Source organism: Manis pentadactyla, chromosome 11 (genome assembly GCF_030020395.1).
Source record: "Manis pentadactyla isolate mManPen7 chromosome 11, mManPen7.hap1, whole genome shotgun sequence".
Lineage (NCBI taxonomy): Eukaryota > Metazoa > Chordata > Mammalia > Pholidota > Manidae > Manis > Manis pentadactyla.
The window spans coordinates 79,553,871-79,620,024 of NC_080029.1; the positions used below are offsets into that span (position 1 = coordinate 79,553,871).

The 66,154-nt window shown below is 48.4% G+C and overlaps 3 protein-coding genes across 12 annotated transcripts; 1 reads left to right on the forward strand and 2 right to left on the reverse strand.

The window, feature by feature from the left end:
* Nucleotides 1–17,203: 17,203 nt before the first annotated feature.
* Nucleotides 17,204–31,476, forward strand: ZNF219 (zinc finger protein 219). Of its 5 annotated transcripts, none has more exons than XM_036880640.2 (5): nt 17,204–17,382; nt 27,954–28,045; nt 28,323–29,730; nt 30,049–30,180; nt 30,411–31,476. In XM_036880640.2, the coding sequence occupies exons 2-5, from the start codon at nt 28,040–28,042 to the stop codon at nt 31,013–31,015; spliced, it is 2,151 nt and encodes a 716-aa protein (XP_036736535.2). In that variant the 5' UTR covers nt 17,204–17,382; nt 27,954–28,039; the 3' UTR covers nt 31,016–31,476. The 5 variants fall into 5 exon arrangements, with proteins under 5 accessions (XP_036736535.2, XP_036736532.2, XP_036736536.2 ...); XM_036880637.2 differs by lacking the exon at nt 17,204–17,382 and adding an exon at nt 22,955–23,334; XM_036880641.2 differs by lacking the exon at nt 17,204–17,382 and adding an exon at nt 23,600–23,734.
* Nucleotides 18,578–22,514, reverse strand: TMEM253 (transmembrane protein 253). Its single transcript, XM_036880642.2, has 7 exons — nt 20,680–22,514; nt 20,419–20,559; nt 19,929–20,039; nt 19,762–19,818; nt 19,367–19,477; nt 19,096–19,245; nt 18,578–18,730 (listed from the first exon to the last, which is right to left on the reverse strand). Exons 2-7 carry the CDS (start codon nt 20,524–20,526, stop codon nt 18,650–18,652), a joined length of 618 nt encoding a protein of 205 aa, XP_036736537.1. The 5' UTR covers nt 20,527–20,559; nt 20,680–22,514; the 3' UTR covers nt 18,578–18,649.
* ARHGEF40 (Rho guanine nucleotide exchange factor 40) lies at nt 31,313–49,818 on the reverse strand. Of its 6 annotated transcripts, none has more exons than XM_036880632.2 (24): nt 49,472–49,818; nt 46,441–46,638; nt 44,580–45,822; nt 44,275–44,442; nt 44,014–44,134; nt 43,364–43,460; nt 43,175–43,255; nt 42,950–43,066; nt 41,965–42,060; nt 41,742–41,857; nt 41,357–41,483; nt 39,670–39,792; nt 39,421–39,564; nt 38,308–38,918; nt 37,949–38,183; nt 37,540–37,626; nt 36,742–36,957; nt 35,893–36,063; nt 34,942–35,119; nt 34,033–34,137; nt 33,681–33,824; nt 33,051–33,175; nt 32,613–32,659; nt 31,313–32,376 (listed from the first exon to the last, which is right to left on the reverse strand). In XM_036880632.2, the coding sequence occupies exons 1-23, from the start codon at nt 49,532–49,534 to the stop codon at nt 32,618–32,620; spliced, it is 4,608 nt and encodes a 1,535-aa protein (XP_036736527.2). In that variant the 5' UTR covers nt 49,535–49,818; the 3' UTR covers nt 31,313–32,376; nt 32,613–32,617. The 6 variants fall into 6 exon arrangements, with proteins under 6 accessions (XP_036736527.2, XP_036736526.2, XP_057344599.1 ...); XM_036880631.2 differs by having other exon boundaries at nt 32,613–32,674; XM_057488616.1 differs by lacking the exon at nt 49,472–49,818 and adding an exon at nt 49,119–49,463 and having other exon boundaries at nt 32,613–32,674; nt 33,051–33,181.
* Nucleotides 49,819–66,154: the final 16,336 nt, after the last annotated feature.

Here is a 66,154-nt window from a genome sequence, read left to right on the forward strand (position 1 = left end):
AATTCAGATATTAGATCTAGTAGTTTTGGAGTGGATTCTTTAGGGTTTTTTATATATGATATCATGTTATCTGCAAACAGGGACAGTTTGACTTCTTCCTTGCCAATCTGGATACCTTTTATTTCTTTTGTGTTGTCTGATTGCCATGGTTAGGACCTCCAGAATTATGTTGAATAAAAGTGGGCAGAGTGGGCATCCTTGTCTTGTTCCCAATCTTAAAGGAAAAGCTTTCAGTTACTTGCTTTTAAGGATAATGTTGGCTATGGGTTTGTCATATATGGCCTTTATCATGTTGAGGTACTTGCCGTCTATGCCCATTTTGCTGAGAGTTTTTATCATGAATGGATGTTGAATTTTGTCAAATGTTTTTTCAGCATCTATGGAGATGATCATGTAGTTTTTGTCCTTTTTGTTGATGTAGTGGATGATGTTGATGGATTTTCGAATGTTGTACCATCCTTGCATCTGTGGGATGAATCCCACTTGATCATGATGGATGATCTTTTTGATGTATTTTTGAATTCGTTTGCTAATATTTTGTTGAGCATTTTTGCATCTATATTCATCAGGGATATTGGTCTGTAATTTTCTTTTTTTGTGGTGTCTTTTCCTGGTTTTGGTATTAGAGTGATGTTGGCCTCATAGAATGAGTTTGGGAGTATTCCTTCCTCTTCTACTTTTTGGAAAACTTTAAGGAGGATGGGTATTAGGTCTTCACTAAATGTTTGATAAAATTCAGCAGTGAAACCATCTGGTACAGGAGTTTTGTTCTTAGGTAGTTTTTTGATTACCAGTTCAATTTCTTTGCTGGTAATTGGTCTATTCAGATTTTCTGTGTCTTCCTGGGTCAATCTTGGAAGGTTGTATTTTTCTAGAAATTTGTCCATTTCTTCAAGGTTATCCAGTTTGTTACCATACAAATTTTCATAGTATTATCTCATAATTCTTTGTATTTCTGTGGTGTCTGTAGTGATTTTTCCTCTCTCATTTCTGATTCTGTTTATGTGTGTAGACTCTCTTTTTTTCTTGATAAGTCTGGCTAGGGGTTTATCTATTTTGTTTATTTTCTCAAAGAACCAGCTCTTGCTTTCATTGATTCTTTCTGTTATTTTATTCTTCTCGATTTTATTTATTTCTGCTCTAATCTTTATTATGTCCCTCCTTCTACTGACTTTGGACCTCATTTGTTCTTCCTTTTCTAGTTTCATTAATTGTGAGTTTAGACTCTTCATTTGGGATTGTTCTTTCCTCAGGTATGCCTATATTGCCATACATTTCCCTCTTAGCATGGCCTTTGCTGTGTCACACAGATTTTGTGTTGTTGAATCATTGTTGTCATTTGTCTCCATATATTGCTTGATCTCTGTTTTAATTTGGTCATTGATCCATTGATTACTTAGAGGCATGTTATTAAGCTTCCATGTGTTTGTGGGATTTTTCATTTTCTTTGTGTAATTTATTTCTAGTTTCACACCTTTATAATCTGAGAAGCTGGTTGGTACAATTTCAATTTTTTTGAATTTAATTTTCAATTAAAAATTGAATTTCAATTTTTTTGAAATTACAATTTCAATTTTTTTGAATTCAAATTTTTTGAATTTAATTGAATTCAAAATTTTTTTGAATTTACTTTTTGTAGCCTAGTATATGATCTATTCTTGAAAATGTTCCATGTGCACTTGAGAAGAATGTGTATCCTGTTGCTTTTGGATGGAGTATTCTGTAGATGCCCATTAGGTCCATCTGTTCTAATAAGTTGTTCAGTGCCTCTGTCTCTTTACTTATTTTCTGTCTGGTTGCTCTGTCTTTTGGAGTGAGTGATGTGTTGAAGTCTCCTAAAATGAATGCATTGCATTCTATTTCCCTCCTCAATTCTGTTAGTATTTGTTTCACATATGTAGGTGATCCTGTGTTGGGTGCATATTTACTTATAGTAGTTATATCCTCTTGTTGGACTGACTCCTTTATCATTATGTAATGTCCTTCTTTGTCTCTTGTGACTTTCTTTGTTTTGAAGACTATTTTGTCTGATACAAGAACTGAAACTCCTGTTTTTTTCTCCATATTAGTTGCATGAAATATCTTTTTCCATCCCTTTACTTTCAGTCTGTGTATATCTTTGGGTTTGAAGTGAGTATCTCGTAGGCAGCATATAGACGGGTCTTGTTTTTTAATCCATTCAGTGACTCTATTTATTTTGATTGGTGCATTCAGAGCATTTACATTTAGGGTGGTTATCAACAGGTATGTACTTATTGCCATTGCAGGCTTTAGATTCGTGGTTACCAAAGGTTCAAGGATAATTACCTTACTATCTAACAGTCTAATTTAACTCACTTCATGTGCTATTACAAACACAGCCTAAAGGTTCTTTTTGTCCCTCCTTTTTCTTCCTCCTCCATTATTTGTATGTTCTGAATCATATTCTATGCTCTTTGTCTATCCCTTGGGTGACATCTATTTAGCGTTAGGAATACTTCCGTCTATAGGAGTCCCTCAAAAATGCACTGTAGCAGTGGTTTCTGGGAGGTAAATTCTCTCAACTTTTTCTTATCTGAAAATTGTTTAATGCCTCCTTCAAATTTAAATGATAACCTTGCCCGGTATAGTATTCTTGGTTCAAGGCCCTTCTGCTTCATTGCATTAAATATATCTTGCCACTCCCTTCTGGCCTGTAAGGTTTCTGTTGAGAAGTCTGATGATAGCCTAATGGATTTTCATTTGCATGTGATCTTTTTTCTCCCTCTAGCTTCTTTTAAAAGTCTGTCTTTATACTTGATCTTTGCCATTTTAATTATTATGTGTCTTGATGTCTTGCTTGGATCCCTTGTGTTGGGAGATCTGTGCACCTCCATGGCCTGAGAGACTCTCTCCTTTCCCAGATTGGAGAAGTTTTCAATAATTTCCTCCTCAGTGTCACTTTCTAACCCTTTTTATCTCTTCTTCTTCTTCTGATACCCCTATAATACAAATATTGTTCAGTTTGGATTGGTCACAGAGTTCTCTGGATATTCTTTCATTCCTAAAGATTCTTTTTTCTCTTTGTGCCTCGGCTTCTTAGTATTCCTCTTCTCTAATTTCTATTCCATTTACCATCTTTTCTACTACGTCTTATCTGCTTTTAAATCCCTCCATTGTATGTTTCATTTCAGATATGGAATTTCTTAATGATTTAGTCTCCAACTTAAATTCCTTCCTGGGTTCTTGAATATTTTTCTGTACCTCCATAAGCATGTTTGTGATTTTTATTTTAAACTCTCTTTCAGGCAGATTGGTCAGTTCAGTTTCATTAGGCTCTTTTACTGGGGTTTGTGAGATTTTGGTCTGAACCATGTTCTTTTGACATTTCATAATTCTGTGCGGTGCCCACTAGTGCCCAGAAGCTCCAGTCTCTGGAGCTACTCAGCCCCTAGAGTGAGGCTGGGGTTCATAGGGGAGTGGAGCTGGTGCCTGGGGGGAGGAAACATCTGTTTCTTGATTCCCATCTGTGGTGCCTGTCTCAGGTGTCAGAGCCAGTGAGCCAAGCACACAGGTGTAAGCCTCTGTGCTTTGCACCTATAGCTGTTGTAGGCTGAGCCTCCTTCTGACTGGCCTGATGCCAGCACAGTGATTGCCAGTTTCAAACTGGTGCCTGCAGGCTAGGAGGAAGGCACAGCAGGCTGCCTGTCACAGTGGGGGGCCTTGTTGCTGAGTAGGCAGCCAAGGGGATGGGGCACCTGAAGCTCCTCAAAGTTCCCAACCAGCTGGGCAGAGTGTGCCCAGGCAACCTTGTCCAACTCTCCCCTCCCCCGTGCAGCAAGCTCTGTGCAAACCCTGCTCCTTCAGCAGCCCTCTGGCTGCTAGGAAGCCTCTCAGACTGCCTGCCATTCCTTTGTCCCAGAGTGGCTGGGTGTGGACCCTGTCCTCCACAAATGGCTTCAATCTGTGTCTCAAGTACTCCACCTGTCTGAGCTCCCCAATGTCCAGAGCACCACACAGTGTAGGTTTCTGCTCCCAAAGCAGACCTCCAGGGCTCGATGTTCAGCAGTTCTAGGCTTCCACGCCCTCCCCTGCTTTGTTTCTCTTCCTTCTGCCGGTGAGCTGGGGTGGGGGAAGGGGTTGGGTCCCGCCTGATAAAGGCTTTCTTAGGTTACCCTGTGTTCATGAGGTCTGCATGCAGTCTGGTTCAGCCTTCTTTCTTGTTGCTGTTTTAGGGCTAGTTGTAGCAATTAACTATATTTTGTACTATTTGTGGTTTGGGGAGGAATTCTCCATCTTACCCCTCACACCGCCATCTTGAATCCCCCCTTCCTTAACTTTTCATTTGAACTTTACCTGTATTCATGATATTTTTGTATAGAAAATTTTTAAAAATTTTAATGTAAAATCAATCTTTTTCTTTTCAGTCTCTACCACTAGTGTTATATTATCTCATCTGCTTCAGGTTATATAAATACTTACCTACATTTATTCTCACATTTTTATGGTTTTAACCTTTTCCATTTAAGTCTTTAATCATATTGAGTTAATTTTGGTGTATGGTGTATGACGGAGGTGTAACATAATTTATTTGCAAATATTTATGCAGTTGTTCCAATATCATTTATTGAAAAAAGCAGTTTACAACTAATTGACTAATAAGAAATGGTGCTATTAAACTATATTAAACGTTTATATATATGTGAGCTCATTTTTATTGGATTATAGTTGATATACAATATTAAATTGGTTTCAGAGGTACAACATAGTGACTCAATAAGCGAGCTCTTTTTTGACTCTATTCTGTTCCATTCATCTATCAGTCTATTCTGGTGCCAATTACATGCTATTTTAATTTTTCTCTTTAAAATATGCATTAATAGGTGACACTTTAATAGTATCTTTACAATATACATTAATAGCTGATAGACATCAATAGCTATTACTCTTCTTGTTAGAGGCACTTCCACCTTCCCTTCCTTCCTCTTTCTTCCTCCTTTCTTTCCTTCTTTTTCTTCCCTCCTTCCATTATCCCTCCCTCTCTCCTTCCTTTCTTCCCTTCTTTCTTTCTGTCTTCTTTCTCTCTCCCTCTTTCCCTCCCTTAATTCTTACCTTCCTTCTGAAGAAAATCTGAACAGACCAATAACCAGCAATGAAATTGGTAATCAAGAAACTACCTAAGAATAAAACTCCTGGACAAGATGGCTTCACCACTGAATTTTATCAAACATTTAGAGAAGACCTAATTACCCATCTTTTATTTCCTTCCCTTCCTTTCCTTCCTTCCTTCCTTCCTTCCTTTTCTCTCCCTCCCTCCTGCTCTTCCCTTCTCTCTCTTTCATTCATCATTTGTTTATTCTTTCAGATGCACTGTAGGGTAATTATTGAGGACAAGGTAAAAACTTTGAAGTGGCAGCTGTGGGAATCAAGAGCTGCCAATAACAGTATAATGGTGTAGTTTTTTAGAATCTAGTTGCCATTGGAGATAATTATTTTGTGGCACCAGCTGCCATGTTTGGGTGATTTTCTCCAGTGGCTCCATAATTTTCTCCATTATTCTAAATGTTTTAACAGAGACTGAATGACTATCAGAAGATTGCACAGGAGTTTCTATGGTAAGTAGAATGCTTTCTAAAGTCTCTTCTGACTTAGTCTATTTATTCATTTGTTCAGTGAACACATTTTGAATGTCTCCTATATGCCACTAACTTGGCTAGGTTCTGGGTTACAAAGATGAATAAAAAACAGTGTTACACTTTCTAGAAAAATACAACATTCTAAGACTGACCCAGGAAGAAACAGAAAATCTGAACACACCAATTACCAGCCATGAAACTGAACTGGTAATCAAAAACTACTCAAGAACATAACTCCTGGACCAGATGGGTTCACCACTGAATTTTACCAAACACTTAAAGAAGACCTAATGCCCATTCTCCTTAAAGTTTTACAAAAGGGGCGGAGCCAACATGGCAGCGTGAGTAGGACAGTGGGAATCTCCTCCCAAAAACATATATACTTTTGAAAATACAACAAACACAACTAGCCCTAAAAGAGAGACCAGAAGACGCAGGACAGTGGCCAGACTGCAGCTACACCAGCGAGAACCCAGCGACTGGTGAAAGGGGTAAGATACAAGCCCCGGCCCGGTGGGACCCGAGCGCCCCTTCCCCCAGCTCCCGGCGGGAGAAGAATAGGCAGAGTGGGAGGGAGACAGAGCCCAGGACTGCTGAACACCCAGCCCCAGCCATCCGGGCCAGAGCGCAGACAAAGTACGTGCCCAGGGGGCCCTGGATACTGGGGGAACAGGGAGTAAGACCTCTGAGCGGGTGCCGAAGCTGATGCCCCTGTGACAAAGAAAAGCGGGGGCTTTTTGAAAGTCTTAAAGGGACAGGGACTTAGCTTGACGGAAACAACCCAGGTCACAGTACAGCAGCTGGAAATTACAGGGAAAACCGGGTGCACTAACCCCCTGGGCAACAGCTCTGAGACCCCTCACGGAGGCAAACAGTCAAGCAACCCCCCCATCCATTACCCCACCGGGCGCGGCGAAAGCAGAGAAGCAGCCTGAGACAAATTCCGCCCACAGAAAGGGAAATTTCTCCCTTCCGGCCAGACAAGACACAAAGACCCACTCTACACGCAATTACCCAACACAAGCCACTAGGGGTCGCAGTTGTCCCAGTAAAGAAAGGCCAGAGGCAAGTGAAAATTTTGGCCCTCCCAGCTGACAGTCAATAGCACCTGTCAACATGTAAAGGCAAAAAAATATGATCCAGACAAGACTAACCCAGACAGCTTCGGCATCTGCTACATCTTCCCCTGAGAAGGAACCTGGGGAGATAGATTTAGCCAGTCTTCCTGAAGAAGAATTCAAAACAAAAGTCATAACCATGCTGATGGACTTGCAGAGAAATATGCAAGAACTAAGGAAGGAGAATTCAGAAATAAAACAAGCTCTGGAAGGACTTCAAAACAGAATGGACGAGATGCAAGGGACCATTAATGGACTAGAAAACAGAGAACAGGAACGCAGAGAAGCTGATGCAGAGAGAGATAAAAGGATCTCCAGGAATGAAAGAATTTTAAGAGAGCTGAGTGATCAATCGAAAAGGAATAATATAAGAATCATAGGTATCCCAGAAGAAGTAGAGAGAGAAAAGGGGATAGAAAATGTCTTTGAAGAAATAATTGCTGAAAATTTCCCCAAACTAGGGGAAGAAATGGCCTCTCAGACCACAGAGGTACACAGAACTCCCATGACAAGGGATCCAAGGAGGGCAACACCAAGACACATAATAATTAAAATGGCAAAGATCAAAGACAAGGACAAAGTATTACAGGCAGCCAGAGAGAAAAAAAAGGTTACCTACAAAGGAAAATCCATCAGGCTATCATCAGACTTCTCAACAGAAACCCTACAGGCCAGAAGAGAATGGCATGTATACTTAATGCAATGAAACAGAAGGGCCTCGAACCAAGACTACTGTATCCAGCACGAATATCATTTAAATATGAAGGAGGGATTAAACAATTCCCAGACAAGCAAAAGTTGAGGGAATTTGCCTCCCACAAACCACCTCTACAGGGCATCCTACAGGGACTGCTCTAGATGGGAGCACTCCTAAAAAGAGCACACAACAAAACACCCAACATATGAAGAAGGGAGGAGGAGGAATAAGAAGGGAGAGAAATAAAGAATCATCAGACTGTGTTTATAATAGCTCAACAAGTGAGTTAAGTTAGACAGTAAGATAGTAAAGAAGCTAACCCTAAACCTTGGGTAACCACAAACTTAAAGCCTGCAATGGCAATAAATTCATACCTTTCAATAATCACCCTAAATGTAAATGGACTGAATGCACCAATCAAAAGACACAGAGTAATAGAATGGATAAAAAAGCAAGATCCATCCATATGCTGCTTACAAGAGACTCACCTTAAAGTTTTACAAAAAGTATAAGAGGAGGGAACACTTTCATACTCATTCTATGAGGCCAGCATCACCCTAATACCAAAACCAGGCAAAGACACCACAAAAAGAGAAAATTACAGACCAATATCCCTGATGAATATAGATGCAAAAATACTCAACATAATATTAGCGAATCAAATAAAAATACATCAAAATGATCATCCATCATGATCAAATAAGATTTATTCCAGGGATGCAAGGATGGTACAATATTAGAAAAATCCATCAACACCATAAACCACATCAACAAAAGCAATTACAAAAACCACATGATCACCTCAATAGATGCTGAAAAAGCATTTGACAAAATTCTCAACAAAATGGGTATAGAGGGCAAGTACCTCAACATAATAAAGGCAATATAAGACAAACCCACAGCCAACATCATACTTAACAGTGAAAAGCTGAAAGCTTTTCCTTTAAGATTGGGAACACGACAAGGATGCTCACTCTCCCCACTTTTATTCAACATAGTTCTGGAGGTCCTAGCCATGGCAGTCAGACAACACAAAGAAATAAAAGGCATCCAGATTGTTAAGGAATAAGTTAAACTGTCACTCTTTGCAGATGACATGATATTATACATATACATAAAAAGCCCTAAAGAACCCACCCCAGAACTATTAGAACTAATATCTGAATTCAACAAAGTTTCAGGATACAAAATTAATACACAGAAATCTGTTGTATTCCTATGTACTAATGATGAACTAGCAGAAAGAAAAATCAGGAAAACAATTCCATTTACAACTGCATCAAAAAGAATAAAATACCTAGGAATAAACCTAACCAAGGAAGTAAAAGACCTATGCCCTGAAAACTGCAAGACCCTCATGAGAGAAATTAAAGAAGACACCAATAAATGGACATACATCCCATACTCATGGATAGGAAGAATTAATATTGTCAAAATGGCCATCCTGCCTAGAGCAATCTACAGATTCAATGCAATCCCTATCAAAATTCCAACAGCATTCTTCAATGAACTAGAGCAAATAGTTCTAATTCAAATGGAACCACAAAAGACCCTGAATAGCCAAAGCAATCCTGAGAAGGACGAATAAAGCAGTGGGGGTGGGGGAGTGATTATGCTCCCCAACTTCAAGCTCTACTACAAAACCATAGTAATCAAGACAATTTGGTACTGGAACAAGAACAGACCCATAGATCAGTGGAACCGAATAGAGAGCCCAGATATAAACCCACACATATATGGCCAATTATTATACAATAAAGGAGCCATGGATATACAATGGAAAAATGGCAGCCTCTTCAACAATTGCTGTTGTAAAACTGGACAGCTATGTGTAAGAGAATGAAACTGGATTACTGTCTAATTCCATACACAAAAGTAAACTCGAAATGGATCAAAGACCTGAATATAAGTCATAAAACCATAAAACTCTTAGAAGGAAACATAGGCAAAAATCTCTTGAGTATGAACATGAGCAACTTTTCCTGAGCAAATCTCCTTGGGCAAGGGAAACAAAAGCAAAAATGAACAAATGGGACCACATCATACTAGAAAGCTTCTGTATAGCAAAGGACACCATCAGCAGAACAAATAGGCATCCTACAGTATGGGAGAATATATTCATAAATGACATATCCAATAAGGGGCTAACGTCCAAAATATATAAAGAGCTCATATGCCTCAACACCCAAAAAGCAAATAACCCAATTAAGAAATGGGTGGGGGATTTGAACAGACACTTCTCCAAAGAAGAAATTCAGATGGCCAACAGGCACATGAAAAGATGCTCCACATTACTAATTATCAGAGAAATGCTAATTAAAACCACAACGAGATATCACCACACACCAGTTAAGATGGCCAACATCCAAAAGACAAACAACAACAAAGGCAGGCAAGGATATGGAGAAAGGGAAACCCTCCTGTACTGTTGGTGGGAATGTAAATTAGTTCAACCATTGTGGAAAGCAATATGGAGGTTCCCAAAAAAACTAGAAATAGAATCCCATTTGACCCAGGAATTCCACTCCTAGGAATTTACCCGAAGAAAACAAGATCCCAGATTCAAAAAGATAAATGCACCCCTATGTTTATCACAGCATTATTTACAATAGCCAAGATATGGAAGCAGTCTAAGTGTCCATCAGTAGATGAATGGATAAAGAAGAGGTGGTACATACACACAATGGAATATTACTGAGCCATTAGAAGAAAACAAATCCTACTATTTGCAACAACATGGATGGAGCTAGAGGGTATTATGCTCAGTGAAATAAGCCAGGTGGAGAAAGACAAGTACCAAATGATTTCACTCATTTGTGTAGTATAATGAAGCAAACACAGTCTTCAAGAGGGACTAGCAGTTACCAAAGGGAAGGGGTTGCGGAGCGTGGGTGGAGAGGGAGGGAGAAGGGGATTAAGGGGCATTATGATTAGCACACATAATGTAGGTGGCTCACAGGAAAGGCAGTATAGCACAGAGAAGACAAGTAGTGACTCTATAGCATCTTACTACGCTGATGGACAGTGATTGCAATGGGGTGGGGGGGACTTGATAATATGGGTGAGTGTTGTAGTCACTCATGTGAAACTTTCATAAGACTGTATATCAATGATACCTTAATAAAGGAAATCACACCCACATGTTGCAGAATATGTAACTTTCCTGTTAAATAAAATTTGAAAGGGTTAAAAAAACAGTTGTTGCTTCAAAGGTGGACACATAAATGGTAATTCAAATTGTAATGGAGGGAAAAAAACTATCTTCTTAGGTTTAGTAGCTGGAGCCTGCAAATTAAATGCACACAAGCCAAATTACAAAAGGCATACAAATTTTTATTGGAAATTAATATTAACATTTTTATTTCTAGCAAGGGCCTTCATAGAAAAGAAGACTGAAAGAGGTGATTAGACACAGGACTATATATAATTTTAACAAAGGGTGAGAAATTATAAAGAAGTGACAAGACAATGGAAAAGGGGTTTGGGCTTCTAGAGATGTTAAATTGTGGGAAAGTAAATATATGGGGGAAACTGAGGGAAGATATGGTTTATCTTAGTAAGGTGTGTGCGTGCAGCCCTATCATGGTGCCAGGTATGCAGTGATAATGGTTATTTTTCCTCCTCTTGCTACAGGAGAGGGGAGGGGGAAGACCTTCACAAAGGAAAATTTATATTCTACCTTTAGGCAGCTGGGGGTGAGCAGAGAGCTCTTTCTGAGTTTGCTGTTCTTATTTGCCTTCAGCTGAAAACAATCCTTATGCCAATGTGGATATTTGGAGGTGGCATATTCTGCTCCCCTTCACAAAAAAGTGTTGTAAGTGTAGAACTATGCATAGAGCACCAGGGGAGCACTGAAGTGTACAGTCTTCGTGGTGGTGGGAGAGGTCAGGGAGACTTCCCAAAGTAGGTGGGGACTGAGCTGATCAGCAGCAGTTAGCAATACGAAGGGCTGGTGTGGACCTAGGACTAGATATGACAGCTTGAATAAGGCAGGAAAGAATGAAATATAGGTGCCAAAGTAAAAAGTTTTGACTTAGCTATTTTGACATGATATGGCTTTCACTTCCTGCTAGTGTTTTGACTTCTCACTAATGTGCACAACAAACAGCCCTGAACCCCACCCAGTGCATCACTAAGAGCTATGATCATCACCATTACCATCACCATCACCACCACCATCATAACCATTGCAACCACCATTGCGATAACCACCACCAAAATCACCATCATCACCATCACCACCACCACCGCAACCACTGTCACTGCCACCGCAACCACAACCACCATCACCAACACCAACACCACCACAACCACCATCACCACAATCACCACCACCATCACAATCACCACCGTCATAGTCACCACCATCACCATCACCACCAACATCAACACCATCACCATCATTATCACTATTGCCACCAGCACCACCAGCACCACAACCTCCTTCACCATCACCATAATCATCACCACCATTACCACCACCATTGCCACCATCACCACCACCTTCACCATCACCATCATCACTACCAACACCATCATCACCATCACCACCATCACTGACACCAACACATCACAATTATCACCATCACCACTACCATCACCATCATCACTATCACCACCACCATCACCATCACCGTTAACACCACCATCATCACCACCACCACCGTGATCTTAACCACCACTACCACCACATCACCATAATTACCATCACCATGACCACCACCACCACCTTCACCACCATCAGCACCACCATCAGCACCATCATCTCCAGCACCACCAGCACCTTCATCACCATCACCATCATCACCATCACAACCACCCCATCACATCACCATCATTACCATCACCACCATCACCACCTTCATCACCATCATCACCATCACCACCACCATTGCCATCACTACCATCACCAGCACACCATCACCACCATCATCATCATCATCATCTTGGAGCTAATCAACAGAAGAAAAAAGAGAGAGAGTGAGACTGTGAAGCTCAAAGATGGGGTAGGAATGTTTACCATACATATTAATCAATAATTTCAAAAGATTTTTAAGGCTGCATGCCAATGCCACCTTCCTCAGATTGCTGTCACTGAAGAGTGAAGTGCAAGGGAGAGGATGTCAGTGATGACACTGGAGAAGCAGGTGGAGGAGCCAGATCACAGGGATCATGTGCCATTTTAAAAAGCTTGGACTTGATCTTATAAATAATGGGTGTTTTTAAGCAGGGAAGCTATGTGGTCACACTTATATGGCTATGTGGGAGGTTTATCTGAGGAGAACAAGCTTGGAGGCATTAACTGTTTAGGAAGAGTTTTCTGTGGTCTAGGTGAGAAGGGGTGAGGGCCTGAATTCAGTAGGGTTAGGGGTGGTGGTAATGATGAGATGGGGACTGATTCAAAAGCAAGAGGAATATCTACAGAATGCAGTTGTAGGTCTTTGTAGGTCTTTTTTAAATGAAGAATAGTAAAGTTAGACATCAATTTTTGAAACCTTTCTTATATCTCTCTATGTTATTGGTTTTCAAGAAGGGGTTATTTTGCTCCCTGGGGGACAACTAGCAATGTCTGGAGTAATTTTTGGTTGCCACAACTTGGGGGAGAGGCACTACTGGTGTCTGCCGGTTAGAGGCCAGGAATGCTGCTGAACACCCTACAGGGCATGGACAGCCTTCCACAATAAAGATTTATCAGGCCCAAATGTCAGTAGTGCCACAGTTGATAAACTCTGTTCTAGGCACTAGAGGAATACTTTACACTTTAATTTACAATCTTGCCCAGTCATTCAGATAGAGTATGGAAGGGCGGATTAAAAAACATCACCACTGCTGAGAAACCAAATCCTATTGTTGGAGAAGAAATTAAAGGTCATCTATTCCAACCATTCAGTTGATATTTGAATACTTGTTTCAACAGCCTATCAGTGCAGGAGAAGTGCACTACACAAAATACGTCTAACATATCAGGAGATCGAGAGTCCACCTTTAGAGCAGCTCATCTTTGGAAAGGTGTTCAGTTTCTTCTCTTTTTTAATCTAAAATTGGACCCTCTATAACAAGGAACCATTGGACCCAGTCATCTATTAGGTACACAAAGAACAGTTTCATCATAATTATCTTTGAGATTTATACACTCAATCTTGTTTCTCCTATGCCATGACTTTGAGTCCTCTCACGTTACCTAAAGCATAACAGTGGGTACATAGCATTTTCTTTTTACATAAAGGGAGCACATAAGTTTAAAGGAGCAAAACAAATTAAATTTATATCTTGGGGACCTGGACTCGGGAAAGAACATTTTTAATGAAAAAACTTGACAAAGATGAGGAAAATGGCAAAATCAACAAAGATAACTCATTGACTTTGGACAGGACATGGGAAACTTTTCTGATAAGAAAAATAAACCAGAGCCAGATGATAAGTAGAATCAAGAATAACACACAACATAAAATATAAGTGAAATAAGACAAAAAAACCACAGGCAAAGAGTGAAAAATAAAGGAAGACAACTCCCATTAAGCAAATGGCATCTGAATTGTAAAGAGGAGCAACACATACCAGCTTAGTAGCAGGCTGTCCCTGGCTGAGACCCTAGGAAATTATACAAGGAGGCCCTTCACACTGAAATTTTCTGCACGAGAAAGTGGGTTAAAACAAACACCAAAAGTAGTGGTTTCTTTTCCTCCTCCTCCTCCCCTTCTCTCTTCCTCTTTCTCTTCCCTCTCTTCTGGAGTCAGGGGTAATGGGGCCTGTGGTAGAGTCAGGGCTCTCCATTAAAAAAAAAACATATGGGAAGCATACAGGAGGGGCTAACAACTGAGTGAGTTCTACAAATTTGCTTTAGCAATTGGGAGGTTTTTAACATTTTTATAATAAATATTAACATCAACTAAAAATGTTTTCCTGCCTTCCCTCCTGCACCTGTTCAGTCACCAGTGACCCAGCTCCCACATTCCTGTCCCTGGGGATGGACCTCTGATCACTACAGTGCGCAGATTCTCTCATATTTATAGGAAACTGCCTTGCAGTGACCACACTCCACTATCCTAACTCAGCCCATCAACCAAGTATCTAACTTGAGGCAGGGGTGTGGCCACCGAGCAACACAAAATGGGCCTAGCCAAGGAAACAAAATGTGGAAATCTGACAGGGTAATTTTCTCACTGAGATTAAGAACACCTCAGCCCCAGCTGGCAAGTGGAGACAGGCTGTGGAGCATTCATCAAGCCAAGCAGGCGAGGTCAGCTCCGATTACTCCCAGGTAGTTGAGTTTACTGATTTCAGTGGCTCGAGTGCAGGATTGTGTAACAGACACAGAAGCCCAAGCAGGTGAGGATGACCCAGAAGGGCCCCTCCTCCAGCTTGTGGCATCCAGGTTCTGCACCAGACTGTGCGTGCTACTGCCCTGGTGGACTCACTGAGGAGAGGGATGTGGGGTGCACGTGGAGATTCTCTCAGGTAAGCCACTGCCGCATGCCATTACCTGGTGGGAAGGCTCTTTTGTGAGACCTCCACCTGGACAACCATGGGGCCATGAGATGACAGCAGAGGACATAGTCCCCCGACATGAACCTGAACCATCTGCAAAAGCAGATATTTCATTTGAGAAATACTGTCAGTTGTCTATTACCATGTATTCAAGGCCAGAATACATGACTGAATTTCCAAGAAATGAGGGTAAAATTAATCAACACAGAGAAAATCCCAACCACTACAGAATTCAGCTGCCTAAGGAGCCAAATATGAATTGGATATTTTTCTAATGCTTAAAGCAGGGGTTAGGAGTCAAGGCCTTAAAAAACTGACGTCAGCAGGAACCTTGTCACCGTCACTTCTTTCTGTGAAGTTCCAGTGGGCAGCAATTCAAGTTAAATATGACAGACATCCGCAGAGGTTGCCAAACTGATGATGGTGCAGATACAGTGCTTGCTGGGAAGCATGACAGCTAAGAGAATGCCTTCACAGAGCAGCTAGGGACTCTGGCAACAGGTAGTGTGGAGCAGGAACTAATGAGGATCACAGGACAAGCTTCAGATAGTCTTCACTTGCAGCCAGCAGAGGATAATGCACAGGAAAAGGGAATTAGTGGCACTGGGATGAAACCTATGATCTTATAACTTCTCATTTAATGCTCATCTAATGGTATCTATCTACCTGTGTCCCCTCCCCCAAGTTGTTGCTATAGAAAATGTCTCTAGACATTGTCAAATAACCCCTGGGTAGCAAAATGCCCCTTCCCTGGGAACCAGTGCAATAGAGGGATATGATAAAAAAGGTTTTAAGCACGTAATGTTAAACTTTTCCAAGACTTTTGAATTTCAGAAAAGGCCTCAAAACCATGGAAGAACTGTATTACACATCAAAAACTTGAATTCCTATCACATGTTTGTATAATGGAGAGATGATAACTGAAGGACCATAGGCTGAATCTCATCCTCAATTTTAAAAAAGTTACCAGCACTTGAAAATAAGATTTCACATTTAAAAAGTCAGAATTCCTGACTTTTATTGGAAAATTGAAACCATGGAAATACGTGGCGCAGAGTCCCACATGGCAATAATTAGGTGGAGCTTAGTGGGATTAAAGTCTTTATAAATAGAATTATCTGCTCTCTAGTTTGCCACAGTTCCCTCCACTCCCTATTACCTCATACCAAATCTGCTTCGCTCATTTATACTACTCTTCCCTATAGGCAATTAATTTTCCGTCTCTGGAGTGCTTTAGAGTTTTATTTTTCCATGTGTCATTTTATTTTACCCTTGATACTGTAGTAAAGTAGGGAGGATAAAAACTATGATTACAATCTCCATGTAAGCAAAATGCAGCACAGAGAGGTTTGACTTGCCCAAACTTAACACAACAAAACCAAAATCTAGGTTTCCTGACTCCCAGACCTATTATTTGCTGGGAAAAGTTTCCATTAATAACATCATTTAGTGGCTCATGGAACAAAACCAAAGTGGATATGCGCGTAACTGCTGGAATAGATGAGTTCCAATTGCTAAACTGTTCAAGAAGCACCACAGATAATTAACTCGTCTTCTTTTAATGAAGTATGTCTGTTTCCCTTCTCCTTCCAGTCATATGAAAAGATTGCCCATTTGGTTTTCAAGTTGGGTGTGGCTAATGACTTGCTTTGGCCTGTGAAGTGCAACTGGAAGTGGTATGTATCCCTTTGAGGCAGAGCATTTAAGAGCCCGTGAACAATATTTCATGCTTACTTAATGTGGGAATCTAAGCCTCACAGTGACCTGGTAGGATCTCAGAATGGTGGAGCTCCATCCACTTGGGTACCTGAATAATGGATAATGAGCAGATTCCCCTGTCAAAGACTATTGTATAGACATGTAGTGAGAGAAACCTTTGTGGTTTCGGGCCACTGAGATTTTGTCATTGTTATCACAGCAAAACCTAGCCTAACCTGACTAGTAACAAGGTTCCTTTGCATGGCCACTGAACTCCAGGAACCAGAATGCAATTCCTAGACTTCTGGTATCACTCAAAGTTGTTGCTCCTATCTGGAAGACGGTGAGAACGAACTGCTGATTTTTTTTTTACCCCCATTTTACTCATCTAGCACCACCACCTGACTTTGAAGAAAATTATTTTCTGAGTCTTTCACACATGAGCTCTTCATTATTTCGGCGGTTAGACAGGGAGGAGAAGGGGGAGGCCCAGATCTTGTTTTCTCCATTCCAGAGCCTAATCCCAGAATTGACCCCACCCACTAGTACTCACACAACCTTGTCATAGGGCGACTATTACCACTCCCAAGGTGTCACAAACAGAAAGCTCTGCTGCGGGCGCCACTGCAATGTCAGGGCAAGACAGCCAGGCTGCGCTCTTTCCTCACTGGTGCCTGGGCTTGTCTAAACCTGGAAAGGGAGCATTCTCTAGGGAAAAGAAGCCTTCTCAAGTGGGAACAAAATGAGTGTGAAGCGCACACCCACCGTGGGCATATGTGAATTTGGGGTGAGTTCTTTTAGTACTCCAGCTCTGGTCAACTTCTGGTTTCTCTAACGGCTAGTAAACTGTCCGGCTGGTGTTATTGGGCATCCCAGTTTTCCTGGGCTTTTCTCAGAGCCCACCTGAGCGTGCAATGGTCCTAAACGGTGGGGGTTGAGCGCAGCTAGAGCTTCAGCAACGGGACTGCAGCCGGCATCAAAGGTCAGCCGGGCTGCCGAGAGACTGAGCCTGCGCAGTCCCGCTCCCGCCTTGGAGAGAAAGGGTGGTGGCAACGCGGGCTCATTACTCCGGCGTTCTCGCAAGAGGCGGGAAAGTCTTAGGTCGGGTCGCCGCGTCCCTCCCTCTTCCTGCCGCGTCCACCCAGGTCCCCAGCGAGCCTGTGCTTAGGGCGCCTAGGCCTCGGGGGAGGAGAGGAGAAAGGCCCTGGGTTTCTGACTCATCATCTCCAATCCCTTTCTCGCGCGCGCTCCAAGTCTCAGGACTTTGGACTTGGGCACTGTGGGAGGGGGCGCGGCAACAGCATCTGGGAAACCCGAACTCTGCCAAAGGCCAGCCCCCAACTGCTGCCCGTCTCCGAAGCTGCCAGAGGGTGGTGTGGACCCAAAGTCAGCTCTCAGTAGCCGTGGTGGGGGTGGTGGCGCTTCCGCGCAGGATAACCAGTCTGGCTCCTCCCTGCACATGGGGCCAGTGGTCGCGTCCGAGGAAACTCTCGGCAAGGCCCCGACTTCCAGCGCCTGGCGTCACCCAGCAGAGGCACAGCGCCCCCGCCGCGGAGGGAAGGCTCTTTATTTCCCAGCAGGCCACGGGGTAGCGGCGCATCCCGGGACTTGTAGTCTCCGCTAGAGTAGACAGGAACCAGATCGAAAGGCGAGAACTAAACCACCCATGAATAGATTTCAGAGTGGGTGTGTACGGGGACCCGGGCATGAAGTGAAAGGTTGTAAGAAGAGAAATAGTGAGATGAGGCAGATGTGAAGTTGTATGGGGAGGTGGAGGGGAAGGATGGAAGGGAGAAAGTGGGTATAGCTGAAAGTTTAAGGATGTCCTGCAGGCAGGCAGCTTTTCAGGGCAGTGAGGTGAGGGAGTACTAGTGGAGATGAGATGAGAAGGGGCCTAGTCTGAGTGAAAATTGAAGACTCTCCACTGGATTTCACGTAGGTCTCAAGGGTCTCCATCTAGCTTCTGCGTTCGGTGGGGCGGGGGCAGGAGGGAGTGGCGAGAGCTCCCGAAGGGTAGGTAGCAGAGCAGCACCTGTCTGCTTCCCCTTGCCAGCTCACTCATTGGTTTCGTTCGCTGTGCTAGCCACCGTGGGACCTTTCTCCAAATCAGGAACTTCCTCCAACTCAGAGAGACGCTGAAAACCAGACAGAGGTGTAAGGGTTGTAAACTGTAGGGGTGAGAAAGGAGGAATACGGGATAGAAGCAACTTTCTCCTCCCTTCCCAGTTTTTCTCCAGTCTCCATGGCCCTTACAATATTTGGACAACTTCCTAATGCTCTCCCTCATTTCTATTACAAACATTTAGATATCCAATTACCTTTTAAAACCACCACTAGGGGAGAAATGTCCAAAACTAGAAAACCAATCAGTTTCAGTCTTGGACCCCTTTATTTCCCTGCTGCCCCACTGTTTTCCCTTAAATGTCACTGACCAGGATAGCCAGCAAAAAAATGAGCTGCTAGTTAGCTGCTGTGTACTTTACCCCCTGCCCGTGAATACCTCCTGCAGCTCCTGGTAGTGCCGTGGATTCTGGCTCCTGCAGCATCCTGGCTTCCTCTCGCTCAGCAGGAAAAGGGAACATACTGAGACCAGCACTCCCCCTAGGGTGAAGGCCTCAGTGCTGAGCTCCACCACCAGCAAGCCGGCCAGCTGCAGGTAGATATGGCTGAAAATGCTGCAGGGGACCCACCATCTGTTTGCCCCTGCCCTTTTCTTGCTTCATCTCCTCTTTCCTCCTCATCCCCCCACCTGCTCCTTTATTCACCCGTACCTGGGATGGGGCACTAGGGGCAGGTGCCAAGACTGTCTTCATCACTTCAGCCACCACCACGATGAAGCCCAAGATCAAATTGAAGGTGTTGAAAATCATCATGGCCTGCACCTGCCAGTGAGCCAGTTCAGCCCTGCTTTGCCTAGGGGACTTACAGCAACATCAAGCCCCACATGCAGCCTAGCCCAAAACAAAACCCAGTTCCTATCTCTCCACCTCAAAACAGGGCCATCAGTTCTCTAAATTTTTGATTTCCCTTCTTATTCTTTTAGGCCAGCCAAGGTAGAGAGCTGATAGGATTAGACAACACTTAGCTACTTCCTGGGTTGAAGTGTGTGTGTGTGTGTGTGTGTGTTGCAGGTGGGAGAATAGAACTGCATTTTCTCCCCCCTCACCTTCCAGAGGCGGGGTGCTCTGCGCAGCTCAAGAGTAACAATCCCAGTGAGGAGACCCTGAATGGTGAGAAAGGCACGTGTTGAGCTCTGGCTCCATTAGGGAGGGACCCCGGCCCCCCAACCCCACCCCAAACCTTCGTTCCACCCTGCCTTGTCATGGGTCTTACCAATGCTCCAGGCCCAAGTGGCAGTGCTGTGGCCATGTGACAGGCAGAGTTCAGGCAGGCAACTGAGACAGCAAAGGGCACCACAGCCACTGCCAGCCATAGCTGGCTCATCTAGAAGCCAAAAGTTGGAGGGGGCCAGTCAGGGATTCCCTTCCTTTCTCCCAACCCTTGCCTCTTCCAGAGATCAGCATTAGGAGGAATGCATGGTGGTGGAAAATGGCCAACCAAGGGCAGTGAAGGAAGGGGATATCATTTAATTTTTTCTGCCTCACACTGTAGTTTAGTTACTTACCTATGTGTTCTCCCTACATGATGGAAGCTACTTGGAGATTAAGGGTCTTGCTTTGTTTATTCTATGCTTCCTCCACCCTCCTCCCACTCAGAGCCTAGAAGTTTCAGGCACATGGTAAGTATTCACTAAACGTGGAAGAAATTAAATTGAGGTACAAGTTAACAAGCTAAATCTTGGGGTGGGGCAGCCTGGCCTCACCGCCAGCACCAAGAGGTGCCCACTGTGCCTGTGCATTGCCCAGTGCTGTAGCTTTTCCAGACGAAGGCTGGGTGTCTCTTGCTCTTGCTGACCAGTTCTCTCCTTCATGGTTTCCTTGACCACAGTTTTGTGATTCCTAGGCTGGGAAAAATGGATTATGGCCCCTATCAGGAGATAGGACATGCAGTAACATCTCTTTCAGCTGCCCTTCTGCCTACTTCCCAGTATCCAGGGAGTTGAGGCTCAGGGCCTCACACCTACCTAGTCTGAAGCAGCTGTTCCAAAGGGATGTTACCTCAGGTGGGCCTGGAGCTCCTGGCAGGGCCTGGTAGTTCAGAGCAGACAATAAACTTGTCCTGGAGAGTTAGTCTGTCAGGGTTGGGTGTGGTGGGGCAAAGGTCCCTGTGAGGGCCTAAGGACCCAGGGAGTGGCTATGGGCAAACACCAAACTCAGTTCATTCACAAGACAGCCCTGCTTCCCTCTGTTCCTGCTTCCTGTTACCATTACCTCTGCCCATCGTAGGTTCCTCTTCTGGTCACTCACCTCATCCCCATGGACACAACTACCTTGGTCCCTGGTTCACCCCCATTTCCAGCTAATCCTTTTTTTTAGTTTTCTCTCGAATTACTTGCTGTTCCCTAGGGAAATCCCACATTACTGTCTGGATGGCCCCCTGTCATTACAACTTGCAGCTTTGTCCCAACACCAGGCAAAGTTTAATTCCCCTGGCTTTGTTTCTCACTCTCTCCTCTCCTTCCTTTCTTGAAGGAAGATTACTCTGGAATGGACACTGACTAAATAAACGGGGGAGCCCTATTTATAGTGGGTGCTGTTTTCCAATCAGTATAACCTGTAGCTAGACATGTACAGAAGATGGTTCCCTGAGTCTTGGGAGAAATATTATTGCAACAATTAATATTTTTTAGAGAGAGAAATTGCCCTGCAGCCAGGAAGACCAGGTTAGAATCTCAGCTCTGCCAGTTAGAATCTCAACTTTCCCAGTTGTGTGGCTTTGGATACGTTTTTCTACCTATTTGAACCTCAGTTTGTTCAAACAGAGTGATAAAAAGTATGCTAATAAGATGACTGTGAAGGGTTGTTGACTCATGGTGGGTGCTTAATAACTTTAGTAGTGCCGATGAGGTCATACTGATATGCCTGATGCCCATGTACTAAAGGGCTTATTCAGAAGCTAAGCTGGGGACACTTATTTCTACAGTAAGAAGCAGAACCAGCTTAGCCCAAAAATATACACTCTATAGATTAAAAATGGGAAAGGCCCATCTTGGTGCAGAGCCTGAGGTCTGGAGGTAACCAGATCTATGTTCAAATCCCAGATGTACCTGGGTGACCTTGGGCAAGTTACTTAATCTGTTTCCTTATATCTATAAAGGGAAGTTAATAATACCATTCTCAAGGGGTTGCCTTGAATATTAAAGGAGAATACTCTTTTATTCTCTTTTCATTATTAAAAAATATTGAGTATTACTAAAAAATACTTTTATTATGTGAACCAGCTCAGTCCCAAATTGGCAGATAAGTGCTCAATAAAGGCTAGTGGCTATTATCATTACCGTTACTGGTAATAGAAGAAGACTGAACCAGGAGACACCTGAAAGTTAGTGCTAGGAGACAGGTCCTGGGAAGCAAGTGGCTTTCTTTTGCAAGCCGCTTCTGCCCTGCTCAGTTCTGGGTCAACATTCATTGGAGCATTGTGCACTCTTCTGTCTTGGTGAGTGGGAATCACATATAAAGTTTTTCTGAGAAGTGTTGTATATCTACTCCCTCCGACATCTCCAGGTGCATTAATTTTATTTCGTGGCAACAGCCTGACAAAGTGTGAGATGGTCTTGTTCTGAGGATCCCTGAGCTAGTAGGGAAGAGACTCACTTTAGCTTCATTTTCCTTACCCGTAAGTGCAGACTAATATATTTCAGGGTGTTATTGTAAGCATTATATACTATTAAATATGTGAACAGGTATTCAGTAAATACTGATTAAATCTGAGTATACTACTTAAAAATTGTAGCCGCTCTCTAGATTAGTCTCCTCCAAGAAGGCTACTACATTCCCCTCATCTGTTCATCCCCTACAGCCTCTGCATAGTGCCTGGTACTTTGTAGGCACTCAGTAAATATTTGCTGTATTGAAGAGCCATTAAAGTGACTTACGGAATGGAAAATAGAATTCGAGAGGAAGGAGCAGAAACTGTTTATCAAGAACAGAAAGGACCGAAGAGTAACTTTAATAATGTTTCTTATACGGCAGACATTAACTATTTCTATAATCGCCCCTCCTCCTCCCCAAAAAGAGAGACAGAAATTGTAAGGGAGAGGCTTTGAGATAGAACCCCAGGAAGAACTTCCCGAGTCTGTGCATGTTGGGGCAGAAAGGACGGCAGAGCCAACTCCTTCCCTGGTATGTCCGGGTTTAGGGTGGGAGGGGCAGTCCTGCTTGGAGGCTGGGGGAAGGACGAGATGACCTTTCAAAATCTCTTCCAGTCTCCTGTTGGAATCGTCTGTGCGCCCCACCCCCGCTCCCTCCCTCCCTCCGACAGCGCCCCCCGTCTCCAAACAGTCCGCACCCCACCTCTGGCGGCCGCCTCTCGCGGCTCCCGGGGTCCCCAGCTCCCAGTCCCCAGAGCCAGAGCCCCGCGTCTGCTCCCGCGCGGCTTCCAATCCCGCCGCGCCGCCCCCCGCATGTTAATGGCCGGGCCGCCTCCCGCTGCACACAATGTGGGCCAGGGCCGGGGGCGGGGGACCGGGGAGGGGGCGGGGGCCGGGCCGGGGGCGGGGGGGCCGGGGCCCGGCGCATCTCCCCCGGCCCCACGTAACGCTGACGCCCGCGCCGCCGGCCCGCCGCCCGCCGCCGCCGCCGCCGCCGCCGCCCGTTCCGCCGCCGCCCGCCCGGGGCTCGTGAGTAGCCGCTCCCCCCACTCCCGGCCCCCCCCTCCGCCACCCGGCCCCCGCCCCCGGCCCCCTCCCCCTCCCGGAGGGGGGGCCAGCTCCGCGCGCCCGGCTCGGAGCAGGTGCAGGGGGCGGGGGCGGGGGAGGGGCGCCGGCTCGGCCCCAAGCAAACTTCGCCCAGAGCTCCTGGGGGGGCGGGTTGGGGACGGCGGCCTCGGAAGCCTGGAGAGCTAGGGGGGCTTCGAAGGGGGGACAGGTGGGGGAGCCGGGAAAGCGGACACCAAAGGGGAAAGGCCAGCGTGGGGGGGCGCGGGCGGCTTTGTAGGGGCCCGAAGGCAGGGCGCGAGGGGCCTGGGGGTGCAGGGCGGTCGAGCCGGGATCCAGAGTGGATGAGCGCCCCCCGGCCCAGGTAGGGCGGATGGAGGAGGGGGAAGGGACCCAAACTCCCCGGGAGCGGGGTGGTGGGGTGGGATGAGGGGGGGTGCTTCCCTCTCTGCGTCCCAAACAAAGTGTCACAAAGAGCTCGGCCGGCGGCAGCAGCAGAGGCGGCTGCAACTCAGCTTTTGTTCTCCTGGCCTGGGTAGCTGAGCCTTGGCCTCCCAATCTCCCAACCCTGCCCCCCATCATCCTTCTGGCTTATCTTCCCTGGGAGGGGTATAGGGTGTTGGTGGAAGAACCTCTCGTGCAGGATCATAGGTCCTGCCCGACTTGCCAGCCTACTTCTGGAAAGGAGATTTTCCCCAAGGCTCTCCTGCCCACCCCCCAATCTGAGGACTGAGGCTCAAATGAGTGCTAAGACTCTGACTTTTCTAGCATCAGCTCCAGTTAAAGGGACTTAGAGCTGGCTACATGCCCTCTCCCCCAAATTCAGGTCCTCCAGAACTTTCAGAAGAGGGGGTAAGTTGGAACATGGCTTTGGAATAAGATTTACCATGGTGGATGGCATGAGGTGAGCAGGTATACCTTCCTCTTGCCTACTGCTGTACATGTGGAGTTCATGACTGAGGTTCCATGCCCCCACCTCAGGAGGGAAAGAGGTTCTTTACCAAGAACTCAATGTAAAAGGTCCACAAGCTGTGGTGTGGGGTCAGTTTGGAGGAGCTACCTGAGTGGTGAGGTTCAGAGAACCACAGAGAGGAGACCATGAAAGTGTACTTACAGGCGTGCCTGTCATAAAGGTGGTCTTAACTCTAGACCACCTAAGAAGCTTCCTTTATTTTTATCTCCATCTAGTGCAGTGCTAATAATAATTGTTGGTGGACTTGGGAAGTATAGGATTCTCAACCGGGGGGAAAAAAATCGAGTATTAGAAATGACCAGTGGAGTGACAGAGGCCTAGGCAGACCTATGCCTCAAAAAATCCTTTGACTGTAAGAACTTTTGAAACACAGGTTTGAGGGCCAATCTTTGTGGTCCTCTAGTCAGCAGATGCTTCTATGTACCTGTCCCTGTTGTTTCTTAGAGTCTTCTCACCAAACCTTCCATCCTCCCTACTCAGCAAGATAGGTCCACACCCTCTTTTCCTCAGCTTTCCTAGCACAGAAAGTAATTGGCCTGTTGCTTTGGAAAGATTTTTGAGCCTTATCCCTGGCCTTGCATCCCTATAGAACCCAAATAAGGGCAAGATAACCCCTGATTCCCAGTGGGGTAGAAAGCAGGTCAGTGCTACTGCCTGGTCAAGTCTCATGGATAGTTTTTAGGGCTGACTATAGAAAATACTGTGATTATTGCCCACAGGTAATAGACACATGACCTGGGTTCCAGTTTAGTTGATAGGCTCTGGGGCCCTGCCAGTGCTTTCTCCTGTTGAAAAAGCCTCATGGGATCAGATGCCTGGGATCTGGTTTTGTATGGAGATGATTCAGGAGATCTTGCCTAGGCCTAGGAGGTTCTCTCGGTGGGTTTTGTTGATTTGAGGCCATCCTATGGGGAAAGTTTCCCTACTCGGGAATTCAGCTTCAGTTTGGGCCTTTTTGTATATCACTGTATTTCCATCCTGGAAACTGCTTGTGTACAAAGCAAGTTTTTGGTTTTTGTTTTGTTTTGGGGGAGGAAGTTTTGTCCTATTCTTCTACTTGCCCCAGATAGAAATGAAGTCAGCCTCTCATGAGGTGTTTTGCTAACAAACTATCCTACAGGCAGTTTTAGGGGCCTTAAAATCTTCTCAGAATCTGAATATGTGCCCATAGGTTAGTCAGCTATGACCATGCAGTATTCCCAGCCTCCCCCCCTCCCCCACCATCTGCTTGCTCTGAATATACCAGATTGGCTGTACACCAGGATGTTTCGGGAATCCCCAGGAGAGCAACAGAATGTGATGGGCCCAAATACGATGCCTCAGTAGCTGATTCCAGGATGTACAAACTGTAACTGTCAGGACACTCCTTATAGCTAATTAAAATTCTTCTCGTTACATCTATTTTCTGTTACAGCTATTTTCAGTGACATCCAAAAGGCCAAGATAATCCCTCTGGAACCACTGTTTTTTTAAATTTTTCCCTATGGTTCCTGGATAGGAATTTTTTAAAAATCATCTAGCTTTTCTCAGTACTTTATCTGTGGTGCTAAAATGACCAAAGTGGCCCTTCTAGCACTTCGTGGTATCTATGGTACTGAGGTGGCCAAAGTGGCTCCTCTGGTAGCCCACTGCACTCTCCATGGTACTGAAGGGATGACCGTTTCTTTTTTAATGTCTTTCTGGGGTCCAGAAGAGTCCTGTGACTCAGAACCACAAAACTTTGGAGGTGGAAGGACTACCAATATAAATTAGTGCAACCTCCTTATTTTACAGATGATTAAGCTGGGAGGTTAGGTGATTTACTGAAGGTTGCAGGGTTATTAATGATCAGACTGGCCCACATTAGCTTTGTACCTCTCAGTCCTACTCTAATTCACCTTTCATGATACTACTGGGGGCTCAGTTAGGCTCTTGGTCCCAGGAAAGGGATTTATTTGGAGGATCCAGAAGATGGGGGAGGATGCCCTAATTTGGAGTTTCAGAAATACAAATATTAAAAGTGGTTATGGAGGTGGTTTAGTGACCCTTGGACAAGGACACTTTGTTAACCTCCTGTTAGTAAAATTCCCATAACCAAGATTCCTCATTTAACAGGCACCTGCCCCTTCACAGACTCTTATCATATCCACTAAGTGTCAAAAATTAAGCCGTGGACCTCCAGAGCCTTTTCTCTTTGCTGATAAACAGGGCTGACTACCTGGCCCAGCTCTCTTCTGTTAAAGATCCTTAAGCAAAGTATGCTTGAGTCCTTTTCTTTCTTGGTAACCCATTTCAGTTTCACAATGCCTATTGTGAGGAAGTTTTTTATATCTTAAATATTCTTTCTGTCTCAGGCAAAAAAATAGGTTAGGCCTACATTCTTCTTGCCTTGACCAGACACAATTCTGTATGTAAGCAGGAAGGTAGTCTGGCCAACTTCTGGTCATCTTTCCAGGCCTATTTCTATGAATCTTAATTCTGGGGTTGCTTTTTAGTTCTAATGCCAATCTCCTCTGCAGCTTAGACTCCTCTGCAGCTTAGAATCAGGAGGAAACCCCCTCTCTGCCCAATCCTCTTTCTCCCAGTGCTCTTCTCCTTCCTCAGAACTGGAGCCCTGCACATCCCAGGCCCAGGGAATTTTAGCCTGGAGAATTTTAACCCTTTTCTGCTCAGAGCATTTGCTGAGCCCCTGTCTGTGCAGATGGCCCAGCCCCGCCCCCCGTCCCTCACTCCAGCCTCTTGAGCTCAGAGCCAGTGTAATCCTCCTCTTGTGTGAGGGAGCCTCTCCCCTGCAGAGAGGAGGAAAGCCTGCTTCGGAACAGCTCTGGACAAAGGGGCTGAGATGCCCCATCAAACTGCAGGCTCCAAGGTTTGAAACACCGGGATGAATCCTATATCTGGTATTTGCAGTTTTTTACCCCTTCCCCCAGGCCAGCAGCGCCCCTTAACTTCCACTCCTCCCCCAACTCTCTCCTCATTCCCTTTCCCTCTGGTTCTCTCCCCCTTCATGCCCCTCCCCCTCTGTCTGTCTCCAGACTCTGCTGCTGGGAGGTGTTTCTCTCCCATGCATGAATGAGTCTCTGTAATGAATGGAAATGAATGGATCAGGAATCCAGGCAGAGGGAGGGAGAATGAGGGGGAAAGACAGAAAGACAGGGTAAGGGCAGAAGGAAGGACTGTGGAACCTGAAAGGATGTTTGGCTGGCTAGTCATTTAGGGGTTTGAGAGCAACCGGTCCCACTTGGGTAACTGGGGAACATGGCAAGCCCACCCCATTTGCTAATTAGGCTGCACAGCCCAAACTAAGTGAGAGGGGTACACTGTGATGGTCTTCCCCACTGCCAGGGCGGGGTGGTGATGGTTCTGGAACAGGCCTTTAAAACAAATAAATTGGGGGAAGTAATCTGGGTTGTCAAGGAGCCTTGTGGGCTTGGCAAAACAAGGAGTACAAATATTGAAGACAGCAGACCCCCTCACCACCCCTCACCCCCACCGGGCTGTCTTAGGATGCAAGGAAGGAGAAGGGCTAGGTTTCAGGAGTACAGGGTGGTAACAGTCTGGGGCTGGGGGTGACTCCACAGCTGAAAATCAGGGCTCATCTTTTCCTCCAAATCTCTCTCTCTTGCTTTAGCTCTTCAGCACCTGTTGCCTTCACTAGCAGCTTTTCCTCCTCCTCTTCCCTACACTCCCCAGAACCAAAGAATGTGAAGGGGGTCCATGGAGGTGAGTGGAAGCTCTAGCTTGAACCTGCAAATCCCTACAACGATATTCCCTACCCTCTCTTCCTTACCTCTCTCTCTCTCTCTGACCTCCCATTATTACAAGTTATCTCCTGGTCCCAACAGCTCACTTCCCACTCATTCCCCATTTTGCCCGAAGTGAGTGGGAAGGGCACACCATTCCTGGTTCAGGCTCCTGATTCTTCTGGTCCTCCATGCCCTTGCTTCCCCTACAGCTCTCCCTTCCCCACCCGTTGCTCTGTTCACATCTTTCTACACAGGGCTCACGTCCCCGCGCCCCTGGCGGCCACTTAGCGCCGTCGCCTCCGGCCTTCGACGGCGAACTGGATCTGCAGCGCTACTCCAACGGGCCAGGCGTGAGCGCCGGTTCTCCAGGGATGGGTGCAGTGGGCTGGTCTGAGAGTCGTGCCGGTGAACGGCGCTTCCCTTGCCCTGTATGTGGGAAGCGCTTCCGCTTCAACTCCATCCTGGCCTTGCACCTGCGGGCGCACCCAGGCGCCCAGGCCTTCCAGTGTCCGCATTGCGGCCACCGCGCTACCCAGCGGGCCCTGCTGCGCTCGCACCTGCGCACGCACCAGCCGGACCGCCCGCGAAGCCCTGCCGCGCGTCTGTTGCTGGAGTTGGAGGAGCGCGCGCTACTGCGCGAAGCCCGGCTAGGGAGAGCCCGAAGCTTAGGCGGCATGCAGGCTACCCCTACCACGGAGGGAGTAGCGCGGCCCCAGGCTCCGTCGACGTCCGCCTTCCGTTGCCCCTTCTGCAAAGGCAAGTTTCGCACCGCAGCGGAGCGGGAACGCCACCTGCACATCCTGCACAGGCCCTGGAAGTGCAGCCTGTGCAGTTTCGGTGCCAGCCAGGAGGAGGAGCTGCTGCACCACAGCCTGACGGCCCACGGAGCTCCTGAGCACCCCCTAGCGGCCACTTCGGCTGCTCCCCATCCTCAGCCACCACCCCAACCTGAACCTAGATCCGTTCCGGAGCCTGAGCCGGAGCCTGAACGTGAGGCAACCCCTGCTCCTGCGCCTGCAGCTCCCGAGGAGCCCCCTGCACCTCCGGAGTTCCGCTGTCAAGTGTGTGGCCAGAGCTTTACTCAGTCCTGGTTTCTCAAGGGCCATATGCGCAAGCACAAGGCCTCCTTCGATCACGCGTGTCCCGTGTGTGGCCGCTGCTTCAAGGAGCCCTGGTTCCTTAAGAACCACATGAAGGTGCACACTAGCAAGCTGGGCCCACTGCGTGCCCCGGGGCCTGGTTCTGGGCCTGCCCGTGCCCCCCAGCCTCCTGACCTAGGCCTACTGGCCTATGAGCCACTGGGCCCCGCTCTCCTCTTGGCCCCAGCACCTACCCCGGCTGAGCACCGGGAACCACCAAGCCTCCTGGGCTACCTGAGCCTGCGAGCTGGCGAGGCCCGGCCCAATGGTGAGGGCGCTGAGCCTGGGGCTGGTCGCAGCTTTGGAAGCTTCCGCCCACTGCCGTCTGCAATCCCGGGTCGGGCTCGCCGGCACCGCTCCGAGGATCCGGATGACGAAGAGGAGGTGGTGGAGGCGGAGGAGGAGACCTGGGCCCGGGGCAGAGCACTGGGTTCTCTGGCTTCACTGCATCCGCGGCCAGGCGAAGGACCAGGGCATTCTGCGACTGCTGCTGGGTCCCAGGCAAGGTCCACCGCCACGCAGGGTATGTAGGGGTTTCCTTTCTTCAAGGTTTCTGCATCCTGGGCCCAGGGTAACACCGCCACTACTTTCTTCCCCCACCCCCCGCCCCTCTTCAAAAGGGCTTGTGTCTTATTTCTTGCTGTATACCCTCTGGAGGCTTTACCGCCTAACAAGGGCAGGCTCAACTCCCAACAAATCCAACCCTTCAGAGTCCTCCAAGCATACTGTTTCTCCTGGGCCCAGAGGGAAAGGAATCCTAAGAAGTGGATGTGGGGGTGCATGACACTGATAGGATTGGGGCCAAAGGCCCCTCTGACTTCCCTTAATGTGTGTATTGCAGAAGAAAATGGGCTGTTAGTTGGAGGGACCCGGCCTGAAGGGGGTCGGGGGGCCACCGGCAAGGATTGCCCCTTCTGTGGGAAATCTTTCCGCTCAGCGCATCACCTCAAAGTGCACTTGCGAGTGCACACAGGTGAGGGGGGCAGCCTGGGATGGGGAGGAAATGGGGCATGGGGAAGAAGAGAGGTGAGAGAGCTATGGGAAATCCTGGGAGTTGACGTTTGGCAGCCTTCAGATTGGCCAGATGAGATCGTTGGGAAGTGCTTTATTAAATCAGAGCGAGTGGGGGAGGCAGTGTTTTTTCCTGATTCAGAGGTGGTCCGAACGTGGATTGAAATGTCGCCACCACCCCGCCCCCTCCAGGCGAGCGTCCCTACAAGTGTCCGCACTGCGACTATGCGGGCACCCAATCTGGCTCGCTCAAGTATCACCTGCAGCGCCACCACCGGGAGCAGAGGAGCGGTGCAGGCCCCGGGCCACCCCCGGAGCCGCCGCCACCTTCCCACCGAGGTTCAGCGCAGTCGTCGGGAGCCAAGTCAGCTTCACAGACCGCTACCTGGGTGGAGGGTGCGGAGAGCCCCCGGCCTCCTTCGAGCGGCGCCGCGCCTGGGTCCCGTAGGAAGCCCGCCAGCCCCGGGAGGACCCTGCGCAACGGGCGAGGCGGTGAGGCCGAACCCCTGGACCTGTCCCTGCGGGCGGGGCCGGGAGGCGAGGCTGGGCCGGGGGGTGCCCTCCACCGATGCCTCTTCTGCCCTTTCGCCACTGGAGCCCCCGAGCTCATGGCTTTGCACCTGCAAGTGCACCATAGCCGCAGGGCTCGGGGCCGCCGGCCGCCCCAGGCTGACGCGTCCCCGCCCTATGCCCGAGCACTGTCTGGAGAGACCCCTCCGAGTCCTCTGCAGGAAGGGGAGGAGGGCCCGGGGCTATCGCGTTCGGCGGAGGCCGGGCTTGGGGGGCAGGAACGGTAGGGAGCCCTCTTAGGGGCGGTTAGCTTAGTGAGCTTACCCCGCAGGGGCGGGGGAGCGCTAGAGGTAGTTGGGTAGAGCAGCCAGCAGGGGGCAGTGTGGGACCCACATCCCAGCCCCAGGCGGACCAGAGATGGAGGGGGCAGAGGGCATAGGAGGGTGGCGGGCGGTACCCACCCAGCCAAGGGGAGAGTCACAGTGCCTTAGAAGTGGCAGGGGTAAGCATCAAAGAACGGGGTCCCAGGGCTGGCAGAGAGGGTTATGTCCCTGTTGAGGAGCCACTCTGTCAGTCTTTGCTGGTCCATAGGCATGAGAGTTTATTTTTGTACAATGGGTGGGGGTGGGGGGCACTGTACCCTTCTAGCCCCTTCAGGGGCCTGTAGACGTCGCTATTTTTGGTACGATTTCTGTCATCCCTATCGCAGAGTTGTGTCCCCAATAAACAGGTGTCTTGAGGCACAGGGCGCTGTGTCTGTCTACATCCTGTTTTTGGGCTGTTCTGTTCAGGAAATCATCACTTCAGGCACTCACTTATCAGCGAAAGAGCTTTGTAAGAAATGCAGGATCTTGGCCTTTATTCTCAGGCTTAGACTTCAGTAGCTCTTGGGTGGGACCTAGGAATTATATTTAAGGAGTAGCCTAGGGGACTCTCCTGCGCTGTGGTCTGAAGACTCCTTTTGAGAACTGCTGGACTGTGCCGGATTCCAGCATAACTGCCCAGCTCAACCTCAAGAAGTGGGTGCAGAGTAAGAGGAGGAGCTTCAAAGGGTGCTGTCCCTGGGTCTGTGGGAGCTGCTATGGAGGAGGTACATTCTCCCAGGCCCAGCTTTGGGCTGGTAAGGGGTACAGGTCTGGCTTTATTTTCTGTGTTTTAGTTAATGGTTGGATGAGGAGCAGTGTTCAAGTTAGTGTCACCTCAACCCAGAGGTCTCTTCTAGCTCTTGGGAGACTAAGTGTGAGTAAATACATTTAATATAACAATAGTGTTATAATAACAGTAAGTACATATATAAAGTCTGCCATTCCCTGCCCCACCCTCCCATAATGGTTTGCATAGCTCTGTTTCCTATGACAGCCCAGAATGAAGTCACCAGGATATAGTTGACCTGGCAGAGATAAGTCTTCTCAGGGAGAATCAGGGTAGGAAGGACTGAACACAGGCTCTTGAGGGAGGGTTGACACAGAGCAGTGTCCTGAAGTCTGCAGTGGCCCAAGATGGACTGGACAAGGGATAATTTCCCCACCTCCAGGGTATGGAGGCGAGCAAGTGTGGACACCTGGTTCCTGCAGGAAGGCACCTGGCTGAGGTCAGTTAGATAAAGTGGTAGCAGGAAAACACGCTGGTCCTTTGACCGCTTCTCTGTCTAGGAGCAGAGGGAAGAAATTCAGTGCTCATCCAGCCCTCCACTATGTCCCACTGCAATCCCAGCCCAAAATGTGCTGAGAGGAAGGGCTGTAGCCAAGTTCTGGGTCTTCTCTAGAAGCCAGGAAAGAAAAGGGAGAGGAGAGAAGCTAACTCCCAAGCATCTGGGGAAAGGAAGGATGGAACATGCAAGAGGGAAAGAGTGTTGGATAAGATGGAAAGGAGGTGCTAACTCACTCAGGTCACAGAGGCGTGGTGGGGTCACTCAGGGCTCGGGAATGACTCTGAGAGGAGAGAAGCTGGTAAATTTAAAGGCTAAGAAATGACCTCTTGCCTGTGTTTCCCTGCTCTCCCAAGCTTGTCAGTTCACCTCTCTTTCTTCCCCAAAGTTCCTGTTTTGCTGATTTATCCAAACCCACACCAGGCTGCTGGCATTCTTCCCTTTCCATCCACTCTTGCACTGTGCTCCTTACTAAGGAGTTTGACCTTGTTGCCTCTCAGCTAGGCCTAGGGGAGAGAAAGGCAGACTGGATAATATATCCAACCCGTACCTCACTGGGGAGCACAAGCTTACTGGCTCCCCTACACCCCACCATGGGTTGAAGGATCAGAAGAGCCCACCCAGAAAATAGCTGAAGAGATCACCCCATTACCAGCCCTACTGCAGGCACTTACCTGCTGGGACAGCCCTAAGATGCCGCCACTGGCCAGAGTGGGAGTGCTGCTCCCAGGGTGGGGGGGTTGCAGGCTGGGGCTGTTTCTTGGTCCTGGGGACACATCTCCAGAAGAGTCAAGTGTTTCTGGGGCTGAAGGGAAAGCTAGGGTAAGAGCAGGGTAGAGAATCCCTCTAGATTACCTCAAGCAATCAAGCTGCTCCATCAGGGAAGAAAAAGCTCCATAGCAATAGGAAGCTGCGAATCACCATAGCAATCCAGTTGCAAGAGAACCCCCTACTGAGAGGCAGGAAATTGTCAGCAGCATCATTAGAGCAACCAGGGAAGAAGCAACAGGAAACTAAATATTGCCGTGGTGAACCAGGAGGGTACAACAGGAAGCTGAGGCAGTTTCCATAGAAACCCAAGAAGAGCTAGAGAGAGAGGTACAGAGGAAGTGCTTCTTAGCAACAGGCTGCTGTAAGCATTACCATAGCAACCAGATGGAAGGCTCTTAGCAATGAGGAAGCTGTACATAGTTGTCATGGCAACTGGGCTACTTGGCTAGAAAAAGGAATTGCTCAGCAGCAAGCAGCTTGAACATCACCACCATGACCCAGCTGTTGGGAGCCACCCTTGAGAGGTGCCTCACCCAGGGAAATTTGCTTGACGTCCAGATCCCAGGCCTCCTCCTCGACGCGGGCAGGCAGGGAGCAGGCTCCCGGCGAGAGGCCAGGGAGGGAGGGGCCAGTATGCTCAAAGGATGACACGGCCACGGAGGCCCGGGTTCGGGCGGCTGCAGAGATTGGGTGAGTGGTGGGGTGCTGGTGTGGGAAAGCCTTCCTGGCTCCCTGAAATCACCCTCAGTCTCATAGAGGGCCTCCCACTTAGCCCCACAGTTTCCGAGAAGACATATCCATTTATTGCCTTTCCTTACTCTCCACCATGTCTCCCCACTCGAGTCTTGGATTCTGGGGGCCACCCCCCAGCACACCGGCTCTCACCTCTTCCAGTGAGCAAGGCACTGAGCGTCCGCTCCCCAAGGGACTTGATGTCCAGGAAGGGTTTGTTCCCGATGCCCATGGAGACCATCTGCTGCACTCGGAGCTCTAGGGAACAGAGACCCTGTCACCAATCTCCTGCGGCCCCTCCTCTGCCCCAGCCCCTAGCACTGCCATGGTAGACTCCCTTTTGTGCCTTCCCAGCTCTCACTCCTCCTTTTCATTCCCCTGATATCTCTTGTTACTCTTTCTGTTGACTGTCACGACATGGAGGATGGTGGTGGTTCTTGACTTCCTCCTCAGACATCTGTCTCTTCTCTCCTTTATGTTGCATCCTGCCCATTTGGTATTCCAGCTGCTCAACTTCTCTGCTAATACCTTCCTCCCTTCTTCTTGAGCATTAAGCACAACTCCTGCATTTCACAGACCTCTACAGTTTATCAAGTGCTTCCATATAGATCACCTTATTGAATCCTTCCTATCACACTAAAATGTAGCTATTACTTTCCATTTTTCAAATGAATGGAATGAGGTTCAGAGAATTACAAGAAAGCCAACACACAAAAGCAAAAACAACTCCTCCCTCTCCATAAACAAAACACAGAAAAACTAGATCACAGAGCAAGGAAGTTCTGGAACTCAGATACAGTGAGCACTCCCTCATTCCCTTTTGCCCAGCCTGAAATTTGTTCTTGCTTCCTTGAAATTTGTTAGCTTCCTCTTTCCTTCTGTACATCTTAGACTAGTTTCTATCCCAGCAGTCTCTCTCAAATCAGATCTTGAATATTCTCAAAAGTCACTGTCCTTTTTTCCATTCTAAACTCTGTTTTCCTGAATGGGCTCCACACTCTCCAGCTAACCTTCTGCTATAACCCTAACCCCAGGCAATCCTGCCCTGGCTCTGCCCGGTACCCTTGTTGTGGGCTGCCTGTCTCCACAACAGCTGAGCAATAGAACTTGTCCACTTGAGTTTGATCTCTGGGGAGGCTGCCTGAAGAGTGTATGCCTCTCGTGCACGCCGCCGCCGGAACCACAACTCAAAGCACTGCCCACTGTCCCCGATGTTTTCTGTTAGCCCCATGTCAGCGGTCTGAGAAAGAGCAGAGGAGAGAGGATGAAGGAGCGTGTCCTGCCTAATGGCACCACGTGGAAAAGACTACACTTAGCCTGGCATCTCGTATGTGTTCTGTAATGTTTGCTCAACACCTACCATGTGCCAAGTGCTCTACATTTAGTCTTCATAACCATAATTTACAGCAGGGAATGCCCAGAGACATGCCTGAGAGCTTATCATTGCTTATTAGAGAAAAAGGGTTCAGACCCATGTCTATGTTACCTCAAACCTAGACTTTTTCTCTATACAGTACATCACCCTGAAGACCTGGAACTAGTGTAGAAGGACAAAGTCTAGAAACCCTTGGAATCATGCCACACTGCCTGATCTAGGACTATAGGTTTCTATTGATGTTTATCTGGATACCAAGGCTGTTACCCTAAAGTAAGGTCTTCTTCTTGGGCTCTTCGGTTCAGTCAAGTTAAGCTATATATATACATAGTGTCCTTTCTCCCCATTCCCAAGGAGCTCCCCTAACTCAAAAGGTGTGTATGTTCTTAATGGGGAAAAGAACATTCTGGCTTGAATGCCTCATGAATCTCCTGTATGACTGATAAGGAAACCCCATGGAGTAGGGCAACGTCAGGGACTTTGATCACCTGACACTCTAATCTGATGGTTGATTACAGGCCAATGATGCAGATTCTGAATCTGGGTTGGGAGTGAATTTCCAGAACATTCTGAGTTCTCAAGAAAAGCATGACTTCCTGTCCTGTACCTTCCCACCCACCCAGTTTCAGGCATTATACCTTAAAAGCCTGCTTGTAAACAAAAATCTCTGACCCTCCCTCAGGGCCCTTGAGCTTGCTGAACAGAAGGAGATGCTCAAACAGAAAGACATGGCGAAGGCACTTCTTTCGGCCGCAAATGACAGTGAAAGGATCCCGATGCAGGAGCTGTCCCTGCTCCTTCAGATCTGTCTGGGGAAAGGAAAAGGAAAGGTCATTGGCCCTGGAGCCTTTTGTGTATATTTTATGGGGAGTAAAAATTGTATTTAGGGCAAGGGGCCTAATGCACTGGTTCTCAGGTGGGGTTAGGAACAGGGAAGTTCTCAGCCCACATTCCATCCACTGGTGATCATGCACAACACACCTGGCCTAGCAGCACAGCTCTGACCTCTGAAGACGGAAGGCACCTTGCACAGTAAGGCTGACAGCCTCCCATGGGGAAGCCTTTGAATGTCGGGGACCAAAGCACCATTTGCCCCAGGAAGAGAATCAGCAAAGAATTGAAGGGGACAAGAGGTCTATCACAGAGGAGGGAGATTCCCTGCTTGTTCTGGAACTTCGGGGCTGGAAAGAGGCTTGGTAGAGGATAATAAGGTATGTGTTAGGTGCTAAGATGCAGGAGAAAAGCAAAGGAACAGGAAAGCACAGGCAGATGTAGGATCATGGAATGATGAGCAAGACATAGCTTCTTTATAGATAAGGAAACTGAGGCCCAGTCACATTCAGTGACTCAAACAAGACCATCCACGTGATTAGAATCTAGAGGCCTGGAGCCCTCTGACCTTGAGGCTAGTTCTCTTGTTACCAGTCCACACTGCTGCTGGGGTCACAGGGCTAGGAAGTTTGGAGCAGCTGGAGCCATGGCCTCACCTCACAGCCACGCACCGCCTCCACTGCCAGCAGGTCTCTACCACGGGTCTCTTGTTCCCGAAGCAGCTGCACGGCAGCCCCAAGAGCCGGGCGCTCAGAACTCAACTCAGGCCCAGCTTCTCTCAGGAGCTCCTCCAGGAGCCGTCCATACCGAGCCAGCTGCTCCAGGGGCTGATGCAGGGCCCGGGGCAGGACAGAGCCACCTTCCGTGGACCCCTAGGTTGGGGAGGAGACAGAGATGAGGGCAGGGGCTGGAGCTGATGGGGGCTGAGCTCTGCGGGGAAGATGGGTGGTACTCCAGGGTTTTGGGGGTAGATGAAGCCCAGATAATCCCAAAGGTCAGGTGAAAAGTCTTCCCCCAGAAAGAAGCAGATGGGGGAGATTCAATCATCCTCTATATATCTTGAAGAGGAATGGAGGAGGATGACATATAGCTCCTTTTATTCTCTGGCTTTTAACTTTTGAAGGCACTTACACATCTTTTGATGTAAGGTCTTTTGATGCTCAGAGCAATCTGCAAGCTGTATATAGTGAATATTGCCCCCATTCACCAAATATAAAAACAAGAGGACCAGAGGAATCAAAACTTGCCCAGAGTCTTTTCAGGTGGACTGGATAAGAACCCAGTCTTACCTGGCTCCCACTCCTGTGCTTGTCCCACCCTTACCAATTCTGGGATATTCCTGGACACATCCAGAAAAGCTTATTTTCCCTGAGAGATTTTGAGGCTGTGTGTGTTTTAGGTCTTCTTGGCCCCTCCCCTCTCCCCTTCTCACGGAGTTTGGAGGGAAGGTTTACCTTGGCTGGTGGGCTGAGTGGGGCCAGACCATTCTCTAGTTTGTGCTGGTGCTTCACATACTGGGCGTAAAGGCTGAACTGGTCCCCCTGTGCCAATAGGTAAGAGGTAAGGCATCCCTGGCGAGGTCTCAGAGACAAGTCTTCCCCTAACTCCCTCCCCATCCTCACTATAGCCCAGAGGATGGGCAGGTCACTTGTTCCATCCAGGGGCTGACAGGCTCCAGGAGAGAGTGAAGGCCAGGCAGCCCTTGAGGATGGGCACACAGAGGCTGTGTGGCTCCAGAGTGGCCCAGAGTCTTCGACCACACATTTTAGGAGGGGGGATGGATACTGAGAAGGAGGGACAAATGGATGGGCCTGAAACACAGAAAAGGAGAGGACCTGGAGGAAGTTTGAGGGGGTCACTCACATTACGAAGGAAGCAGGCCCCAATGCGCAGGGGGTGGGTGGCGCAGCCCTGAAGCTCCCGCAGAAAATGCGTCCGATGGAAGCTGCGAAGCCTCTCCCGGGCGCTCAGAGCAGCGGCCCAGGTGCCCCGAAGCTCAGGGGTCAGCTCAGGCCCAGGGGGCGGCACTGGCTCACTCAGGGCGGCCACGTACTCCTGCTCACAGGCAATCAGCTCAGACACCAAACGCTGCTGGGCACTGCAGGTACAAGGGGCAGAGAAGGTCGGGGCATAGCAGGGAGGCACCGCCCCACAATGTAGTAGTCTTTTCCTGCTGGGCAGTTGGACCCTCCTCTTGGGCACCAACTGGACTGGGCTCTCACCTGATGTTCCGCTTGCGCTCCATCCGGGGGGTGCCTACTCCCCAGGGCCCGTCTGGCCCCCCGGCCCGGCCCAGCAGCACATGTTCCCGGGGTGAGCATGTTCTGTCTACCACCTCAGTGCTGGTGACTTCCAGGCCACGGATCAACACAGTCCTTGGTGGCTTGTCCTCTGCTTCTGGAACAGGCTCAGGACCCTCTTCCTCACAGTCCTCCCCACATGGGGCCAGGGAGCAATGGGATGGGGCTGCCCGTGGCCCAGGGCTGTTGGGGAGCAGTAGGGAGCTGAGGCTAGGTGAGGGGCTGTGGGGACCTTGCTGGGTCCCTCCACTGCTGGTACTGTCTGCCCGTTGTCGCCGGTGGCCCCGAGGACTCGCCTCCTCTCCCAGCTGCTGCTGAATCCTCCTCTCCAGTTCTTGGCAGCGGGCTCGGCAATGGCCCCATTCTCGCAGGGCTGCCGGGCTGCCGAGGTCCAGGGCCAGGGCCCGCATCTCCTGGAAGGTGCCAGCGCTGGGCTCCGGGGCCCGGCGCAGAGCAAGGGCTGCCAGCACTGCCTCCCGACCTGGCCCCACTCCTGCCAGCTGGGCCGAACCTTCATCCACCCATTCATGTGCCTACCAGGACAAAGGGGGTGGAAATGGGGAGAGGAAGGTGAGGTCCGTGCTGTGCACACGCTGCCTGATGACAGCTCCTGTCCTCTTTGCTGATGGTTTCCCAGTGCCCATCATCCTCTCCAGTCCTCTCAGAACCCCTCCCTCACTGTCCCAGCATCACTGCCCAACCACATCACTTAGAGCTGGTTTAAAGGCAGAGGAGCCTTGATGAAAGAACAGCTAATTTTTATATAGGATTTATGAGTGGCAGGCACTGGGTTAAGTGCTTGTTTCATACTGCCTACCTACATCATCCTCATGGCAGCCCTGCGAGGTGGGTGCCTACAGAAGCATGCTCAAGTTTACTACCTTGTCAAGGTCATTCAGCAAGTAGGTGGCAGAGCCAAGAGTCAAAGCCAATGAGATGGCCTCCTGAGTCCCTGTTTTTAACAACTACCTGGTCAGCCTCTCCAGGCAGAAGAAAGGCAATGGTGGGCACAGAAGGAAGAGGCTCTGCACACACCTGCTGGAAGAAGCGCTGTAGCCGCAGGGCCCGATGGAGGCCACTCTCAACTTGCTCCAGCCGCTGTTCAAAGATATCCAGAACTTTCTGGGAGGTGGTGTCCTCCTCCAGGGCCAGGGCCTGCCGTGCCTGGGCCAGGTGCTCCTGGAGAAGGGAGGCTGCGTTCAGACCTGGTCCTCCTCAGTCGCAGTCAGTCTCCCCCTCCCTCCCTGTGTGCCCCATCTCACCTGCCCCTGTCCCTTGTCTCACCTGGACCTCAGCACTGAAAACCCGGAATCGTAGCTCTGTCTCCTGCAGGGCAGACAACGAGTCCCCTGGCATGGCAAAGCTCACCAGCTGCTTCTCCCCTGGGCCCGAGAGCCACTGCAGCACCTGAGGCAGACAGATGGGGTGGGAGTGGGGCTGTAAGGGAGAAGGAGGCCAGGCAGTGGGAAGACATGCTGAGATCCAGTTCCAGCCCCACCACCCCAGCCATAGAACCCTGGGCAGTCTTTTCATCTCAGCTGTAAAGGGGAAATGATAGCAGTCAGTGGTGGTAGTTTCTATAAGGGTCAGTTGAGAAAGTGAGTAAGACATCTTGGTTAAAGCACAGGATGAAGGGGACTTGGAGCTGGCAGGAAGCTTTGAGGGATTAGCCTGAAGCAGGATGAGGATCACCTGGGTAACCAAGGGCCAGGAGAAATTTCATATTCACCAAGCCCAGTGATGGGTGGACAGAGGTCCTAGGGACCAGGCTTGGAGAGATGGCCAGGAGGAGGTGGTTGTGTGTGTGTGTGTCCAGCTCTAGTTGCCTAGTAGGGGGCTCTAGAGATGCTCACTTTGGTTCTGGGATATTTGACTAAAAAGGGATGGTAAGTTTTTCCTCTGAGGAAAGGCTGGAAGCTGCAGTGAGACAGCCTGAGGGATGTTCCTAATGACCAGAGCCAACAATAACGGTCCTTTGCTGAATTCACTTGATAATCCTAGCACCCTTGTGAGCTAAGGGCTTTTATTCCCCTCCTTCTACAGATGAGGACTTGGGAACTCGAGATGCTTCAAGATTGGTCCAACATCTCAGTCCTAGCAGAGCTAGAACTCAAGTTGAGCACTTTAGACCCCAAATCCTGCATACTATTGGTTTTGAAATGGGAAACAGCTAATAAGCAAGCGAGCAAACAGACATATAACCCCTTGGATACTGGGGTGGAGGAAGTCAATATGTAGAAACCCCAGAAAACTGAGGGCCCTCCCTCCACCCCTTGACATTGACCTTGAGATGACCCTTCTCCTGATGCCCACATGTGGGTCCATGAAGTGCTCACTCACCACACTTGGGCCTAAGGGGAACAGTCATATTTCAAAGGCCCTGGTACCCCACATGGTAAGATAGAGAACAAATCCCTATGGGGCTCTTAACCCCAGGAGAGAAGAATCAATGTGTAGAGAAGCAGCCTTATCCCTAAATCTTCCCACAAAGAATCCTGGTTCCCAAGGCATTTACTGGGTTCTTTCCCCCTCTCCTTTCAAGATGGGGGGAGGTGGGACCTTGCCAGCCCCAGGTTTGGGGGATGCCATCCCTATAGGAGTTGAGGGAGCATGGGTGGCAATATAGCTAAAGAGGTGGTATTAATAGACCCTATTGTGTTTAAACTAAGGAGATGGGCACTCCAGAGTCCACCAACTCTTCTAAGAATTCCCAAAGGGCACCCAAGCATCTCTCACAATCTGGAAGAATCAAATATCAACAATGGGGAGGGGAGATCTGACTTCTCTACTTGCTGCTGAGATGCGGTAAGGGAATCTCATGCTGACTGTGGCCGAAGGTGCGGTGAGTGGGAGAGCCATTCAACTAAGCCTGGTTAGGAGAACACCATCAACTGTAGGCGTCAGTGGAAAAGGGGGTGCTACAGGACAGGCTCCCTGTCCGAGGGAGAGGCATGTGGGGGTCCTGGCTCACCTGCTGGAGTTGGTGCTGTCGCTGCCGGCGCTCCTGCTGTTGCACATGCAGGTTGGAGAGGCGCACGAGCTGGTGAATGGCTTCATCCACCTCCTGATACAGTGTGGCTGGGCCTGGGCCCTCCAGCCTGGGGAAGGAGGAGGCAGAGTGAACTCCTGGCCTTGTCATGCTCCTTGCGCCCCATGCCAACATGAGAGGCAGCAGGCATCTTGGGTCAGCGTAAGGGCCTGGATTTGAACCCTGACTCTCATTTACTGACTAACCTTGGCCAGGACATCTAACATTTCTGATCCTCCAAATCCCCACTTGTAATCATAACCAGCACCTAGGGATGTTGTGAGAGTTATGATATATAAGCAGAAAGGCATGACCTAGTCCCCCGTACTTGCTGCTGTGGGTGGAGCGCAGCCTCATCAGGATGGCTCCCCCGTCCCTCTGCAGCTCCGTCAGCCGGGGATCTGCCAGCACCTTCTGGAGGGGCTCAGGCATTCCTATGGCCTCCTGGGGGCAGGGAGTATTCACAGTTGAGGTTCCAGCAGAGAGCCCCCAGCCCAGTCCCACCCTGCCCTACCCCACCCCATCCCAGGTGGTCCCATCTCATTGCATACCCCTCCCTCTGGCTCTGCTGTGCCCTCCAGCTCCTTGATGGCTTGCTGAATGGAGCCCAGCACACCATGACACAGATGGCACAGCCTTGCTGCTTGCTGAAACACAGGCATGGGATTAAGTCCGAGGACAGAGCTGAGGATTAGGAGCCTAAGCCCTAGGGTGGAGACTTTTACACAGGCAATGCCAGCATACTATTTGTTAATACCTTGTGCAGGTCCAGAAACCTCTATGAACCTCAGTTTCCTCAACTATAAAGTCAAGATAAGACACACAGGATTTTATGAGGTTTAAAGATAAAGTCTGGCATATTATACAGCTTCATAAAAAGCCTCCTTTTCCTCTGTCTGCATTAGGTTTTTACCCTATGAAACCCTTCTCTCTGCCTATTTAGATCCCCTTCCTCTTTGATGCATAACTTAGAGACCATGTTACAGAACCCCTTTAATACTCAGCTCAGATCATGTTACATCTCTTTTTGAATACTTACACACTTAGGTTCATAGACTCAGATGATATCACAATTGGTGTATTTTGTGGGTGAGGAGCCCGAGGCCTGGATGTTAGTGCAGAAGCAGGTACAGAAAAGGCACCATCTCCAGAAATGGGGTACAGAAACTTGTCCAAAGTCACATGGAACGAGAACCAGCCTTCCTGACTCTCAGCTCTTTCCAGAACTGAGGTGACATTATCTTACACTCTTCTCCAGTAGCTTCTCAATTATCCCCCAGCAAAAATCATATGCTACTTGATGTCATGTTCAGAATTAATTTAATTTAATTCCTCTCATATCCCAAGTAACCCATGGTACATGCACGGTATTTTGTTCATGGTTTGTGAGCCATAAATACTTGCTGAATTGAATGGAAAGGAAATCACTCTTTCCTAACCCCATGGCCACGTCTCAGATCTGCCCTCTCCTCTAGAATGTTCTCAGCTGGGTAATTCCTGACTCCCTGTGTCCTGGGTGGGAGGGGGGAAGCTTACCTGGTGTGTCTCTACCCACTGGCTGGGGCAGGGGACCCTGTGACCTCCCAAGTCCCACTGCAGCTCCTCTGGCTTGGCCACTCTTTGCAGATCATTCTCTGACAGCACCTCAGCACCCTGCAGACATGAGAAGGCAGATGGTTTTCAATGTGGGCACGGTCTCAGGGACCAGGCTCTTCTCTCTCCACTACTGAGGGGCTTGAGGAGTGGGTGAGGAGCTCAAACCTGAAATCCGTGCAATTCGATCGGAGGATCATGATGAGTGAGAAGCAGCAGCCTCTCAGTGAGGGGACGGTCTCCTGAGTCCTGACAGCAGAGAAGAATAACCCTAAACTGTGGGCAATTTGATGGCCTGGAATGGCCAGTAGGGAAGAGTTACGCTCAGGAGAAGTACCTGTTCAAGGGGTTGGTTACCTGAAGTTGACTCAGGGCAGGAATGAGTGCTGGAGGCAGTGGGGGTGCCTTGCGAAGGTCCAGCAGGATGGACAGCCCCAGTATCTGTAGATCAGGCCTGTGGGGGCAGGAGGAGCTAAGAATGCTGAGTGAGTGAGTGCGTGCGTGTGTGTGTGTGCACGCTTGCGCAGTGGGGATAGTAGCACAGGATCTGGTTTTAGTGTTACTAGACCTCAGGATAAGTTAGTTCCTGGTACATCTGGGAGGAAATGGGCAGAGACAAAGTCTGGGTATGTGTCTAAGAGACAGTGACCTAGCAATCAGGAGTCTACATTCATGAGACCTGGATCTGGAAGGTTAAGAATTTTGCGCTCTGGAAGAGTATGAATTTAATGCCAGCACTTAGCATGGTGCCTACTTCTTGGTGCTCAATAAATAGTTGTTGAATGAGTGAATCAATATCCTGATAATCTAAGTAGTGTCTTAGGATATTGAAAGCCATCACTTTGGATTTTAAAGATTGATGAAGATATTCTAGAGGTCAGGGGTCAGTAAGATCAAAAGTCAATGACTTGAAAATCTGAGGGATGAAGAAGCAGGTGTCCTAGAGGTCAGGGTCCTCATGACTCAGGAGGTTAATGTCCAGGGTGCCAGTGCTGGGCCTTGGTTACCTGAGCAGTGAGTGGAAGTAACGAAGAGCAGTGATCAGCATGTCTTGGGAGGGTAGGGACTCCTCGGGAGGGCACGGTGGGGTAATGGTCAGCAGAGCTCGCCCACTCTGGTCCACCCCTCCTGAGGACACAAAATGGCCAGGCTGTCCTGGCTGGGGGCAGGCCTTGGCTACCTACCACCCACCCTGCCTCCCTCTGCAGCCCACCCTGATGGCTTCTCTTCCTTGACCCACTTCCCTTCAACCACTGATGCTCACTGACCAGTCAAGACAAGGAATCCAGATGCCATCAAGTCCCAAGCTATAGCTGTGTCATCAGTGATGGGGACTGGAGGGGCCTCTTCCAGGATGCTGCCCCCTTCTAATTCCTGCAGAGTCTCCAGGGGTGGTGCTGGGGGGTCCAACAGGAACCCTTCTGGACCGGAGAGTCCTGCACAGACAGAGGCAGACCTATGGGCCGGAGGTGAGGATGGTTCTGCCTATTCTGCTCCTAGCTCCTCTTCCAGCCCCCTGCCCTAGGTCCAACCTACACTGGCCCTTGCCCTGCCAGCCTCCGTGTCATCTCACCTGCTGTGCCCACCACGTTGGGTGCCTCCTGCTCTTTCTCTCTGGCCATTTCTTCTAGGCACCCACATGTTTCTGGGGGCCGAGGCTCTTTTTCATCTTCTGGGTTGAGCTCTTCTTTCAGCTCAGACTCTGGTGTCCCCAGGCCTTCATGCTCCTCCTTAACCAGGCTGCATCCTGGAAGTTTGTGCTCATTTGGTGGGGGCAGACTGACAAGAGTTTCCTGGTAGTCAGTCTCTTCTTTGTCCCCCCTCAGTGGGGCACTGTCCCCTCCTCGGATTAGAGCCCCTCTGCCTGCAGCTCGCTTCTTTCTCCTGTTTCCTTTGCCTGTTCTCCGAGGAGTGCCAGGTGGTCCTTCAGTGCCTTGGCCTGCTCCTCCCCTGACCTCTCCTGGCCTCATGGGGCAAGATTCAGAGGATTCCCGCAGTGCCTCTCCTGGGGACTCAGATACGTCCAGGGACGCTGCCTCTGGGAGAGCCTCAGCTCCAGGGGGAGGCCCAGGGGAGGCTCCTGTGCTGGTCCCCTCACCGGGCGGGCGTGCCCCATCCTGGTCTTGAGTGCCCAGACCCTTCTGGTGCATCCAAGCCCGGTGTCTTCGGTGCCGGCCTTTCCCTCCAGCACCTTTTCGGGTGGGTACTGTCCGAGTCCTGGAGACGCCCGAGGAGCCCTCAGCATCCATGGGGCTCCCCCTCACAGGCAGCGTCACCTCCAGCAGCTCCACATATTCGCCCTCAGGTCCTTCAGCAGGGGCGTTGTGCCCATCCCCAGGACTCCGGGTGCCCAGGGCCTCCTCTGCAAGTGGAGGGCTGGGGAGTCCTGGCGGTCCAGACGGCAGTTCTGGGGGCAGCATGCTTGGCTGATGTCCAACCATGAGGCCCTCTTTTTGCACAAATCGTGGGCAGATGAGCTCGGCCCAGGGCAGCCGCTGAATCCCAGAGGGCGCAGACAGTAGACAGGTACTGAGGTGACCTGTTGGCCGGTCCTTATTGATGCCCTGTAGCCACTCAGGTGTGAACAGGTAGGCACAGGCCTCATTGGGCACAGGCAGCTCCTGCACCCGGCCACCCCCTGGAGCCAGGCACTTGAGTGCCAGGCGGGGTGCTTGGGCTGCAGAGGGCACCACTTGCAGGTAGAAGTCTCCTGGGCGCAGCAGCTGCCAGGGCAGGGCTGCTAGCTGCACCACCACCTGCTCATGCAAGCAGAGGGGCCAACCCTCATGGCAGAAGAGGAAACCACTGTACTGGGCCTGGGGAGAGAGGTGGGAGACTGCTCAGGCCTCTGCTGATGAAACCAGAAGGGGGCAGTTAGAATGGGACCACCTAGGCAGGGCTGGCCTTATGCCTGGTGGGTTGTGATTCCAGGGGAGCTGGGAGATATCTTAGGTGTTCATGTGGCAAAGGAAGGGACAGGGACTGGTTAGTTTTCTGGTGTAGACCGCTTCTCTAGGAAGCAAGATCCATGTGTGGGAGGGTGAACTGAGTCATTACAATGACATGGTCAGCAGCTGCCATTCTCTTGGAGGAGTAAGAGACTCTTAAGGGGTCTTTATACCTGTAGAAGTGAAGGATCTCTGTTGAGTCATGTCTGGGGGAACAAGTATCTTGAAAAATTGGAGTGAAGGGGGAAATATCTGGAATTGGGTCTGGGGGGGGTCAAGGTCTTTGGCAGTTGATGTTTCTTAGGGGTCAGTATTTGGAAAAGATGAATTTCTGTGCATGTGTTAGTATCTGAGTGGTCTCTGCTTTCTGGGCTTATCAGTGTCAGGGAGGTAGTATCTCTGCGGCAGGAGAAATTAGTCTGGCTAGTCTCTGGAGTGAGGCAGTGGATCTTTGAGGAGATAGAACAGAGATACATGGACACTCACACAGGCTTCCTGCTGGACCTTGGCAAGCAGGTGCTTGGCAGGCACCAAGAAGTCCAGCGTGTACCTCAGTGCATCCTCCCGATAGGTCCTCTCCACCACCTGGAACACCTGGCCCAACAGTGTGGGGGCTGTTGCCTCAAAGGGTGGGTATAAGGCGGCAAGTGTGCTCTGCACACAGTCCTCCACTGGCTCAGGCTCCTGAGAAAGACAAGACCAGAATGCAGATCCTGAGATCACGCAAGCATGGCTCCTGGCATGGGGCTGGCTGTATGCCCTGGGGGTCACACTGTGAGCACAGGGTGTGCTCACAGAGGGCACTCAGGAAATGCTGGCTGAATGAGCCTGAGAGGGCCCCAGCGGGGCTGTGCTAGTCAGACTGCATGGACCTAGTAGTGCCCTCCATACTTGAGCTTTGAGACCTTGGCTTTTGGAGAATTTGTCATGAATGTCTCTGATCAGAGCTGTCTCTGGTTCTTGTGAATGGGGTTGACTGCATAGGCCATCCTCAGGAGGCAGGTTCCTGGGCCATCAGAAGACTTAACTGATGGTGGAGAGCCCTGGAGGGTGGTTAGTTTTCCTACAGTTACCCTACAGGCCTCTCCACACCTGGAACTCCCGTTTTAAGTGGAGGTGCCACCAACCAGGCACAGTCAGACTGTGGAGGTGGTCATTGGGCAGGAAGGACTGAAGGGGCGTCTTCAGTCTTTCTAGCAACCCACACCCCTCTCCCAGAGTGGCTCTAAAGTAATCACCCTTTCCCAGAGTATGTGGAATTGGGTTACAAGGAATTGGGTTACAAGGAACTGGGTGGGGGCAGCTGAAAAGGAAAAAGTCATAAAAGGAACATGTAGGAAGGGAGGAGGAGGCTTGACGGTTAGTATTTTCTGATTCCAGTAGGACCTCTCTGCCAACCTGCACCTGGAGCCATTAAAGACTCGGCCCAGCTCCCCTGGACTTGCCAATGGGATAGCTTTCTCCAAGCCATAACCTGAACAACCACGCCTTAGGCTATTTCTTTGTAAACTTCTTTCAAGATGGCTCTTAAGTCATTTTATCACATTTCTTTGCAGTAAGTGAGCAAGGGGATGCAATGTTCATCTAGTTCCCTACCACCCCCACCCCCGCCAGCTCTGCCTTTTTGCTCTTGAACACAAGACTGCGTATTTTACTTAGGAACGGTTCCTCTTGCTAGTTGCCTGTCGGACCCGACCCTCTGAGAAACTAGGGCAGCCACTCCAGAGAGGGACATTTAGTGCGTCAGCACAGAGACCCGGCCCAAGGTGTGTGGGCGAGCAGACAGACCCCCCAGTGTTCCCGGGCCCCGGCCAGCGCTGTGAGCGTGGGCGGAGGAGAGGCAGAGAGGGCTGTCCATTCGCAGGCCAGGAGGGGGGAGCTAGCGCTTGAGCTGCGAGGCAGCTGCAACCCATTAGGGGCGGTGAGCTCATGGTTGAGCGTGAGTCTCAGCCACAGGAAACGGCAGCGGCAGGAGGGGAGGAGGGGTCTGGGGTGGGAGGCGCGGGTTGGAGCAGAGAGACCGGGTCTCTAGCCGGCCGGGACCAAAGAGAAGACTAGAGAGGCTGAGTCAGCTCTCCCTGGCTCAGTTCCTCTTTTTTTCGTGCTCCAGCCTCCCTCTCTGGGGGTGCCCTCCTTTGGTAGAGGAGCAGCCGGGGCAATGCTCCTCCCACCCCCCTCCACTCTCTGCAGTGAGCGCCCCCGTCAAGGCCTCTCCCCTTCCTCCATTCTCTGCAGCGAGGCCCCCTAGGCCGTGTCCCCACCCCCATCTCCAGGCCTCCTGCAGCGGGCACTCTCTCTGGCAGTGCTCGCTCTGCAGTGACTCTTCAGAGAGTACTTCTGGAGTGAAAGTTCCCAGGATGAGGGGCCACTCCTGTTGATACGGGCTTCCCTTAACAGTGCCCTCCAGCTTCTTGTGTCCTGAGTCGCTGCCGCCAGAGTCCCCTACTCCCAGCAGGAAGCTCCCGCCTGTGCTCCCTGCCCTCTGCTTACGGGGGTGCTCTGAGACAGTGCTGCTCTTCCCTGCAGCGTGAGTTCCAGGCACTCTCCCTCTCCCCTCACCCGTATGCTCCGGCAGCGTCACGCCCCCTGGCACTATGAGATCCTCCTCCCCACTCTGTCCATTATCCTGAGGCAGCCCCTCTTTTCCCTGAAGGAATTTCCCTCTTTGGCCATGTCCCTGGCCCCAGCCCAGCCACAGCTGGCCGGTCCCCCAGGGCCGGATGGGTGGGCCCGGCTCACCGGGCTGGGGACTGGGATGGAAAATGGTGGTTCCAGACAGGTCAGTTCTCATGACCCAGGCCGGCCCATTGCAGCACACCCGCAGGGATCTCCTGCGGGTAGGGAGCTGGGACCGGGATGGGGGAGGAAGATCCTGCAAAGAAGGGCACGGGTCATGCCAGAGGAGAGCAGGGGAGGTGTGTGGACTATGAGAGAGACCAAAGGGAGGGTGGGGGAGGAAGAAAGAACGGGTGAGGGAATACCCGGGCAGGCAGAGCCAGCCAGTGGGGCCGGCCGACAGATCAAGGCGAAGAAGGGGAGATGGGAGGGAGGAGAGTCCCAGGAGTGCTCAACAGTCCACGGCAGGCAGGGGCCACCGCAGCAGAGGGCCCGCAGCAGGTGGCGCGAAGGCGGAGGGGACACCGGGGCCGCGACGCGGGACTCACCATGGCTCGGCGCGGGGCCGCGTCCAGCGCTCGGGCGGGCGGGGCCGGGAGCGCCGCCGCCTCCCTCCCGCCGCTCACGTCTCGCCGGGTCTGGCTAGGGGGCAGCTCCGGCCGCGGTGGCGGCTCGGCCCGCCCGGGCTCCCAGGCCGCGGGGCCCCGCCAGGGAGGGCTGAGACGGCCGCCCCGCCCCGCCCCGCAGCGCCCGCTTCCGCCCCTCCGCCGGCGCCCCTGCCGGGAGCCCCTCTCCCGCGCGCAGCCTCTCCGCGGCTCCCCCCACTCTCCTAGCCGATCTGCCACCTCTCCCGCAACCCTCCTCTCCGCCGCACCCTCCAGTGGGTAGCCCCGACACTGACCCTCGGACGCCCGCCCCACCGAGGATGCCCCTTTTCCCGCTCCCGCCTCGCTCCGTGCGGCATCAGTTTAGCCTCCGCAAGGGGCTCCAGGGGTTGGGCTTGTGTGATTTCCCTGGGGTCCCCAGCCTAGGACTTGGGGTGGTTTGGCGGCCGGAAGCCTCCTGTCTCTAACTCGCCTGAGAACTTCTTCTCCCCTCGGTTGCCAGTCTTCGGCAGCACCTGGGACTCAGAAGAGACCCCCGCAGGCCCCTGCCGTCCCGAGGGGAGCGGAGGGCGGAAAAGTCAGGGGTCTCCTTCCAGCCTCCAGGGGCTTGTCCGGCCTCCTCTTTCCCCTCCCATCTCCTCCGGCCTCGAGCCTTCGGGTTCCGACAATGGGCGCCTCTGTGAGGCCTGGGAGGGCGGGAGCGCGGGGGAATTAGGGAGCGGCGAAGGCTTGGATTTAGGGGGTGGACGTTGTGGCTGACGGGGGCAGGATCCCGGGATCAGGATCCTCCTGTAGGGGCGTGCGCTTCGGCTGACGTTTTCGAAGTTCTTTCCTCGCTGCCCTTTCGCCTGTGCATCCATCTTTCCCTTTTCGGCTAGCGGAGGAAAGGCACCAGATTCCAGTCAGACCCCAGGATTCGATACAGGATGCCAAACCCTTCCTCTTTGTGGGGTGGCGATAGTTTCCCAGGGCCGCTAGGGCTCATGGCGGCATCTGACGCCGTAGACAAAAGGGGGTGGGCTAGTTTTGAAAGTTGTAGGCTCATCCGTCCTCCACCGCGTTTGGATAGGCAATGAAGCCCTGGCGAGGGTCTCCCACGAGGGCTGGGGAAGGCGTAGGCATCATAGAATGATGCTTTGTCCCTCCTCAGAGTCGGGAAGCTCTGCAGCTGCTGGTGGGGAGGGGATGGTGCTTCCAAACGGTGGGCGTTTGAGATGAGATCGCAAAGCCAAAGAGTCCCCAGAGAGGGGCCTGAAGGCATGCGCCACTTAGGCTGGTGGGTGACGTTTGGAAAACCTGCCATTGCGTGCAGCTCCTATGAGGCCTGGGGCTGGAGCCTCTGGGCACTCATCGGAACTGAGGTAGGGGGTGGGGTCGTCACTGGGTGTTGGGATCTCCTCTCACCTCTTCGGAAGGCTAAACTCAACCCTTTCTTCACTTCTCTGGGTCTGGAAAAGAGGAGAGATAAAATACTCGTTTTTCTTGGAGGCAAGAAGATCCCCCTGATCCACAGCGTTAAAAAATAATCGAGGGCAGAGACCCTAGTGACCATCTTCCCAGTTCCCAGCACAGGTAGAGACAGGGAGCTGGAGCTCCTGTCCATCAATGGGTTATGGGCCCTCAAGTCACCAAGATTCTCCACCTAATGATTAGTTCTCCCGGAACTGGGAGAGAGAGATTTTGCTACCCCCTGGCGTCCACCTGGTAAATGCTGTCCAGTTGCTGGCTGGCTACAGAGGGAAGCGCTTAGGAAACCTTTCTTAGAGGATGTTATTAACCTTATTCACTTGTTTCAAATCCCAACCATTCCCAATGTTGAGAGCAAGTCTGAACAGTCCTTTGCTTTGTCTTACATTCCTTATACTGAAGCAAATTGGGGAACAGTCGGTAGAATCCAAGGTTCCCACAATCAGGAAGTGGAATATAAACTAAGTTGGCTATGGAAACCCATGAACTTCTGGAAAAAGGAGTGGATCATTTTATTTTTCCCCAAGGAAAAAGGTAAGCCACTGAATGTTTTTGAGCCTGTAGGGCAAGGGAGTTTGGATGCAGGATCTGGGATCCAGTTGCCCTTTCCAGGAGTTGTTTTAATGTGTGCTAAATTAGAAGGATTTATTTTATTAAGTATGATGACACATCTGCTTTAACGGTTAAATACCACTTTCTCTAAGAAAGCAGGCTGTTACCTAAGTGTGTGTATGTGTATGGTATGTATGAGTCCGTACACCAAAATGCGTTGATGTCTATGTTTTGGAGAGATGTGAAGGGGAAAGATTATAATGGAGGAATTAGAGGCTGGGAATAGCCAGGTTTAGAAACACTCTTTTGTATTCACAAACAGTTTTCACCATATTTCACCAATTTCAGATTCTTTGAAGTTTATCAAACTCTCAATTACATATGAAATTCTGGCTTATTGAGGTTAAATAACTTGCTGTAAACTACAGTCAGTCGAGAAGTCAGGATTTGGACCCAAGCAGTCTGATTCCAGAGACTTTGCTCTCAACCACTAAGTTACAGGGTTTCAACTGAGTTGTCATGAGTCCATAAAAGAAGCACTTGGAGCACTGTCACCTTTCCCACCACCTTACCATTATGTTAAAAGATGTTAACCTTATTTCTGTAGTATTTCCCTAAAGATGTTACATATGTCCCTGTGGGTCAGAGAATAACACTCCCCTTTTTTTTCTAAACTGTTTTAGGAAAGTAATAGTTAAAATAATGCCCAAGAAATTTCCAATATGGTCCATATAGGGGCATATTGTTATGCAAACATGAGAGAAGGTGGAAGAAACACCTGTACCAGTCATGTTTTCTTGGCTTTTGTGCCCCAAATGATGCAACTTTCCTTCTGCATGGTGTTGGGGCTTTAGGCTACTCACTATGTGTCCACTTGGAGAGTAACAGTGACTATGGCTCTGCCTCAAGGTAAAAGGGAATTAATAAAGGACCACAAAGGGGAATTTTAGGGGCAGGTAGGGACAGGCTTGAGAGAACATGTTCATATTATCTATGCCTTCCAAGGAAACTAGGGGTGAAAACTTAGCTATTTTAGGGTAAGCAGTCTGTGTAGTATATATATGTTAATTCTAGTTTTTGCTCAGTTTCCCCTTAGCTTTTTCTTTTTGCAATATTCCTTTAAAAATTTATAACTTATCTCCTTTGAACCAGGTGCCACCAAAGTCCACAATACCATGTTCCCTGTGCCAGTGCATTAGTTTCTATACTTGTCTACATGCTCTTCTCTTACTTCCTGGAAAGCCATTCTCCACACCCTCACCAGACTGATCTTCTAAAACCCCAGTCAGATCACATCACCCCTTCTGATGGCTTCTATTTGCATCATGACTGCTTTTTTGCCTATCTCTCATCCCTTAACACTCCTCTGATGCAGGAAACCACTAGTGACCCTCCAGCCATAGTGGCTTTCTTTCAGTTCTTCAAACATATCTTGCTTATCCCTAATTTGGGACTTCTTGCTCTCTCTTCCTTCTGCCTGGAGGCTCCTTTTACAGTTCTGTCAGCTGGTTCTCATCCTTTGGGTCATAACTAAAGTGTTGCATACTTAAATATCTTCCCTGCCAACCTAGTCTAAAGTGGTCTCTCACCTGTTGTCCCTCCTAGTAATGCTATTTTGTTTTGTTTACTTCGATTATGTGTTTATTTACTTCCTGCCTCTCATAATAGGCCCACCTCCACCACCACATATCATTTAAAAATAAGCTCCATGAAGTAACTATTTTGTCAATTTTGTCACTACAGTGTCTTAGATTGTGTCTGACTAAGTCCAAGAAGGTCACAAGTCCAGGTGAAGACTCTGAGGGGAGCAGAAAGCCACACAGAACAGGAATGGTGGTGGGAGCAAGCGAGAGGCAAAACCCAGGAGGGAGTGGGAGGCCAGAGCCTGGGGTCCATGGCTTAGTTTTCCTTTCTTCCTGGACTTAGCCCTCACAAGTTCTTTGTAAGTTGATATTTGCAAGTGGAAAATACACAGGACAGAATTAAAAGCAAATGTGGAGTGCAGCCACTATGGAGATTCCTCCAAAAATTAAAAATAGAAATACCATATGATCCAGCAATCCCACTTCTAGAAATACACCCAAAGGAAACAAAAACACTCAGTTGAAAAGATATCCATACCCCTATGTTCATAGCAACAAGATATAGAAGCAGCTTAAGTGTCCATTGATGGATGAGTGGATAAAGAAATTGTGGTATATACAAACAATGGAATGTTACTCAGCCATAAAAAGAAAGAAATTGCCATTTGTAATAACATGGCTGGACCTTGGGGATATTATGCTAAATAAAATAAGTCAGGCAAAGAAAGACAAATACCATGTGATCTCACGTATGTATGTAATCTAAAAACCCAAAACAAAAAAACCTGAGTGCCTAGATACAAAGAACCTATAGCTGGTTGCCAGAGACAGTGGGCAGGCAAAATAGGTGACAGGGGTCAAAAGGTACAAACTTCCAGTTATAAAGTAAATAAATTCTGTGGATGTAATATAACAGCATGGTGACTATAGTTGTTGTATTACATGTTTGAAACTTGCTGAGAGTAGATCTTAAAAGTTCTATCATAATAAAAATACATATTTAACTGTGTAGTGACATGTTAATGAGACTTATCGTGGTGATCATTTTGCAATATATACAAATATAGAATCATTCTGTACACCAGAAAATAATACTACCTGTCAGTTATACCTCAGTTTTTAAAAAGGGCAAATGTGGAATGTCTTCTGGGTCAGATGTATGTTCACTGGACTAGAAGAGTCTGGAGGGAGCATGGCTTGGAGAGGGTATTCTGGAAAGGCTCCAAATTCACTTACGGACTTTTTTGCTAGGCAAAACCAGACTCTTTTATAAAGTTGTAACCCATTTGGAAATACAGTTTTATGTTCTGTTTTCTTCATGTAGTGTTGCCCATACACATTTCCTTGCGTCGATATAATTTTTGCTCATTTTCCTTCAGTTGAAATGATAACTGGACAGTTAAGTTAAAATACTGAGTGGCTGCCCATCATTTGTTTAGTCACTCTCAATTTTGGGGAATTTGTGTTATTTCTAACATTTCTCTGTTACACAAAGAAAAGTATAAACAGATTTGCACACATTTACTCCTCCTCATTTTGAGTTACTTCCACTTAGCCTATTTTCCAAGTGGAATTATTGGATCAAACAGTAGGAGCCATTTTATAGCTCTTGTTATTGTCTGATGAGGCAGTATTTGGAGGGCAAGGGTCGTGAAACCCTCTTAAAATATTTAAAAGGTTGAGTATAAAGAGGAATTGGGATTTATTATGAAGAGACTGGGCATCAGTGAATTGCGGCAGGGACAGAGATGTAGATTAGGTTCTATATAGGGGCATTTTTCATACTTAGGGCTGCTGGAAAATTGCACTATCTGTCTCCAGAGGTAGTAGATTTCCCCCACTCTGGAAATTTTTTAACATAATGAGAGAGTTTTAAAGAATTTATTTTATAAACTTTCCAGATTTGTGATGTGTTTATTTTCCTAGCTCCATTCCTTTGCTCTGAAAATGAGTTTCTGTTAAACATTTATTAAGACCTAACATACACCAGGTGTACCTAGGAGTGGCCTGAGCTTCACTGGCAGACTCGAGCAGAGTCTCCTGGTGCAGATGATCTGGAAATCACAACAGTATGAAGTTCTACCTCCACCCCCACCCCCACCACCCCAGTCTTTAGAACTGCTAAGCAGGTGGCTACAAATTTGTCTCTAGTTCTTTGATATCTCCTTTTCTGTGTTCATGTGTACTCCAGGTCTCTGCCCATATCTGACCTATTCTGAAGACCCCTTATTACAAAACTTCTGTCTGTATACTTTGCCATGCTTCCAAATGCTCCCAAACCAAATCCAGAACCTAAGTGATTGATTCCAAGTAATTTTTACATTGTCTTGCTTTTTATTTCTGCCAAAGGATGTTTGTACTTAAAATGAGGAGTTTTGGTCTCCAAAGAATCTATAATTGGTGGAATATAGCACTCCTCACTCCACTAATATAACTTCACCTCCCACCGTGAACATATGTGTGTTTACACACACACACACACACACACTCTCTCTCTCTCTCTCTCTCTCTCTCTCACTTCCAGGCAAGCAGCCTGATTTATTGAAGTAACCAGTTGCTTAACAATCTGTTGTTTTTTAGTTTTGTTTTAAAGCCACCTTAGTAAAATGTAGTCCCAAAACTCCAAGTTTGGCCAAGGAAGAAAAGCCTCTATTGAGGATGGAAATTCAACCATAGTCTGAGTTTTACTGTTTTCTTCATGTATATTTTGCTGAGTTCCTTTGTTACTGCCTCACTGGCCTCAGGGAAGCCCTGCTGGCCTCAGTTCCTCCAGAGTGCCAGTCAGCAAATCCACCTGGAGTCACGCTGCAGAGGAAGGAGGGCACTGAGAAGAGATGCATTCCAGGTTTTCTGGGACCACCAAAACCAGCTGTATGCCTTAAACCTGAGCCTGGGCTACTGAATCACCAGCGGTGCTTTCCCTTGCAAAGGCTCAGTGAAACCAACAAATGTGCGAGCACCAGGAAATACAGTCACCAAAGCTAACTGTGCGCCGTGTAGATGGAAACAGCACAGAAAATGGACTGGTCTGGCAGTGTCAATATGAATTTTTTAAATAACCTTTTTTTGTACTCAGAAAAGAATATTCAGATGGCTGCTTTGCTTTTTAAATTGTATGTTCCCTATATTAAAGATGCAAATCAGAAGCCCACTTCTTCCTTAAGCTTTTATGTTTAAATTACAAACAACTGCACTTTAATAATCACTTTAAAGGGTTGTATTTGATGACTATTTGGTACCAGTTATAAATGTAGTTTAATAAGGCTCCTTTAAACATTTAAAAATATTTTTTATAAATTTATAAAAGTAATTTGGTCATCTGACCTAACCAACAAGACATTCCTAAATACCTAAAAAACTCTTACAAATGTAACACTTTATAAATATATTGATTCAATTCTTCAGTTTTCTTCAATGTTCCAAAGCTAATTTCAAAGGAAAATTCTATTTCAAATCACATGTCTAAACCAATTACACATTTTAAATTAGGATTGCAAAGCCAATTTGTTACTGTAAAAGACTAAATCCTCTTATACACTGCAAATACCTAAAATACCAAATATGCACGAATTCCAGAATACAAACATATTTATGTTATATGTTTGATTCTTTTAAATATTTCTATCCTTAATTAAAAAATTTCTGGATATTAAAACAAACTTACCCACTAAGAAATAATTGTCATCCTAAATGGCTTGGGAGTCCCCTCCCAGGTGATTTTTTGGAAACACTGAGAAGTGGCGCAGCAGAGATTTTTGTCCCAAGGCTCTCAGGCAGCTCTTTCTAGCCCCCAGTGGTCCCACTGAGACCTGTATTATGGTTGCTGTGTTGTTCCTCTCTGAATGGACCAGTTTCAGAGCCCAAGCCCCTAGATTCAAGTTACACTCTAATTCTTCAACCTACGCACAGAAGTCAGAAACTCCTACCCAGGTTGCTACACCACTTGTTTGGATACAATTAATCTCTTTAAGGATTTATTTTATTCTGATTTCTTTCCACACTCTTTCTAGCTTCTGGGCCCACAGTTCTTATAGATATTGAATGGTTGAATTTCTCCTCATCTTACTTCACTCTGATTACAGACCTAATATTTTGCCAGAGACATATAACAGGAAGATTAGCATTAAACAGAGAATGGGCTTTGGGCTAGGGTGAATGAAACCCCAGGGAAAGTGGGAGAAAAATATTTCAGAATCCACTTGCTTCAACATACTCTTCCATCAATCTTTGATAGCATTTCAAAGACACTACTTTTATTTACTTGTTAAGCTAGATAATGAATCCTTGGTTGCAACGACTTAGGTGTGTTTGTCTAACTCCAAATCACAGCCCCCAACAAAGCCAAAATGTGTGTTGGACACACTAGGAACCCAGTGGTATCTGGAAAAAAGAAAACCCAAGAACTTTGTGCCCTCTTAAGGCAATACCTGGTATAGACAGGGAGTTACTGAAGAAGCCAACAAACTGAAAAGGATGAGTTGACACAGGAGCCTCTTAGGTTAGGACCTTGAATGATTGGGTGTGTAGTTTCTATTAACCAAGACAGAGACTGGGAGGAGGGGAAAGTTTGGGAGCCAGGAAGGTCAGGAACTCTCTTCTGAGTGTGTCCTTAAGATGCCTGCAGGACACTGAGTCACAGTAGTTGGATGAATATATGTGTCTGAAACATGGGAGATAGGGCAGGAGATAATGCTTATAGTAGCAGGTAAGTGGCAGTTAAAGCCATGGAAGTGTATCAGGTCACTTGAGGGAGTGCATGGGAGAAGAAAAGAGCTGAGAATAGGACCCTGAGAAACACCATCATTTACAGTGCAGACAAAGGAAGTGGAGTCTGTTCACGACCCTGGGAGGAGCCAGAGGGGAAGAAGAATGCTGTTCTCTCACTTCCAGCATGTCTTCCTTGGCCAGAGCGTTGGCCAAGGCAGTGATAGTGCCGGGCAGAGCTGGGCATGGAGGGCCGTAGGGACGCTGTGGGGAACGCTCTGCTCTGTGGGATGGTGGGGGTCTGGTGGGCATCAGGGGGAGCTGCTTTAGATCTCTCTCTGGAAAGAAGGGAAGGGGGCTGGGAGTCGGAATTTTTGGAGTCTTTGCTTTCTCTGCCACCTCATGTTTCACCAAACATCCTGTCCTTATTCCAAGCCTTAGTCTGTGTAGAAAAACTTCCTAGATATGGGAAAGGAGGTGTGTGGAAGAGGAAGAGTCTGTAGAGAGAAGGAGAGGTGCTGCCTTACTGTTCAGCAGTCACATGAGCATATGTGTTTCCATGTACTTCGTTCTTACACGTACCCATGTGTGAGACCATGTCCCCGTATGTATATATATATGTGGATGTGTATGTCTTATGTTGGTACTTACGTATGCATAATGTGTATGTTTTTCTATCAAGTACAGAAATTGAGAGGAAGCATTGAGGAACTTTTACACCAAGTTGATGGATGATTAATGTTAATTGAATCTAATAATGAAAAATTTGGCCTTGTGTTTCTATATCTATTTCATTTTTCTAACAATTCATTTTATTATATTTTGTGGAAGTTTTAGTCTGTGGCAGATCGCACATAAAACTGCTCCTCCACCACAGTGAGAGAAGCACTAATTAGGACCAGGTCAGGATTCTTGAAAGGTCCTGATTCTGAAATTCCTAAAGGAGGGAAACTCACTTCAGGAGTCTGAGCTTCTTCCTCTGGGTCATATCAATGAGGTATAAGGTCAGGTCTTCAGCACAAACAAGGGGGTCAGGCTACAGATCTGACTGGCAACCTGGGGCACAGCCTGCTCATCCCCCTTCCTCCCCTGCGTGTGAGATGGGACCACCAGGCCATTATCATGGGGTGGGAGAGAGTCCCACCTGTGCCTCAAACCCCAGCCTGTTCAGAATGCTGCCCTCCATCCTGCCTACAGAGCGGGGAAAGCTGAGGACTCACAGAGATAAGGAGGTCTCCAAACCTCCATATGTTCCCCAGTAACAGTAACATACACTCAAGAAGAGCAGAGTCTTACTGCAGCCAAATCAGACATGCTCCTTTGCCCAACATAGGGAACCCAGGGCAGATACTTCTCCCCTCCATCCTTAGATAATATGATCTCACCTGCCTGGATCCTACTGAACTGGCCAACCACAGCCTCTCCTAGGCCCTGGCCTATGTTTGCATTTGTAATTTTCTATCCTTTTTCTTTATGAGGGTTTCCAAAATCATATATGTCTTAGACTCCATAAAACCTGGATCTACCCTTACCTAGATCCTTGGTGCTTGACCCTAGAAGAGCCACATGGTATCACACAGAAAGCAAGGTAAACAGCCGTGAAGGGCTATAGAAAATGACTCTATTCCCTTATCATTTGGAGCCTCCATAAAACCTCCTAAGGAATTAAGAGTATGTGAAGTTAGGGATGTGGGAGGGAAAAGGTATTTGCAAAGAGGGTAAGGATTAGCAAAGAACTCCAGGGAGGAAACATAGCAGCAGTGTAGGGAGTCTGCAGAGCCTGGGCTGGGAGTGGAGGCCACCTGTCCTTGGACATTACCCAAGCGCCTGGAACCAGCTGGTAGCAGCTGCAACCAGGTCATTCTTCCACTGGGAAGGCTCAGAGGCCACCATGTGAGGAGCTGCCAGGTGCTCTCTTTGTACCTGCAGTCTGGATACCTCCCCGAGGTGAGCTCACACGTGGTCAGGGACACAAGCCCTTGGCTCTGGTGGCAGTTTTCATGGCCACTCTTGCAAGCAATGATTGGGTTCTGACAGGCTTTGGCCACACCAGGGGAGGATTCGTGCAGGAAGGTGTTGAGGTCTTTGCAGCATCTGGGGTCCTTGTTGATGTTGCCCACTCTGTTACATCCCTGGGGACTGCATGTGCTGGGTTTCAGACCACTGAGCTGAGGTCATGGTGCTGGGCTTGGCCCTGAACAGGACCTTGGCCACCCATGTCCTCAGCAGGGGGTGGAGACCTGCTCTAGCTGCTGCCATCACTCTCGGGGAGAGTGGGTCACTGGGAGGGCATCTGCTAGTCTTACTAAGACTTTCATGCCTTATGTCAATTACTGCAGGGCTCCTACAGCCTCAGGTATTTAAAAATGCCACTGGCATTTTATTATTCATTCTCAGTGGATAATGTGCCTTTTTATTCCCCCAATAAATACTTAAATTGTTCATCCCTCATAAGAATTTATGAGGTGAGTTGATTACCTTTTTTTATACATGAGCAAACCGAGACTCAGAAAAGTTAAGGAAACTGCCCATCAACACACTGGAGTGGCAAATACAGGATTTTAATCAACGTCTCTTGGCTTCCAAAGCCCCTAGTCTTTCCACACGCCCATGTTTCTTGTTTGAAACTTTGAGAAGTCAGACCACAAAGGGCAACTATTCTAGGAAGAAAATGGGCCCAGGCTGCATACCTCATTCTTCCAGGCTAGCTCAGGCATTCTTGGAAGGATCAGTATTAAAGTTGTGGAGTCAGGCCAATTCCTTTCTGTTCTGCAGCCTAGTTTCTCACCGAAGCTAGAAAAATAGTCACTCCCAGTAAGGGGATCATTGCTGCAGCTGGCCAAGCAGCACGGTGAGTTGGGTTCTTCCCACGGCTGGGACATCCTGCCCTGTCAGGGAAAGTCTTGAAATGACAGAGGTCAAGAGCTGGAGGAGTCCTTGGAGATCCTCTCGATCAACTCTCTATCACTGTAGATGAAGGCGCTGGAGTTCCTGAAAGGGCAAGTGCCCCTCCCGAGGCCACCAAGTGAGTGGCAGAGCCAGGGCCAGGAGCCTCCTGACTGTCAACCCATCCCTTTGGGTTAGTGCCAGGCTGAAAAGGGAAGGAGGCAGAGCATAGTGAGTGTGCCTCTGCTTGTGGATTTAGGTGGTGCATGAATGTGGCCTTCGATGATTCTCTTCAAATCCTTCTGATAACGTGTGGGAGAAAGTCTCCTGTTAGAGCAAGAAGAAAAATTTTTTGGTTCTGCCCCCTTTCACTAGAGACAACAGACCTCAGCCTGAGTCTTCAGCTGAAAACAGTATCTGGATAGAATTTTTAAGAATTGGGTGACACTCATTAAATTTATTTTTACTTCTGTTTAGTAACTGACACTAGTATTCTTTGAGATGAGGTGTTGCACAGTTTCATTTTCAAAGAATTATTTGGACTAAATGAGTACGCATATATATGTAGTAAGTCATAACATTGGCAGTAAGTGGATATTGCAACAGATGTCAAGAGAGGAAGCAAATGACTGCAGTTGGGCCCTTGCTCTGCAGGGCCCCAACAGCTTCTCAGGTCTGCACTGGTGTGTTGGGCCCCTCCCAGCATCTTTGGGCCCCTCCCAGCATCTTGACCTCTGGGATTTGTGTGACTTTACTGCCTTTGAGATAAAATGTTCCTCAAAGTATCAAAAACCACCGAGTCTCCTGGCAGATGGGAAACATCTGGGATATTTGTCCCTTGTCTCCAAGGTGGAGCCTGGTTCACCAGGAGAGCTCACCCTTGCCATCATGGGGATCCATCATGGACTCCTCTCTACAAAGCTAATAAGCACTGATTATTGAACCCAGGAGAACAGTATTCAGTAAGCAGTTGACTTGGGTGCCAGGGAGCATATACGCATACATAGATCTATGTAAATATATATGTATAATATAAAATAATGTTTTAAAAGATATATATTAATTGGGGAAGTCATTTCTCTTTTATGGGCCCTCAGCAGAGCCTCTTGCTGCATTGCCACAAAAGGATTACCAAGTGATTACACAATAACAGTTGTAGACCTCAGCCTCTGGGCAATGGAATGAGAGGGTAAGGATGGCAGCAGGTGTCAAGGGCTAGCTGAAGCATTTCGAACTGACCAAGATCATTGCCACAGGCTTCGCAAGCTTTGAATCCAATTAAGTTGCAAACATGCTTTCCTTCAAGTAGGTGCTGCACAGGCCATCCCCCACTCAGGGAAGCCTGGGAAAGGGGTTCATTTGACTGTGTATTTGATCCTAGTCATTCATCATAAGTCTTCCCAACTGCCACGGTCTCAGGGCTGTTCTTTCCATTAAGGACTAGAGACTCCATGCCAAAGGTCTGGGAGGTTTCCAAGGGCCTATATAACATTTGGGACTAGGAAAAAATATATTAGTTACAATACAGAAGAAGTCAACTGCAAAATCAAATTTAAAATACTTACTTACCTGGTACCACAATAACAGAAAGTTGATTTCCTTTCTTTTGAAATTTGGCATGCATAAAAAGTTTACTACACTGGAAAATAATCTTAGGTTAGATATTCTCATTTTACAGGAATTCCCAAATACCACAACTGCAGAAGAAACAGTGCCTATCACAAATTACTAGTGGTCAAATAACTTCAAAAGTAAAACTTGCAAAATCAGATACAGTTCTGCAGGAGTGATATTGAATGAGGAATATATATTTTAAATAGATTTCATGTGGTGTAATGAAATATTAAAGTGCCCAGGATGGTATGGTGGTATTGAACATGGCCCTGGCCATTCCAGGGCTGGTAGCCTTGAGTGTACTATTTACCACTTTACTCAAGGTGGCCAGGATAAAATACCCCGCATTACTCAAGGGTCAGGTCAGCACAGGGCTCTACAACAGCCACAGGAGGAAAGAGATGCCACTAATCACCATTTAGTGAACATCTATGTGCATGGCACAGTGCTGGGTACTTTGTGAAGAATTATAGCCACTATTTTAAAAAAGTGTTTACTGTATGCCAAGGCACGGTGCTCTATGTACAACTTGATAAACAAAACAATATTATGTATTGCATGTTACTATCTCCATTTTACAGAAAAGGAAACTGAGGCTTGGAGAGGTTATGGTCCCAGATTTAGTAAGTGGCAGGGCCAGGATTGAAAATGAGGTAGGTCTGGCCTCAAAGTCACATTGTCCCTCCTTGCCACACTGCTTCACTGTTTATTGATAGTTACCTTATAGGCTGAAAGTCACCTTGTAACTAAATTCTATTTTAATAGACTGGTTTTCCTTTAGTCTCCTGGACATGTTTTGCTCTCTTCAACTTTTCTGTTTTTTTTTTCTCTTCCCTGAGAGCCCGCCCTCAAGTATTATCCATCCTTCAGAGCTCAGCTTGCTCATATCAGCTTGGTCATGATCACATGCATGACCCTTCCTGTACAATTCTACCCCAGGCTGGTCCCTCCTGAACATAACCTCCTTCGGCATTACCTCCTGGTACCACACAGTTGGGTACTTAGTCTTGTACTACCTTGTTTTGTTATTTAATTTTTACATGTATATACAGTCTTCCTAGCTAGATGGTAAACTCATGGAACAAGTCTTTTCATGCTTTGCTGTATGTAGCCACAGCGCCAAGCATGTGGCTAGCTCAGAGGGACACTCAGGAACCACGTGTTGGATGGAGTCACCATTCTGGTCCCCTAGGTCTTCTCATCTTTTATAACACAAAGGTGAACAGTTGAATAATTTCTGAAATGCCTCTGGTTCTAACACTCTGTGAAACTAGAAGAAACATCAAAGTGCTAGTAGCCAGACTAGACTGTAAGGAGAGGCCCTATGGAAAGACCTCCAAAGGTAGTCAGGGATGGGGGGGAGTAGAAAATAAGCAACAACCCTCGAAAGAACAATTTTTTGAGGACACCCCAGGAAGGGTGGATGAAGGAGCCAGAAAAGCCCCTTTGGTTGCCCGCCAGGAAGACAGCAGCGCCATGGGGGTAATCTTTGAATCAAATTGCCTTCCTTAGTGTGTAGAGTGGATCAGGCCACACCTCCAGACGGCCTCCTGGTGGTGAGAGGCAGACTCTTGGGTTAGAAAGCTGTCTCAGAGGGGTGACACTGGTGCAGGAGGGGCCAGGGCCACTACAGGTGACCTGGGATGGCTAAGGCAAATGAGGTGTACATTTTCTGGTCCTCTGCTTGGGCTCCTGTGTGAGACTGCAGAACGGGTTCCTGGTCCCTCGGAAGAGGGTGGTGGAGGAACCTGTTCATGGAGGTGCAGGTGCAGGGGGGCAGGTTCAGCTATGACTAACTAGCGAGCTGAAAGCTAGGCTGCTTTGATAGCTCACCTGTAATAGGGTGTGAGAAGGACTGCTGGTGAGGCTTTCTGGAGGCACCAAGGCTGAGACAAACCTGAGATGGTGAATATCTAGCTCTGCCATTACTTCCTGAGTATACATAACAACCTGGGGAGAGAGAGGAGGGAAGAGAAGAGAAAAATGCAAACAGAATGAAAGTCTAGGAAACTGTGTAGAGATGAGCTCAGGCTGGAAAAGCCCAGAGGGAAACAAGAAGGATGGAAAGACTGCTCCTGAGCAGCTCTGGGGAACAACAGGCTGCCTTGCCTGGCTTCTTGGAGTGTTATTAGTCTGCTTGCTGGGATTGGAGGTCTTGGCAATGAGTCAACAACCAAGACAGGAGAACTGGGCTGGCCTGAGATTGAGGCAGGAGCTTTATCAGAAGCTTCCACAGGGGATCTCTCCAAGAAGGATTCTCCTCCAAAAGAAGTCCCTGGCTCTGAAGGCCCATGGCCATGAGATATCCTGGATCCTGGCTTCTGGACTCTGAGCCTCACAGCTCTATCCCATGAAATCCAGTTGCCACATGCCACACTCCTTCTGGGGAGCCTCACTCTGTGCCCTGTGGCTGACCCTGTCTCCTCCCAGGTCCACTTTTCTTTACTGTTCAGTCCTGGGGCCTTCTCAGGGAGCCCAGTCCCACCATGGTCTTGCCTCAGTGGGTGGGTTGTCTCCCTTTGTTCCTGACAAGAGGATCTGTCCTTAAGAAGGAGAAGATATAATCTTCAGCCCCACCAGACCCGAGTCATGTGGCTCCCCTCACATGCATTTTGTGGTCTCTGGCTTAACCAGCCTGCACAGAGTATTCGGACTCCCAGGGACAGCAAGGACGACAATGAAAAAGAGTGGTCTCAGCTAACGTTTCCTGAGGGGTTTCTATGTTCCAGTCACTGTGCACGTGCTCTCAGTCTGTTTTTTCATTTTTTAGCATGTGAAAGACCTTCCTACTGCCCTGATCCCATGACTGTCTCATCTTCCTCACTGAATTCTTGAAGAGAAATACTGGTCCAAGGCACAGACCCAAGAAGAGTAAGTTAAAGGAAACTTGATGAGAGCAGGGCCCTCCTACCCTCCTCGCCTGAATGTAGATGTGCACAGACAGCACAGAAAGCCACAAGGTAAAGGTCTTCTTTCCCAATTTTGCTGCAACTATTTTGGGGGAGCAGAAGTAATTTAAAACATTACTTTTTGCATGAAACTGTATGATGGAGTATATTGAAGAATTTAAATAAATTCCACTTTTTTGAAATTTTAAATGTTTTGGTTTGAAATAATTTCAAATGTCCATGTAAATTAGAAAAACTCCCCTACCTGCTTCACCCCAGTTTCCTAATTGTTAACAGTTCTGAACCATCTGAGAATAAGTTACAGACGTGGTGCCCCACTACCCTTAATGCTAAAGTGAACATCTCCGAATTACAAGTACTGCTGCGTCCATAACCACAGCACAGCCATGAAAACCAGGAAATTAACCCTGATCTACTATTACCACAAATGAAATTTTAAGGTAACGTATAAAATATCCAGGCACATGGCTATTCTATAAATACTGGGTAAGAGAGAGAATGCAGCTTCAGGGAATACTCAGACTTGCTGGGCACAGCTTCAGGTTTTGATTAATTCTCCTCTGCTCTTACTAGCATCTCAGGGAAAAGTCTGAGAAACAATGCTCTGTGGGCTCTAGTTGGCAGTGAAAACCCAGCCCCAGATGTGCCAGCTTTGAGGGCAAAGAATGATGACTCTTACCACAGATGAAATGTTTCAATCCATGGGAAAGCAGTGGGGGGACCATGAGCCATGGACCACGGTGGAGGTTTTGAGTAATAGAAGACAAACTAGGAAATGCAGCTGAATCAGAAGGTAGGAAAAATATAAGAGGTCTTCTGTGATGGAGGTGAAGAGATAGGAAGCTTTCCTGAAGACTGGTTAAATGTCTCTGGAGGAGAAGTCAGCCATGTCACTAGACCCTCTCCCTATCAAAGGCTGTGGGAAGGAATCCTTTGGAGGGGAGTGAATATGGAGGACACACCCCTGAAAGTTACTGGCTCTAAATGCTCTGCATTTTTTTTTTCCGTATTTTTGGATTCATGGAGGGTAGAGATGAGAATCCACACTCCCCAACCCTAAACACATTAAGTAAAGTAGTCTTAACAGAAATATTCAGCCTTTGTTTTTTCTTACTCCAATTGAAAGAGAGCATTGCCCCGACTCCACCCAACTGCAAATCACCATACCCTGAGAAACTAATGCCTAGTGTCCTTTTTGTCTGACCTTGAGTTTTACTTTATCCACTCTTGGCTAGAAACTGTTTTTGGCAAGGGAAGTCTGAGG

Bases quoted from the DNA above. Each gene is read 5' to 3' on its own strand.
- ARHGEF40 (XM_036880631.2), bottom strand. From the start codon at position 49,534: ATGCCGCACGGAGCGAGGCGGGAGCGGGAAAAGGGGCATCCTCGGTGG. The intron at 45,823-46,440 runs GTGAGTGTCCAT...CTCTCTCCCCAG, and splicing joins AGGTCCAGCAGGAAGCCTGT to GCCCAGTACAGTGGTTTCCT. The intron at 32,675-33,050 runs GTAAGTGCCTGC...TAAATTTACCAG, and splicing joins TCTTAGGGCTGTCCCAGCAG to CTTCTCTCCTCTCAGAGTCA.
- TMEM253 (XM_036880642.2), bottom strand. From the start codon at position 20,526: ATGAAGGAGAGAACTGGTCAGCAAGAGCAAGAGACACCCAGCCTTCGT. The intron at 20,040-20,418 runs GTGAGGCCAGGC...TTTGGCTTCTAG, and splicing joins GGCACCTCTTGGTGCTGGCG to ATGAGCCAGCTATGGCTGGC. The intron at 19,246-19,366 runs GTACGGGTGAAT...ATCTACCTGCAG, and splicing joins CCCCTAGTGCCCCATCCCAG to CTGGCCGGCTTGCTGGTGGT.
- ZNF219 (XM_036880640.2), top strand. The intron at 29,731-30,048 runs GTATGTAGGGGT...TGTGTATTGCAG, and splicing joins AAGGTCCACCGCCACGCAGG to AAGAAAATGGGCTGTTAGTT. The intron at 30,181-30,410 runs GTGAGGGGGGCA...CGCCCCCTCCAG, and splicing joins GCACTTGCGAGTGCACACAG to GCGAGCGTCCCTACAAGTGT.